General features: G+C 43.8%; 4 protein-coding genes and 1 pseudogene across 5 annotated transcripts in view; 4 read left to right on the top strand and 1 right to left on the bottom strand.

Annotated features, from left to right (window-relative positions):
* Positions 1 to 859: 859 nt before the first annotated feature.
* LOC310780533 (beta-galactoside alpha-2,6-sialyltransferase 2 pseudogene) lies at positions 860 to 1,927 on the top strand (annotated as a pseudogene). Its single transcript has one exon. The product of its transcript is annotated as a beta-galactoside alpha-2,6-sialyltransferase 2 pseudogene (transcript).
* A 15,618-nt stretch (positions 1,928 to 17,545) lies between these two features.
* On the top strand, positions 17,546 to 25,680 carry trappc13 (trafficking protein particle complex subunit 13). Its single transcript, XM_083640959.1, has 13 exons — positions 17,546 to 17,665; positions 18,235 to 18,303; positions 19,713 to 19,812; positions 19,908 to 19,992; positions 20,101 to 20,228; positions 20,362 to 20,434; positions 20,799 to 20,843; positions 21,510 to 21,527; positions 23,672 to 23,805; positions 23,917 to 24,115; positions 24,198 to 24,298; positions 24,829 to 24,976; positions 25,399 to 25,680. Exons 1-13 carry the CDS (start codon positions 17,620 to 17,622, stop codon positions 25,504 to 25,506), a joined length of 1,254 nt encoding a protein of 417 aa, XP_083497085.1. The 5' UTR covers positions 17,546 to 17,619; the 3' UTR covers positions 25,507 to 25,680.
* Positions 25,681 to 26,412: 732 nt separating this feature from the next.
* On the bottom strand, positions 26,413 to 35,548 carry sgtb (small glutamine rich tetratricopeptide repeat co-chaperone beta). Its single transcript, XM_083641919.1, has 11 exons — positions 35,431 to 35,548; positions 34,143 to 34,246; positions 33,886 to 33,961; positions 32,015 to 32,114; positions 29,274 to 29,378; positions 28,969 to 29,107; positions 28,810 to 28,872; positions 28,287 to 28,324; positions 28,061 to 28,144; positions 27,271 to 27,391; positions 26,413 to 27,172 (listed from the first exon to the last, which is right to left on the bottom strand). Exons 1-10 carry the CDS (start codon positions 35,528 to 35,530, stop codon positions 27,280 to 27,282), a joined length of 921 nt encoding a protein of 306 aa, XP_083498045.1. The 5' UTR covers positions 35,531 to 35,548; the 3' UTR covers positions 26,413 to 27,172; positions 27,271 to 27,279.
* Positions 35,549 to 37,967: 2,419 nt separating this feature from the next.
* Positions 37,968 to 45,424, top strand: nln (neurolysin (metallopeptidase M3 family); the record flags this gene model as incomplete). Its single annotated transcript, XM_083641098.1, has 12 exons — positions 37,968 to 38,262; positions 38,369 to 38,517; positions 40,827 to 40,931; positions 41,071 to 41,173; positions 41,346 to 41,506; positions 41,850 to 41,985; positions 42,881 to 43,247; positions 43,995 to 44,196; positions 44,300 to 44,486; positions 44,651 to 44,779; positions 44,977 to 45,113; positions 45,281 to 45,424. The coding sequence occupies 12 exons, from the start codon at positions 37,968 to 37,970 to the stop codon at positions 45,422 to 45,424; spliced, it is 2,115 nt and encodes a 704-aa protein (XP_083497224.1).
* Positions 45,425 to 47,186: 1,762 nt separating this feature from the next.
* The window catches only part of erbin (erbb2 interacting protein), a gene marked incomplete at its 3' end in the record, with an annotated part of 100,629 nt that continues 79,522 nt past the window's right edge, over positions 47,187 to 68,293 (top strand). Inside the window, 2 exon segments of the mRNA XM_083642132.1 lie at positions 47,187 to 47,738; positions 66,542 to 66,617.

Here is a 68,293-nt window from a genome sequence, read left to right as displayed (position 1 = left end):
CCTGTTTCCTTGGTTTACGCCCCCCATGACACAAAGCGGGGTAAAAGGTGCCCAGACTACTGCCACCTGACCAGACTACTGCCACCTGACCAGACTACTGCCACCTGACCAGAGAATCCTCTTCCCAAGGTGCTGCTCTGAGTTGAGATTAGGAGGGGTGTCCCCAGTATATCACCGTCTCGCCTCTGTTTCATTCTGTCACTTTCGTGTCTAATGAATTGACTGCCAGGTCCTTCCAGAGCCCTCTGCAGCAGAAGTAGGTTACCTTGGCAGCGCCTCTCGGTGCGAGCAACAAAATGACTGTGATGTGGAGAAGATAAATATCACATTTGTCATGTGCAGTGCACGCCACACGGAGGTATTTTTAGTGTTTTCCAGCTGATCCTCTTTCTATTTTTGGTCAACAGCCAAACAGTGGCAGCATTGCTGTTTTGTACGCACGCACACTTCATGGCTGCAGGTGTAATTGCAATTAATGATTGTGCATTCATTCAGAATTCTGTCTTGATTAAATGTTTCTTTTATTATCCCTACCTCAGGCTTTTGATGCTGCACTACGCAACATGCAAACTGACTCAACTTCATAAAAGAAAAGGATTGTCCTGGCCGAGACTACATTGTAACAGGCAGAAACATTCCTATTTCAGATTGTCAAGGACATCAAGGATTCCTAAACTGACACAAATTAGACAATGGACCCCAATTGCAACGTCCCCCACCTATGGAGAGATAACATTGTATTGTGTCTTTTGAGAAGACATTCTCTATGTGGGCGGAACTGTTTTGGCTCGGCCCTCCTTTTGAGATTTGGTCATATGGTGTGTGACTTTTCAAAACTCTTCAGTCAGTCTCTGACACTATGCGGTGGTGTCAGAGACCTGTGCTCGTGGGCATGCTGGCCTTGCTTCTGCTCTTCCTGGCCCTCCTCTCTAACTACCCACACTTCCAGAGCTTTGCCTCCTGGTCATCCTTCGGCACAGAGAACTTGGGTTCTCACTCGGAGAGCGAGAGAGAGAACGAGAGAGAGAGAGGGCCACTACAAGGTGGACACTACAAGGGCCACCGCAGGACCGCACAGAGCTCCGAGGAGCTGCTGTGCCAGCTGAAGGGTCCGGCCCGGCTGAAGACACTGGATGGATTAGAGAAGCCGTTCTCCTCGCTGGGCTGGGCTGGGCTGGTGCCGCCCCTCCCCCTGGACCAACTCTACGGGCGGCAGGACCACAGCGCCTTCAAGACTTGTGCTGTGGTGACCTCAGCTGGAGCCATCCTGCACTCGGGACTGGGCAAAGAGATCGATGCCCATGATGCAGTTCTGCGGTTCAATACTGCTCCTACAGAGGGATATGAGAAAGACGTGGGGACCAAAACCACTATTCGACTATTCAACTCACAGATTTTGGCCAAACCTGAGCATCAATTCAAGACAAGCTCCCTCTACAAGAATGTGACTCTGGTGGCATGGGGCTCTGCAGCGTACCCTGTCAACTTACACAAGTGGTATGCTAGTCCAGGCTTTAACCTGTTTGGTCCGTACGTGGAGCGCCGGAGGCTCCATCCTGCCCAGCCCTTCTACGTCCTTCACCCCAGCTATTTGTGGCAACTCTGGGATGTGATTCAGCAGAACACTCAGGAGAGGATCCAGCTCAATGTACCCTCATCTGGCTTCATGGGGATCCACCTGATGATGACGCTGTGTGAGCAGGTGCACGTGTATGAATACATCCCCTCCATGAGGCAGACTAACCTGTGCCACTACCACGAGAGTCACTATGACGCCGCCTGCACGTGGGGTTCCTTCCACCCGCTCCTGTACGAGAAGAAGCTGGTCCAGCGGGTCAACACGGGCACCAAAATGGACCTCAAGAGGGGACGCGTCACTCTTCCCGGCTTCAGCACCGTCAACTGTGAGCAGGGATTCTGGCGCTAGGCCAGTGATTCGCAAACTGTGGGCCGTGGAGGTACTGCAGGTGGGCCGCAAGTGATCAGCCAACACTCCCCATTTTTGTGGGCCATCAAATGGCTGTAGCAGGGTCATTTCTAAAGCTACAGTGGAGATCCTGTTATCAGAAGAAACTAACACTGTAAAAACTACAAGTTCCTTGAGGAACCTCTAGGTTACTATCCAAGAACCTAGGGGTTCCCCCAAGAACTCTGAAGTTCCTCAATGCTCCTCAATGCTCTCAGAGGTGCCTGCAAGAACCTTTACTTTTTACGCAGTATGAATATGGTTCCTCAAAGAACCCAATTTGAATTAAGGTTCCTGGAAGCTCTTTAGGCTATATTTTGATATCATATGATATCCAAATATATTTAGTAGCCTAAAGATATGTATAATGACTTGTGAGCATCTCTGGTATATATACCAGAGATGCTCAAATAAGATATATTGTAGCCTAGAAAATGAGTATGTGTCTGTGCCATGCAGTATGTGTAGCCTACCATAATTCCTCCGTTTGCCCGAAATTGTTTTCTCAACGATGTTTGCAACCTTTTGGGGCATATGGTATTGTCCAGTTTGGTTGTTTGTATGCATATGGCCAGCAGAGAAGTTATAGCGATATCAACGATGGTGGAACGCTGTAAGAAAAAGTACAGTTTGTTATTGCAGATTGTCTCTCCTTCAGTGCCTTTGGGAAACTTGACAGATGTCGTTATACCTCAGCCTCAGGCGAGATGCTGCTTCTAGAGCACATCATCATCAAGTTGAGTGACAGGTACTTGTGTCTGTGAGCTTGAGGGGGAAGAGGAAGGCACACTTTCTGCCTCAAGGTGAGAAGTTACTTATTGAATTATTGAATCACGTCAATGTTTTTTTTTCTCCTATTTTTTTTCTTTGGCTGAGGGATAATGAGATGGTGGTAATGCCTGCATGTTCTCACTTCCATCCAGTCAGACGTAGTACAGTTCAATCCGTTGAACTCGTCTCTTCTCCGGTGACTTTCACCAGATTGCTCTACTTTTTCCCCCATCATCTGGATGGGAGCACTAATAGTATTTCTAAATGTTCAGTAGGCTACTAACCCTACCACTTTCTGTGAAGAAGAGTGTTTGAATTTGGCCAATGGCTTTAGAAAGAACAAGGTTTTGTCTGCTGCATATTTAGCTTCGTTGCACTTTCTTTACTTACTGCAATAATACACACTATGCCCCATTTGTGCAGTCCATTCCCCCCCCAACCCTCCTCTCCCCTCCCTCTCTGGATCCTCCTGGCAGCCTGCTCTGGCTTCTCTACCATCTACTATTAGGGCTGATTGACAATTGGTGTGTGGACCATATTCTGTGTGTCATGTCATAGCATGTCATAGCATGTCACAGCATGTCATGTACTGTCTGTGAACTGTACTAATCGTCTTGTTTGTATGGTTGTATGTGTTGTTTGTGTTGTTGTATGTAACATTCTGTGTTGTTTTTACTGTTTGTATTGTACTGTATTGTTTTTATTATCTCCCTGCGCAGGGACTGCATGATGCAAATGAGCTATAGCTAACTCTGGCCCAACGGTTGTGCACGGCACCTGTTAAATAAACAAAGAAGCGGGGGCATGGTGGCTCAGTGGTAGAGCTGTCGCCTCACAGCTAGAAGGTCCTGGGTTCGATTCTCACCTGGGACGCTGTGAGCGCTGAAGGAATGCGTGCCCGTCCGCATGTCCTCGAGTGCCCACCGCCCGGGTGGGGTCGGCAAAAGGGCCTTTCTGTGTGGAGTTTGCATGTTCTCCCCATGCCCCCTGGGGGTTTCCTTCATATAGGAACCCCTCACCAAAACATGCAATATCCTGGTTCCTAATGTGGTTCCTCCTCTGGTCGTTAAGGGCGCCTGTTCGGAGGGAGGGGAATTGGTTGGAATAGCATGAACCTCCCACGTGCTATGTCCTACCGGTGAAGCTTCCCCGGTCAGGTGAAAAGAAGCGGCTGGCTAACTGCCCATGTCTCGGAGGAAGCATGGAGCCAGTTTCAGCTCTCCCCAGATCGGCAGAGGGTGGAGTAGCAACCAGGATAAATAAATTAAATTAGCACTAATGGGGGATAAAAATGGGATAAAAAATAAAATAAATTTAAATATGAGACAAGTTGCATATTTTACCTTTAAAGTCGAAGCGTCGCTCACATTCTCCTATATGGAACATTCCACTGCATAATGTGGAATATCACCATGGGAACAGAACCTACACAGATGATGAGTCGGAGTACGCCAATTATCACATTCTTGCTCCTGATATGTATTCAGCGCCGTTTGTTTGTCTGTCTGTCTGTCTGGCTTAAAATCACTGTACGCCTTGAGTCTCTATCCCTGAAGCCTAAGGATCAAGTCAAAAATCTTGGAGTTATTATTGATTCCGATCTCAACTTTAACTCCCACATTAAGTCAATTAGAAAATCAGCTTTTTATCATCTTAAAAATATAGCAAGAATTAGGGGATACATGTCCAGACAGGATCTAGAAAAACTAATTCACGCCTTCATTTATAGTAGGTTAGACTACTGCAATAGCCTTTTTTCTGGTCTCTCCAAAAAAGAACTTAGGCAACTTCAACTCATTCAGAATGCTGCTGCTAGAGTTCTAACGAAGACTAAGAAAGCTGATCATATCACTCCAGTTCTTAAGTCCTTACACTGGTTGCCAGTGTGTCAGAGAATAGATTTTAAAATACTGTTATTAGTCTATAAATCACTTAATGGCCTAGGCCCAAAATACATAGCTGAATTGCTCCCACGCTACGAACCGTCTAGAACTCTTAGGTCAACAGGGTCCAGCCTATTAACTGTCCCTAGGATCAAATCAAATCACGGGAAGGCTGCATTTACCCACTATGCTTCTGCTAGCTGGAACAAATTGCCTGAAGACCTCAGATCTGCCCCAACCTTACTTACTTTTAAAAATAGACTAAAGACTTTTATGTTTACCGTCGCTTTTAACTGCTGACAGCTACTATGCAAACCCAATGAGTCCTCTATAAGTTTTAGCTCTTTCTGCAACTGCTGCGCCTGTTGCTTATTGCACTTTTTATACTCTTTTTTTTAAGTTTTGTTGTGATGCTTTTAAATGTCCATTTTATTTCTTCTTTTAGTTTATTTTCCTGTCTTAATGAAGTTGCTTAATGCACTTTTTATACTCTTTTTTTTTTTTTTTTTTTAAGTGTTGTGATGCTTTTAAATGTCCATTTTACTCTCTTCTTTTCTTTTCTTTTCCTGTCAACCATTTTATGTGAAGCACTTTGAATTGCCTCTGTGTATGAAATGTGCTATACAAATAAACTTGACTTGACTTGACTTGACTTGTCTGTCTGTCTGTCTGTCTGTCTGTCTGTCTGTCTGTTAGCAGGCTTAACAACTACTGGCACCATTTTGATGAAACTTCATGGAAGGGTATAGCACGGGCCAAGGAAGAACCAATTAGATTCTGGAGCTAATCCGGATCGGACTCGTGAACAAGCCGCATGAACAACGAATAATAGCACAACCTAATTGGCCTTTGGCGGAGGCCTGCACTCTCTGAGTGTCCCTCTAGTTTGATTTTGAGTGTATTTCTGCGATTGTAAATGGGATATTGTAATGCTATGCACCACAGTATCCTGAATGATTTGGGAGCAAGTTAACGTATATGTAAACGTATATGTATGGAGTAAAGGTAAAGTCCCACTGATTGTCACACACCTGAGTGTGCGAAATTTGTTCTCCGCATTTGACCCATCCCCTGGGGGAGCAGTGAGCGGCAGCAGTGCCACGCTCGGGAATCATATGGTGATCTAACCCCCCAATTCCAACCCTTTGATGCTCAGTGCCAAGCAGGGAGGCAATGGGTCCCATTTTTATAGTATATATATAGTTTTTATAGTTTTTGGTATGACTCGGCCGGGGATCAAACTCACAACCTCCCAGTCTCAGGGCGGACACTCAGACCACAAGGCCACTGAGCCGGTTGAGTTAGCAGGGCATCGACTCTGTGGACTCGGAAGGTTTGACTGAACTTTCCCCATCATGTGAATTTCAATCTGCGACGGACAGATATCAGTTGTAGCCATCAAGGAAGTCACCTTCACGGTCACTTTTTATATCTCTTCCATTCATTCGCTATGGAGCTACACATCTGTGTGACATCAGAGATATGGAGCTACACATCTGTGTGACATCAGAGATTGGGTCATCAGTTTTTATATTTGGGAACAACAGTTAAGATTCACCAATACAAACCAAATTGTCCAAGAAATGATCATGAAATGTGATGCTATCCCCCCAATATGACGACTGATGAGTCGTATAAGGTCCTTGTGTGCACAGTTACGATCTGGAACGTTGCCCTTGGCACTGGAGACTGCAGGTTTAATGCTACCCCTGAAGAAGACAGACTTTGTTCGCTCTGTGACCTGGGTGAAATTGAGAATGAGATTCATTTTCTATTCTATAGTACCGTCTATGATGAGGTAAGGGAGATACTGTTCAGTAAAATGTCCTCTATTTATGATGATTTTTTTGAGATGGACGATTATGAAAAACTTGAGTTGTGTTTTAAGAAAGGCACTTTCTTTATTGGAAACTTTATTTCCCAGGCATGGGAGCTAAGGCAAAATGTTCTGTTCAGAAAATGATGCAATGATTTTATTTTGCTGCTGTGGTGTATGTTATGTTATGCTGTGATTTAGTTGTATTACTGCGGCGTTGGCGTGTGTTGCACTGTATAATGTATACTTTGTGTGTCTTGTAAGCCCACGAGGGCTGGGCACTGTCAAGTGCATGACACATTGAATAAAAATAAATCAAATCAAATCAAATCATATAAGAAGAGTGGGTCCCAAAAGTCTCACTGATACTTCAAACTTTGAAAAACAAAATTGGCTGTATTTGAAGTGAACCAAACCCAGTCAGAAGGCTGATCAGTTGCCTGGCAACAGTGTTGTTGAAGGCATCAACAGATTCTCCCAACCCACATAATTTCACCCCGTTATCACTCTCATGGCGGTGATTTCCGTTGCTTTGTCACGTACTTTGGCGTTGGATGGCGCACACCTGATGCACCGGGACAGTACGCAGTGGGACGGTACCTAATGCACTGGGACGGTACCTGACCCACTGGGATGGTACCTGATGCACTGAGATGGTACCCGACCCACTGGGACAGTACCTGACCCACTGGGATGGTACCTGATGCACTGGGACGGTACCTGACCCACTGGGACGGTACCTGACCCACTGGGATGGTACCTGATGCACTGAGACGGTACCTGACCCACTGGGATGGTACCTGATGCACTGGGATGGTAAAAAAAAACGTGTTAAGCTGAGACGTGGAGACGTTTCCAGTAAAGCACTGACATCACATCTTTATGAAACAAAGTCTTCGGCTGCATCATGAGTCATCTCACTCTCTGGGACATCAAGCAAAACATGAAAATTCATCCTTGGTGCTCTCCGGTTTCTCTCCTGTTTTGTGTGTGCAGTAACGTGAGCTGACTGAGGAGTACATCCACAGATTAAAGTTACATGGAAAACAGAGATAGGGTTCATTCCAAGTTTCTGAGTTTCATTCTGAAATGAGGGTTATGGGGTTCGGATACAACTCACAAAAGTTCCATATCGTAGCAGACTGAATGGACCGAATGGAGAAAAAAGAAAAGAAAAGAATATGAGCAAAATAAATAAATAAATAAATATCTGCGGAAATAGTAAATTGTGGTTTTATATATTCTCTTGTTGTACAAAAGTAGCCTATAATTCAGCCCATATAACTTTACTGCTCCCCTGTTTCTTCACCATGTTAACAGTCACTAATAGGAACATATAGCCTACATACACGCAATAATGATATGAAAATGTATGAGAGAGTAGAATGAAGGAACAATGATGGTTCTTACAATATACTACATCCCAGTTAAGGTCGTATTCAAGAGTTCATATACATCTGCATATCGGCATAAATACCCCCGTATACATGAAATAATACCATTATGCTGAATATTATGGGTGAAACAGCACCTAGATAGGATAAAGGTGTTTTACATAATGGCTCTCTATTGTTATTGGGGGACAAGCTCATCCTAGCTTGTCTCAAATTGGATTCAGTGTTAACTTGCAACACTCTTAAATAGAATAATTAATGATCCTTAATGATCTCAGAATATGAATGTTCAGGTAAACACACTCATTGTTTGGACTGGGTGAATGCTATCTTCTTCTTTTATGTCAGTGAAGAGACGGTGTCCTCCCTAACCACATGAAAAGGACTTGGAGGACTTAGTCATCCTTCAGATCCTCCTCCCTGTGTTGTTGCAGCTCCTTTGGCCGGGTGAATGTGCCAAGATGAATTTTTGAAAAGGCCGACCCCCCCTCCACCTCTCCTTTGTGCTCAATCACTCTGTTTCATGTGAAAGCTGCACCGTCCATGGTGAGGTGGTGTGAGCTGTGAGGGTTACATGTTGAAGAAAACATCATGTTGTTTTGCAATGGCTGAGGTTGAAGGGTCATGGACGTCGTGTCGCCCGGAGATGACAGGTTTAATAAACAAAGACATACTCCTGAAACGCAGCGAGACAGAGCAAGCTCTACGCACAGGAAATACACGCGTGCTGTACAGTATATCGCATGTATGAACATGCAATTCCATGTTTACATATTACATTTGAAATGTTGAGATGGTTTATATCAGAGGAAAAGAGAGAGTTTGATAGAGACACCGGCTATGTCAAAATAAACAAGAGAATGAACAGGAATAGCTTAAAAGCAAAATGAAACACTTTATCGTTGTTGCTCCAAGTGGAAGCCATGACTCACCTGAAAATGGGATTCTGCATCTTGATGGGGCTTCACTTAAATAATATGAATAGATTAACCCATTGATACCTGATGCAGCATTTGTGTGCGTATCCCTTTAAGACCGCGAACCGCGTTAACACGGTTCGCGGTCTTAAAGGGATACGCACACAAATGAGGGATTTACACGCAAATGCTGCATCAGGTATCAGTGGGTTAAGAGGCCTGCAGTACTATCAGCTCAGGACTGGGAATCAAATTGTGTGAAACCGCTTAGTTTGAAATGGGTTTGATCCTTTTGGTATGACATACAGTAAGAACCATGCACACCATTAGACTCACCACTATATGGGGAACTGTTAACATACTTGTCTTTCTCCCTTTTTTATTGCAAACCAGACATATTATGCACAGAGACATTGGATATTGTCTCAGACAGAATGCAACATTAATCTGCAAGGTCTGACAGCACAACGATACAAGAAAGAATTTCCTCTGTGTCATCAAACGTCATATTACCGTATAAATAAACCTTGCCTCGTGACCTTCAATGTGCAATTAATGTTGTGCACGTGAGTGGATCTACAGAGCCTGCTGCATACAGACAGTATGTAAACTACATGAGGTTTTATTCCCGCTTTAGCACGTTTCCTGATTCATGATTTCATTAAAAAACAATTTGCGGCGTTTTAGCATGCTGGACAATGGTGGAAGATATTTTAGGTTGATCAATTTCCTGTCATTTTTCACGCATGCCCTCTCGGTTGGTTTTAATGCCACCAGCCTGGACCATGCCGTGTGGTGTTATGAATTTCAACATCCATGGTGTACAATAAATACTGAAGAAAAACATATTCTGCAAAGTAACTAGTAACTCCACTACATGTACCCCCCCCCCCCCACACACACACACACATCCACACCCACACACACACACACACACACACACACACACACACACACACACACACACACACACACACACACCACGAAAACCACTACATTGGAGTGGAATAAAAGGTACAATATTTCCCTCTGAAATGAAACATATGTCTCACGAAATAGAAATACTCAAGTAAAGTAGCAGTACCTGCAAACTGTACAAGTAGGACTACAGTGCTTGAGTAAATGTATTTAGTTACTTTCCACCTCTGCATTTGAACTGTATGTGATCTCACAGTGAAGTGAGGTCCAATCAGCTACCTTGTTCCCTCCAAAACCTCATTGCTCATTGATTGCAGTTCCCCAGAATCCACCTCCAGATCCAAGGGAATGCTAAACAATGCGACCGGAACGGACAGGGTTAATGGTGAGCAGTGTTGGGCAAGTTACTTTCAAAATGTAATATATTACATATTACTAGTTACTTTCATTTGAAAGTAATACGTTACTTTAGAATATTACTTTCTGTGTAGAGTAACTCGTTACTTATTACACTACTTTTGCATTACTTTTACCAAAACAACAGCAGCAGCAGAATGACATCGCCACTCCGGAACCATCCTGAAAAATAATTTCAACCGCCTTGAAGTCAGTGTAAACAATCCAAAATTCTAAATGTTATTATTTGCCTTTGTTATTGTCATCTGTAGTGGTTATTTGCATAAAAACACTTAGTTTGATTAGGAAATGATTGTATCTTTTTTAAATATGTGCTTTGATTTAATAAAATGTAACTCAATTCGTAACTTGAGTCACTTGACAAAGTAACTGGTATAATATTACTGAAATCCTATAAGTAATAAGTTATATTACTGAGTTACTGCTAAAAGTAATATATTGCATGTAATATGTTACTTTTGTAATGAGTTACCCCCCAACACTGATGGTGAGGGATGGCTCTGCTGAGACCTGCCAGGCTCGGATTGGCCTCTGGCCGTTTGTCTTCATAAAGAGCCTGTTAATGTAAATATAAAAAAAATCCATAGAATAATGAGCTTTAACCGCCCTGTACTGTATGTGTCGGCTCCTCTTAAAGACTCTGGCCCATCTGCCCTGACCTCACATGGCACAATTATCATTTGAACATGCCAGCAATAATTGAGATCAAAGAGCAAAGGGTTTCCGGTGTGAAAGGTTGAATACAACAGAATAAAGAATAAAGAGAATATTGAACCGTCTTCAACAGAAAGATACACACACACACACACACACACACACACACACACACACACACACACACACACACACACACACACACACACACACACACACACACACACACACACACACACACACAAAAATCCATCTTATGAAGTCATTTAGTCTCAAATTCAGTCTTCAAATCGTATTTTTCTTAAAAATGCAGTTTAATTTGTGTGTGTGTGTGTCAGTATTTTTGAAAGATGTCAGAATATAGGGCAGATCATTGCACTACTATCAAGAAAATGACACTTGGGTCTGCTAAATTATTGAAATCAATAAGTTAGTTCCAGTCCTTGGTTCAGCAACTGTGTCAAATCAGCACTGCGTCTCAGAGACTCTGCCTGGACCAAGGCTACTGGTAACCCTACTGACTGGTTACACTTTAGGAGGTCAAGACATAAATGTATCATTTAGAAAGGCCAAGTCAGATTTGTATTTAGCCTCACTTAGCAACACCCAAGGTACAGTAACACAGCTAGTTTCTGGGAAATAGTCCAGACAGTAAAACCCACACCCAGCTCCGCTCTCCCTCCTCAGATCACCGATGAGCATGGCTAAAATTCGAATAGAATTGTTAATGTGTGGTCTTTTGAACCGTCATTTCACCTCTGCCGCTTGTCTGTTTGATAGATCTGCTTGGTCCAAGCTCTTGCTCCACCAGCTCCCCCCCCCGATGGGCCTCAGAGCTGATGATGCCACCCCCCCCCCACCCACGCTGACCATCACAGCTGACCAGGTGAAGAATCAGCTGTTGAGACTACACACAAGGAAAGCAGCCGGCCCGGATGGCGTCAGTCCCATGGTGCTCAAAGCCTGTGCCCCCCAGCTGTGTGATGTACTACAGCTGATCTTCAACAAGAGCCTGAGTCTCCAAAAGGTCCCCGTGATGTGGAAAACGTCCTGTATCGTTCCTGTACCGAAAAAGCCAAGACCCAGTGGCTCCAATGACTACAGGCCGGTAGCTTTGACGTCCCACATCATGAAGACCCTGGAGAAACTCGTCCTGGAGCAGCTCAGGCCTATGGTCAAACCTTCCCTTGACCCCCTCCAGTTCGCCTACCAGCCCCGACTGGGAGTGGAGGATGCGGTCATCTACCTTACCAACCGCGCCTACGCCCACCTTGACAACCCGGCCAGCACTGTGAGAGTCATGTTCTTTGACTTCTCCAGTGCTTTCAACACCATCAGGCCGGCTCTACTGGGGGAGAAGCTGACAGCGATGCGAGTGGATGCCCCCCTGGTGGCCTGGATTGTGGACTACCTGTCTGGCAGACCACAGTATGTGCGCCTGAAGAACTGTGTGTCAGACAGAGTGGTCAGCAATACGGGAGCACCACAGGGGACGGTCTTCTCTCCCTTCTTCTTCACCATCTACACCACGGACTTCACCTACCAGACAGAGTCTTGCCACCTTCAGAAGTTCTCTGATGACTCTGCGATAGTGGGATGTATCAAAGATGGTGACGATGATGAGTATCGGGATGTGGTGGCCAACTTTGTCACTTGGTGTGAGCTGAACCACCTGCAGCTCAACGTGTCAAAGACAAAGGAGCTGGTGGTGGACCTGAGGAGGGTCAAGGCTCCGGTGACCCCTGTTTCAATCCACGGGGTCAGTGTTGACATAGTGGAGGATTACAAGTACCTTGGAGTGTACATTGACAATAAACTAGACTGGGCTAAGAACTCTGATGCACTCTACAAGAAGGGGCAAAGCCGTCTCTACTTCCTGAGACGGCTGAGGTCCTTCAACGTCTGCCGGACCATGCTGAGGATGTTCTACGAGTCTGTAGTGGCTAGTGCCTTCCTGTATGCTATTGTGTGCTGGGGCAGCAGGCTGAAGGCAGCGGATGCCAACAGACTGAACAAACTGATCCGTAAGGCCAGGGACATTGTGGGGCTGGATCTGGGCTCTCTGACTGCGGTGTCAGAGAAGAGAACGTTGTCCAGGCTACGCTCCATCATGAACAATGACTCGCACCCACTCCACGACGCGCTAGTCAAACATAGGAGCACGTTCAGTGAGAGACTGATTCCACCTAGATGCAAAACGGAGAGGCACAGGAAATCATTCCTGCCTGTGGCCATTGGTCTATTTAATGCCTCTCTTAAAAGAGCACCTCGGAGACGCTCAGTCTCCCTGAGACTGAGCCAGCCGATAGGTTAACTGTGCCTGGCTGAGCCACGTAACGTAACGTCTCACGTAACGTATAGGGCAAGCCGACTTAATATAAATCACGTGCAATATGTGCAATATGTGCAATATGTCACAGGCAATAATGATAATTGACACGGAATGTATACTATACTTACTCCACGTATTGGTATTTTGCTACTTAGACATTCTACTTATTTTGTGCTTTTGCTTCTATCGCATTACTAGTTATTCTATGCCATGTTGTGTTTTTCTGCTTATTGCTTAATATTGCATTACTACGGTCTATTTTTATTTTATTTTATTTTTATTTTATTTATGCTATGTATGTTCTGTGAGCGAGCTACTGTAACTTGTCCCAATTTCCCCCCGGGGATCATTAAAGTCTTTCTGATTCTGATTCTGATTCTGATCTTCTGACCCGTGACCGCGTTAATGAAGTCCACAGGGCTTTATCCAAATGAAATGTAAAGAAGTCGAAGGGGGCGAGGACAATATTGTCCCTTTTGTTCTACGCCTCAGTGCACAATTGATCCCCCCCCCCGATCGGCAACATATTTCATTGAACATTCATCTCGGGTGAAATTCCCTCCGTTTGGGAAACCGCTCAGGTCACAGCTCTGTTCAAAGGTGGCGACCCGAGCATTCTAGACAATTACCGTCCCATCTCTAGATGATGTTGTTTAGCTAAGGTCCTCGAAAACTTAGACTTCTTAGATACATACAACATTCTTCAGTCACATCAATCCGGGTTTATACCCAGACACAGCAGCACCATCACTGCTACCTCTCTTGTCGTGAACAATATTCTAAACTGCCTTGACACCCGTCAACATTGCGCGGCCCTCTTTATTGATCTTTCAAAGGCGTTTGATACCGTCGATCACAATATCCTGCTAAGTAAAATGTCCTCCATCGGATTAGGCGACCACTCAATCAAACGGTTTACCAATTATCTTTCAGGGAGAAAGCAATCTATCGTCGTCGACAACTTGAGATCCAGCTCCCTAGTTGTTGGTAAGGGGGTCCCCCAAGGATCCATTTCTGGACCAACATTGTTCACTCTTTACATAAACAATTTTACCCCCCAGACAGAGTGGCAACGGCAATGGAACCCTATGGAGCCTGAGTTTGAGCGTCTGACCGTGTTTACAATTGAAAAATTGCGACAGTTCACACAACTTTAAGACGACATGCATAATACATCAAACTCTTGAGCTAATTCTGCTCTCACTCAGAATGTCAAAATATAAGCGATGTGATGTATACTTTGAGATATTAAGGTTTGTTTGGCACAACTCATACTAGTTAACTGCTGCGGGGTTATGCATTTTTGGGTAGCAGTGATGTCACGCTGATTCGACCTATAGCATTTTTCTGTCGCCATATATCACACAAGTCACAATTATCCATTAATTCTAACAGGGTGGTGCTGGATATGTGAGCTTTAAAGTCGAACTGAACCTGTTCGTCACGTGCATAATGAGTCCGTTTCAGACTGAAAACATAGTTTGTCTAAGATGACAGGTTGAGAGGCGGGTCATAGTATCATGTCGATGATTTTATTTGACAATTCTGGGGACTGGATTGGGCTTTGGCCAATCCTGGTGTGTTCCGCCTCCAAATCGAGTGGGATTCAGTCGTGTTGTGGCGCTCCCCTCGGGAAGAGCCTTTTGACGGGAGGAGTGGATGTCAGCGACCCGCAGGCAGCCAGCTGCCTTCGTGTTGCCGAGCGGAGAGTGCAGCACGTCGGCCTGGAATCTACGAGGTGCAACCCCTGACAACCAAGCTCTCGGATGCGCGCGCCATTATCGTTGCTGTAACGATACGATATCCCTGGAATGCGCGTTTTAACGAGCCAGTTACATTTCTTTGCATTTTTAGAGATTATAGTTTTTGTTTTTTGTTCATGTTTCTAACAATTGGCCAAGTTAGTAGTTAGTTTATGGGATAGGAATTCTGCCAGATGAGAGGCACTAGGCGCCATTTTCAACTTCATTTGGAAGAGAAAATTATCCAGAAACAAAGATTTGATTGACAGCTGCATGTCGTGATATGATTGGTTGAAATGGGGTAGAAATTTGATAGTACAGGGTGACGTCAGCAAACTGTACATTACTGTTATCAATGAAATCTTGAAAAATGAACTTTTGATGTGAAAAAGTGTGAAAAACTAAAGAAATTAGATTGTTGTGATTTTGTTTTCATACATTATTAAATAGGTGCACTGCATACGCAGGTATTTGAACTAAAAGAAAAGAAAAGTCATTTTTGGGTTCAGGTCGACTTTAAGGGTGCTTGTGTCTTGACATCCAGCCGACTGACCTTTACATTGAAATCACCAACAATGATTGTATTCCCTCTTACTTTTTGAGTTAAACTACTGAAGAGAGATTTATTTTGTACTTCATTATTTTGAGCATATACATTTATTATGTCATACTTAACACCACTAACTAAACTCTACTTGGATGCCTTTAGAGTCATTACAAATTACTTTTACATCTTTTACAATATTGTCTTTCACCAATATAGCTACTCCACATGATTTTTCATCAGCATTGTTCATGACAAAGTGGCCAGGCCATTTCCTACGGTAGTCACTGCCCTTAAAATCATCCCATTGAGTCCCTTGTAAGCAAATGATGTCAGCATAGAGACAGTCCGCATGTCTGGGAACGCCCACAAAATGTTAAACGGCTGGTGCGCGAGTGGGGTAAAACCGCCGATATATCTCATGGGCTGACTCACCAAAAGACGGTGCTGCGGCTCTAAACTACATGTTTGGGGGTTCTAGAGCAGAACACAAGACGTCTGCTCAGATGTGCGTTTACTGCGGTGGTTAAATCCCCGATCGTGTCTGCCTGGGCTGGGCTATCAGCTAAATTCTAACTTTGCTGAATGGATAGAACGGGGGAATTTACCCCACCCTGACCCCGTCCCCAGGCTAACCCAGCGTCTATTGTGGGTGTTCCTAGAGCCTGCATGGGCGTTCCCAGACATGCGGACTGTCTCTATTGCACATCTGGATAACTTTTCCAAATCTATCAATGCCTCTGACCCCGTTGACATTAAATGAGACAATATAGATCATAAGAAAAAGTATAAACATAATTTTGTTCTTTTCTCGCTCTCACCTTTCACCTTCGCTTCCTTGTCTTTGCAAAACGTCCTTCTGTCCTCATCAATAGAGTTCAGGTCTGCCTCAGTGGTGCACTCCGACGCACTGTCCGACACCACCATTTGACCATTACCTCCTCCTGGTCTTTTCCAAGGCCACATACACCTTCCAAAACGGTGTGCTGCAACTCTACCACCTCATCATCATTGTAAATGGTAAATGGTCTGCATTTATATAGCGCTTTACAATCAGTAGATAGTCTACATTCACCCATTCATACACCAATGGCGGCAGGCTACCACGCAGGGTGCCTACACACCATCGGGAGCAAGGAGGGTTAAGTGTCTTGCCCAAGGACACAACGACAGCAGCTGGGAGGGAGCGGGGATCGAACCACCAACCCTTGCGTCATTGGCCGACCCGCTCTACCTCCTGTGCAGCAGGAGCAGGCTCGGGGACACAGCCTGAAACACATAGGTGTTCCAGTGCCATTCCAATGAGCCAGCATGCACAATGCAGGGCCTTGGCACTGGAAGCCCGAAATGGAATGGAACCATTGTTAGTGTTATTAATTACACCTGTGCTTATCCTGCTATGATATTTAAAAATGGCTGATGTGAAAAGGGTCTATTGATCAGTCATGGAGACATCCCAGTCTCAAACATAACAATGCCTGCCCCTGCTTGTTGTGTTACTGATGACACATTTGACCAAAGTGACAGACTAAAATTAAGACATTTTATGTATAGTTTTATTTTAGTTTTGTAAGTCTACAATATTGTTTCAGTTATTCCCCCCTCTAAAGTCTAACTTTTATTTTCATTTCAGTTAACTAAAATGATTTTTTTTCTTCTTTCTTTTTTACACCTAGTTTTGCCTCCTTAGCTGACTACTACAACCTTGCTCTGAACCATAGACTGTAGCTCTGAACGCATATAAAAGGCCTTCCTCATGCTGCTGTAAATGCTTACGGCCATACCACTCTGAACCTGCTCTGAACACGACGAAGCGCGGGCCTGGTTAGTACTTGTATCAGTTGGATGGGAGACCGCCTGGGAATACCAGGTGCTGTAAGCATTTTCATCCTTCTAGGCAGCAGAGGGCGCTGCTGTCTCTCCAGAGGAGACAGGGTGTAACGAATAACATTAGCGATGTTTCCATTAGCTACAACTAAACTGTTGTTTTTTCCCCGCACCTAAAACTCGTTTGATCGTTCCCCATATAGTTCACTATATAAACACTACATAGTGAGTGAGTGAGTGAGTGAGTGAGTGAGTGAGTGAGTGAGTGAGTGAGTGAGTGAGTGAGTGATGGAATACGCCTCTAGTTTTAGCAGTGAGTGTAGTCTCCAGTGAGTTTGTCCTAACGCGCTTCCTGTAACCAATTGGAGGTTAAAGTTCACTAGCTAGCTCTGACAACCAGCTAGCATAGCTGGCTAACCGACTACAAACGAGTTTGAAATGGATGTAAACCAGGCGAAACAGGAGCATCTACTTGCATTAAAAGGTATATATATATATATATATATATATATTTTTGCTAGATCAAATGTTTAGTGATTCGAGAGATCCTTTCAGAAACTAAACTCGATGAAACGTTATGCGAATTGGTTGTTGTTGTTGTTGTTGTAAACAGCTAACGCTAACGTTAGCATAAAAAGCCACAAATCGTGCTGTCGCACGCCCCAAATAGAGACCGAATATACACTGTGCTGATTCTGTTTCAGTGAGTGGGAGGGAGAGCGAATTTTGCTACCACAGACACATCTGTTCCACTTTTTAAAAGCTCAAATCACCTCCCATTCCTTCACCTTGCTGAGATCAGCCAACTCATCACAGCAGGCTGTCTTGCAGCTCCACTGCAGCATCGAGGATGGCAAAGGGATAATAATAAAAACATAAGCATGATATGTGGGTAAAGTCGTCAGGTCACCCGCACGGGTGCTGTTTGCACTTCCTGCAACTTTCAGCCCGATCGCACGTAAAAGGGCATAGCTGTGGCCGAACAAAATTCTGCTCACACACAAAAATGTATCATTCTTATATAGAATATATATTTTGGTTTCTCTTTTGCAGTGATGCGGTTAACAAAACCAACTCTGTTCACAAACATGCCAGTGACATGTGAAGATAGAGATCTCCCAGGTAAGACTGCACACCAGAGCCAGAATCACAGAACTGGATCAAATGTAATTACTTCTTCCATAGCTGTAACAGTACAGAATTTTCCACATTTACCACCAGGTACAGACAACTGAAGTCATGATTCACTGTTGTTGGCTATGTGCTCTTGCCCCCCCTCTCTCTTTTTAAAGATACAACTGCCTATGCCTATGCCTGTGTATAATATAGAACCTTTTTAGAACTTTAATATAGAACTTTTCCTGAACAAGTTAACATGGACATTGTTGACATTTACACAAGTCTACTTAAATTTCCAATGAACCCACAAGGTATAGAGTTTCTTCACCCAAATTTAGATGCCAAGCCTGTAGACAGTTTATAGTGTTTGCTTTTCCTCACAGCAATGTGATCACTGGGCTGGTAACTGAACTCCACATGAGCCATACATTACTTTGACACTTCTGAGGAGGACCGCTATTTATATGAGAGGGTGGGAATTATGTGAAGGCACATATGAATGTAAACAAAGATTAATTTGTTAAACGACATTTGAAATCTAACACCATTCTCCTTTTTATGCGATCATGTTCTGCTTGTATTTTGCAGACATTTTCAGAGGTTATTGTTGTTGTTATTATTAGGGGTCCTAGGCAAGCACGTAGTGCCCGGAACCCTATTGTAATTGTTCTTTGTAATTGTTCTTTATTATTATTATTATTATTATTATTATTATTATTATTATTATTATTATTATTATTATTATTACTATCATCATCCCCTAAAACAGTATGCACCTCAGAAACCATAAGGCCCACAGTAGCCAAACTTTGCACACACAGTAGGTTGGAAATGTCACCCACTACTCGGAAACAAAACATTACACCAATCTACCAGATTCTGACGCTATAACGGCCCATTTTACGTTGTGGCCCATATGTGCTACTACTACTACCACCACTACTACTGCTACTGTAACGGAGTTGTGTAGGTGGTACTTGCAGCAACCCAAGTTAAGGGCTTGCCCATGGGTGGGATACGAACCGCCGAGTCGACCTTCGGCTTGGGAGGCCGACATGTTAACCGCAACACCAAGAGAGCTAGCTCCCTTGGCGGAGCTGATTAACATGCCTTTATACTGGGGAGTGAGTTTAACCAATCCACTCGCTACCACTCGAGACTCACGAGGAATCTGCACTGATTCACCTCGGTTACACTACTACTACTGCTGCTGGTGATTGGTGATGTCACTCAAGCACTCAATTGTGATGTCATCAGTGAGTGATATTATTATATCACAACTTGTTGGTTCTACAGCCCTAAAGGCTGACTGTGTGTGTGTGTGTGTGTGTGTGTGTGTGTGTGTGGTGTGTGTGTGCGGGTGTGGGTGTGTGCTTGTGTGTGTGTGCGTATACGTGCGTGTGCCTCCATAGGGGATTTGTTCGGTCAGCTTATGAAGGAGGACCCATCTACCATCAAAGGAGCAGAGGCGTTAATGCTTGGAGAGATGCTTACATTACCACAAAACTTTGGGTAATAAAGGCTAAATTGCTGTGAACAGTTTTGAGCATGTGTGTGTGTGTGTTTTTAACAGCGATTTGATTTGTGCACATCTGTGTGTTCAACAGAAATATCTTTCTCGGCGAGACCTTCTCCAGCTACATAAGCGTGCACAACGACAGCAACCAGGTTGTGAAAGACATACTTGTAAAGGTACTGTGTGAATATACGTAACTGTACAACATGTTGATGCGTCACACACTTTCCAGTCGTCTTCCGCGCACAAACGCCAATAAGATCCTGTCGCTCGATCCTTTCCAGGCCGACCTACAGACCAGCTCACAGAGGCTGAACCTCTCAGCGTCGAACTCGGCAGTAGCAGAACTCAAATCCGAATGCTGCATCGATGATGTCATCCACCATGAAGTCAAAGAAATTGGAACTCATATGTGAATTGTCCCCCCCCCCCCCCCCCCCACACACACACAGTTTAAACCCATAAAAAGCACCATATTCATGAGAGTATTGCACATATTTCCGCTATGCTTGACAAATTTTGTCCCTCCTCTCACCCCATTTCAGCTTAGTCTGTGCAGTCAGTTACACCACGCAATTTGGGGAGAAACTCTATTTCCGAAAGTTCTTCAAATTCCAGGTGAGTTGTACTTGACCTCTCCCATCAGGGGTCAGGGGTCAACTCAAGTGTTGCCTTGGTAGGCGGCTGGGAAATGTCACAGATCTACAACAGAGCCAAAAGCAATTAGCATGCCTTCTGTGGATTTGGTATCCTGGTGCTCACTGCATCAGTTTGCCCCTCAGTTTGTGAAATGATTCTCTTTAGTCCCATTTTCAAGAAGACCAGTAGAGCTGCTTTTATTATGCTTTAGATTTCAAAGGACAGGATTTCCAATCTCATTAGAAATTGCCTATTTTTTTTTTATGGAGCAATTTTTTTCTGCCAAATGGAGGATCCGTGTGACAAAACGACAGCATTCAGCTTCCAATCTATTTTCAACCAGGTTTTGAAGCCACTGGACGTGAAAACCAAGTTCTACAATGCAGAGGTAAGCTTTGCCATACCCCCGCCCCACTTATACCCTGTCTTAATATATACCACTAGCAACAAGTGCAGCTGTCAACATAAAGGCGGTCTGCCCTCACGTCTCTCGCCATGGCTTTCTACCAATTAAAGAACTGTATTGTATGACATACAAGTTCTTATTGTAGCACACATACCATGCTTCATATCATATTGCATTCCATAGCCAGGAACGTTTCTGGATGCTAATGTAGTCCGTTGTTTTAAGACAGATGTCCTGGAAAAGCCTTGTATCTCTGTCTACTTAAAATCCGTATGGTCTTATTGGCTGTCTTAACCCATTGATACCTGATGCAGCATTTGCGTGTATATCCCTCATTTGTGTGTATCCCTTTAAGCCCGCCAACCGCGCGGTTCGTGGTCTTAAAGGGATACACACACAAATGCTGCATCAGGTATCAATGGGTTAATGGCTAAATTGATTGCGTATTATATCATAATATCTGTTTTAAGGCATTGTCAAAGCCAAAAGTTGGAGATGAAGGGGTTTTCCAGGTTAGAGGCAACAAGCTTTTCCTTTTCCCCATGTTCATACCGGTTTTGTTCTTAGAATGCAAGCATCCATTGTCATTACCTGTGGGCATGTAACTTCATTTATTTACCATGTCTTGTATTTTATTTTCTCCATTAGAGTGACCTCAGTTCTGTGGTAATTGTTTTCTCTGTTCTCATCGCTCAACATTAGCTTTTCTTACTCCTTTTGGTGCTGCTGATTTTGTCTCTTTCCAGTGCCAATAGAAAGGAGCAAAGTCAAAAATGGAAAGAAATGTATGGATAGGAACATGCCTATTAACCATAAAAGAGAAGGCATTGTGAAACAAATTGCCTCCATTGGTTTTTAATGTATCAGTACTTGACATGGACTTTCCATTCATTTGCTTTTGCTCTTTCTGTGGACGCTTAAGCCCTCTTGCTAGCTCATCTTGCACAGGGCTTTGCATCATTGGACCTTCTTGGGTACGGTGTCAAATTGTGGAGGACGGGCGTTGCATTGATCAAACAATCATCACTGGAGATATTTAGCACTATACATTACAATTATTCTTGCTTTTGTGTTTGCGGGTGGGAAGCCAGATTAAGGGGTATGGGTCGCTGCACTAGCGCCGCCTCTGGGTCGGTCGGGGGGTGCCTAGCGTCCCATGCATTACGTCCTGCCGGCGAAACCCCTCGCTGTCAGGTGAAAAGAATTGGCTGGCGGCGACTGCACGTATCGGAGGAAGCCATGTGATAGTCTACACCTCTCCCCAGACCAGCAGAGGGGGTGGGGCAACGACCGGGGGCTTGGCAGAGAAGGGGGGGGGGGGGGGGGGGGGGGGTTGGGTTGGAGGAGGAGGAGGACGGTTAGATACAAATTTGCAGATACAAATTATGGTACTCAAGTACTTGAGTCTCAATATCAAAATAATATATATATATATATATATATATTGTATTGATTGGTTGTAGGTTATAGTGGAACAGGCCAGTTAAGCTCCTCTTGTTAGTGCTTATATTTATGTATATGCATTTGGTCCAATCATTTTGACATGGCTTCATATTAATTATTCCTTATTACAGTTCAAACCAGCAATAATATGACAGGACGATTTGGGTTACATGTAATTCTGTTTGGGGTTTCAGGTGTTGGCTGGATAGATAGATAGATAGATACATTTTTATTTCTGTGTCATGCACCATATTCAAGGTGCCCAGCCCGTCTGGGCTTACAAGACACAAATCATTCAAGTTCAACAATACAAACAAATCAACTGTTGGCTGGAATGGCTTTGCATGGAGCAGAGCAGCGTTAGCTCTGTGATTTAACATTAACCCCATTTGGAATGGTCTGTGGTCCTTCCCAATTCAGCCATGAACTAATTTCTGCTTATCTGTCATTGTATCTGACTGTATACTAGAGGTTGCACTGAAAAGTCGCAAGTCCACTCGTCAGCTAGCACGACCACCGATTTGTGCTCTTCCAAACGATCAATTAGTCACATTTATAAAAACTTAACGAAATACAACCCGCTCTAGACAGAAACCGGTTGTCACATTACAGTAATTACAATCTTGCAGACAGTTTCCCCTACTAAGCCCCGGGCTTTGACACTAAGCCCCGGGCTTTGACACTAAGTCCCGGGCTTAGTAGGTCACCTGTCAACAGGCTGACATTTCTTTGGTTTGATCTTACTCTTACTCCTGCTGATCTTGCCTTTATAGTTAGAGTAGAGTGGCAAAAAAAAAAAAAACAGAGCTACACAAATGTAATCTCCAAGCTAAAGTTTGCTTTCAAAATAAAACATTCCCACAGCGTTAACCCATTTATACCTGATGCAGCATTTGTGTGTATATCCCTCATTTGTGTGCGTATCCCTTTAAGACCGTGAACCGCGTTAACGCGGTTCGCGGTCTTAAAGGGATACACACACACATGCTGCCTCAGCTATCAATGGGTTAAATAGCTACTTTGAATGACTTGTCGATGAGCAACAATCGGTAGCTGTGCAACCCCTACTGTATACCCTGTTGGCCAGCACTTGTACTAACCAGATCCTCAAAGGTTCCCTGAGCACACTTGAGTAGAACTTCTCAATTTGTGTAATTTAGAGAACAGTGTTTCATGTTCATCTTCTGAGTCTGGTTTCTAATTGTTCCTATTGCTTGATTCTTACATCATGAAACACTGGCCTAACTCTGGCCTAATGCTAACTAAGAATGAAGTGGATGTGGCTCAGTTGCCCTTGGGGGTGGTGTTATTGTAGTTAGCTGTTAGCGGCTGACATTGGCGTTGACCCCCTGCGCCTCCGTTTCCAGACGGACGAGGTGTTCCTGGAGGCTCAGATCCAGAACATCACCACCTCGCCCATGTTCATGGAGAAGGTGTCTCTGGAGCCCTCCATGATGTACAACGTTACAGAGCTCAACATCGTGGAAGGTGGAGAGCAAGGGTAAAGGACGGATTGCTTTACACTCCTTTTTGTGATAATTAATCTGATTGCAGCCAGGTTGATTGTTACGGTCAGTACACTGACTTGCTCCCGTCACCTTTTCCCCATCAGAGAGTCGACATTTGGGAAGATGTCCTACCTGCAGCCCATGGACACGCGGCAGTACCTGTATTGCCTGAAGCCAAAGCCTGAGTTTGCGGAGAAGGCCGGCGTCATAAAGGGCGTGACGGTGATCGGCAAGCTTGACATTGTGTGGAAGACCAATCTTGGGGAGAGAGGGAGGCTACAGACCAGCCAACTACAAAGAATGGTATTGGGATACTCTCATGTGGTTTCTATAGGACTGTCAACATCTAATTGAGTTTCACACAAAAACTGTTTGTGTCTTGCAGGCTCCGGGGTATGGGGATATCAGGCTGTCACTGGAGATGATTCCTGATACTGTCAACCTAGAAGAACCATTTGACATCATCTGTAAAATCACCAACTGCAGGTGAAAAATCAGTCCAAACCGGAGTGTTAGACTTTCTCGTTGTCTGTGGGGGGGGGGGGGGGGGGATCTGTCATAATCTATTATTAGCTCTGTTAAAATGACAGCCTTCAGATTTTTCTGTCATTGTTGAACAAATTCTATAAAAGACGTAAGGTATTCGGTTAACACGTCCACTGGTCCAAACATTTCCACACTCTGGATGGGATATCTTTATCTCACAATACGATTTCAATATAGGGTTCACGATTCAATACAACCATGATAAATTATAATAAATCAAAGTTCATTCACAATAAACTCTCCGAATTGAGAATGAGGTATGTTTATTTCTGAGACACAAATCTTTCTAGCAATGACGTTGGCTTGCTAGAATGTACGTAATTTAGAAATGTCATTGCAAAGTCCAAATAATGTAATTTGGATGGAGAACATTGACTATTTTCCGAAACCCCTGATGGTGTTGACAGCTATCAGACACTGATGGGAAGAGTCCAATTCTGAAGCTTTTCCATGGCTTTTGTTTGTTGCAGTGAAAGAACCATGGACCTGGTGCTGGAGATGTGTAACACCAGGTCCATCCACTGGTGTGGCATATCGGGGAGACAGCTGGGGAAAGTCAGTCCTAGTGCCTTCCTCTCCCTGCCCCTCAAGCTCCTCTCATCTGTCCAGGGCCTGCAGGTATCATCCCAGCTGTTGTAAATCTGTATGCATTCGGGCAGTGGTTCTCAAAGTGGGGTCCGGGCGGGGACCCCCCAGGGGTCCATGAGCGGGTTCCGGGGGTCCCCAGCAAAAAGAAGAATACTTTATTTTCACTAGAATTCCATCCATAAGTAACACAATGACATAAAGAATGACTATTTTGGTCATGGGTTTCATACGCTTTCTGTAATAAAACACCTCAAACCAAAAAATCTTTATCATATGGGGCACCCTGGACAAAATCTGATCCAATGGGTGTCCGACTCTCCGTGGTCTAATTTGTGTCCGTTTAGAGGTCCTTGATGTGAAAAAGTTTGAGAACCACTGCTGGTACATATCACTATGTTGTAATGAAAAGCCGTTGATGCTTAGTGAAGTATTTGTCTCTTCTTTTGTTTTAGAGTCTTTCTGGGTTGAGGCTCACAGACACCTTTCTGAAGAGGACATATGAATATGACGACATCGCACAAGTCTGTGTGATCTGCCCGTATATGAGCAACGAGTGCTAGACACACTTTGTTCTTTAGCTCTTTGTTGCAACTTTGATTTGAATGGACCAACTGGATTTCTGCACCTTTGTTCTTTCCCACTTTGCACCCTGAGATGAACATGTTTTAATACGTGTTATTTCTTTCTTTGAAAATAATTGTTCTTAATTGTGCATAAAATGTGAATAAAATCACTATAACCCTTGATTCAACTTCTTGTGGCGTTTAAATGCAGATTTGAGCTTATACAGTGATTCATCTTTGAAGATTTCTAATTCTAATTTAAAATCAGTGTATGTAGTACGTCATTTTTGGTATACATTTTATTATTGTCTGCTGTGGGCATTATATTCAGCCTTCTTTTTGGCTCTACGGGTAACAAATATCTTCACAAGCCAGACGTTTGTGAAAACAATACCGCCCCCATCTGGCAGTGTCAGGTTAGCGCAGACTAGAGCTTTGAAACTTCAAAACGCTGCAAACGCTACCACTAAAAAACTGAAAGTATTATAACATGGAGTTTGCCTGGTTTGAATATTTGCATGATTTGATGGCCACTGATTGATTTTATGTTAACCATGGCTTCATATATCCACATTTTGTTGTATATATTTACTGCCCCTAACAAGAGTAATACTATGTGTATCTTCTGTTCACCGTGTCAGCTGTTGTTAAAACCAAGTCTGAAGCGTTAAGCCAAATCAGTTCATTAAAAATACAAAAGAATGTGAGATAAAATATTGATGTTGGTAACTGGTTGAAACAAACAAATTTAACAAAGGGAAAAGTACAAGTACAATGGTTGTAGGCTAAGAACAGTCCTCAATTTCAAGACGTATTTATTGACATGTTTTAAACAAAACTGTGCTGTCCTAGCATACTTGTTTCCATAAAGCATCTGACTTCAAATATCAGATTTAAGAGCATGCAAAATGAACAATCAGAATATTCCCTTACTAGTTAATGAACTAATTAAATAGGCTTTAAGGGGTAATGGCATGGACATATCTGTTAAAGTGCAATAATAACATGATGTGGGCTGCAAACATTGCTATACAATTACACACTTTCTTATTGGGAAAATGATGTCGTTCAGTGTTCAGTCAAAAGCTGTGATATAGTCCCACGTGTTTACGGATGGAATGGTCTTCGTCACCCAACAATAAGTATGTTGTTATACAAAAGAACAAGGTCAAAGGTCAACCTGATGTGTCAGGTATGGAGAGAAAAAAATATTTCTTGCAATGCTTTAGTAATGCATCCTCCTCTAATCTCTACTCATCATGACCAGACAGAAGGATCCTCTTCATTCCTTACACTAGAGGGCAGTATTTTCAGCACATATAAAACATGCCATCTCTGTGGAATGGAACAGCTCATACTAAAGAATGCACAGTCAGTATGCTGAGTGTGGTGTTATCTTTTGCTCTCTCACGACTGGGTGTTATTTACGAGATGTTTTGCTGTTTCCCCCCTGATATCTAGATGTGTGGGATGCTCCTTTCATGGTCCAGCCTCCGTGCCCTCTCCTCTCCTCTCCACTCCAGAACCCTAGTCACAGTAAAGTGCCTTCAATCCCCATCCTTTCCTCTTCGCTCCAGCTGTGCCGGTGATTTGAGTTAAAGAAATGGGTGTAGAGATTGTAATCGCGTCATATGGTTGTCCTTCCTCTGCTAAAACGTTGACGCTGAAATGAAAATCGTGCACACGTCATTCAATGGTTCTGTTGCATTAATGCGACAGAACCATTCAGGCTTTATGTCTGGCTGAAGCTGCTGTTTGGACCTGAGCGGATCATGAGTGCTCCTCGGCGCTGCCGCTGAAGGAGCGGCTCCGGATGTGGTTCCTCAGCTGCTCGATCAGCTCCGGGTTCTGCTGCTGGATCTGCTGGGCAAACTGTTGTCCTCTGACAGAGAGACCAGATAGCTTTCATTACCACCAGAACCGCATTCCACTAGAGCAGTGGTTCTGAGGAATAGTTCAATTACGGAATACATTAAGTCACTAGAAATTGAGTCTCCCCTTAAGAGAACGTAAAGCAGGGGTTTTCAAAGTCTGAGACTGTGGGCCTCCCCCAGACAAAGATTGCAAAAAGGAGCCCCCCTCTCTCAATTCCTGGATGCCTATGGGATCATGATTATGTTAATTGATCCCATAGACCCACAACAAGTGAGCCAAGATAGCCTGACGTTGCTGTTGCTGATATACTTCAGAGTGACTACACTAGCCTGGGTAAACCCAGCCCCTAGTGACCTGCTCTCAGGCTCACCCTGCTTACAGTCACAAGGGGGGCTGGGTTTACCTAGGCTATGACTACACCACATACATAAAAAAGTCAGTATTAGTTTCTGAAATTCTGACTCTAGGAAAGTGGGATAAAACAGTTATATTCCATAAAAAACGACTGTATCTCTGAACTATCTTTAACCAAATCACACACATTTAGGCTATTCTATGCAACCTCTTTTTGATAACTCGAGACTTCAAACCAATGGGTGATGTCACCGTGGCTATGTCCATATTTTTGTACATGGTCAGAAATAACAATGTTGTGTGAATGGACACTGTTACTTACGCTTCAATCAAACTGGAGATGTCTGACAATCCGCCCACTCCTGCTGCAGGTCCGCCCACTGCATTCGACATCATTCCTGACATACTGACCAGCACACGGCGAAACAGAGAGGGGGAGTCAAACGGAGCGTTTTCAGATGGCAGCAAAATAACTTTCAAAGACAGTGAAACAAAGCTCTGAGTGTAATCGATTACTCTGAGTGTAATCAATTACACGTGCCACTCACAGCTGCTGCACTTGTTGGTTCTGCATCACGCTAGCAGCCTGTAAATAGAAACCCAGCTTGGAATCCATCGTGTCTCTCAGAAACGTGTGAAATGGACAATTAATTTCTGATTACATTCTGCAACTTTGTCAGAATAAGTGTATTATCAGGTGTTGTGGGTCGTTAATGCTCAAACCAATTTCATAGCTGTCTGATTTCAGTGTGTATCGCCTTTGTTGTTACTGCAATGAAATCCTGGCATGCTTGTGAAAACATTCTTTGCCTGGCAAGCGCTCCCACGTGCCGCCATTAAACTAGTTGGGATTCCCCACCTGGGACAATGCCCCACCACTTGACAATAACATTAGGTGAATGAATAACAGGCCTCGCTGTCACACTCAGGGGGTTAATTAGCTGAACCCTCATCAGAAACACAGACAGTAAGAGGCACCTGTCTCCAGGACGAGTGGATTTTCTGTGATCGCAGAAGTGATCACGTCAACAGGGGTTTTCAAGTAGACCACTGGGACTTTAGGGCTCTTACCATGCTGATGAAGGCAGGGTTGTTGATTAAGCTGGCCATGTCAAATCCCAGTCCAGCAGCTATCTGTGGTCAGAAACAAAGAGATCAAAAGATGTCTTGCCCAACAAAAATAAGGGGTCACTCACAGTAAAATGAGGGGTCTCGTCTTAGGCGACTTACTGGGCTGGTTGCTTCTCTCTGCTTCTGCTCTGCTATCTTCAGGTTGGATTTGTAGGTGTCATTCTCGGGGTCTAAGACCAGAGCTTTCTTGAAGTAGGAGATGGCCTCGGGGTACTTGTTCATGGCAGTCAGAGCCAAGCTGGAGGAGGGCAGATGTAACATTTTGACTGACTGTACACTCTGGTGTAGAGTAGACTTATGTCGAGAAAACCACGAATAGCTTATCTTGCACGTAACTCTGAAAAAACAAACGCTGTATTTCTAATGAAACGAAGTGCATCTTTCGTGAATTGTTTGTGACTCACCCCATCCGTCCAAAGGCTTTGCTGTAGCTGGGATCTATCCCTATGGCTCTCTCACAGTCACCGGTTGCCTCTGTGTAATTCCCCAGCTTACTGTGAGCTGCAGCCCTGCAACGTGCAAGATCCACAACACACACACTCAAGATCCACAACACACACACTCAAGATCCACAACACACACACTCAAGATCCACAACACACACACTCAAGATCCACAACACACACACTCAAGATCCACAACACACACACTCAAGATCCACAACACACACTCTCAAGATCCACAACACACACACACTCAAGATCCACAACACACTCTCAAGATCCACAACACACACACACTCAAGATCCACAACACACACACTCAAGATCCACAACACACACACTCAAGATCCACAACACACACACTCAAGATCCACAACACACACACTCAAGATCCACAACACACACTCTCAAGATCCACAACACACACACACTCAAGATCCACAACACACTCTCAAGATCCACAACACACACACACTCAAGATCCACAACACACACACTCAAGATCCACAACACACACACTCAAGATCCACAACCCACACTCAAGATCCACAACACACACACTCAAGATCCACAACACACACTCAAGATCCACAACACACTCTCAAGATCCACAACACACACTCTCAAGATCCACAACACACACACTCAAGATCCACAACACACTCTCAAGATCCACAACACACACACTCAAGACCCACAACACACACTCTCAAGATCCACAACACACTCTCAAGATCCACAACACACTCTCAAGATCCACAACACACACACTCAAGATCCACAACACACACTATCAAGATCCACAACACACACTCTCAAGATCCACAACACACACTATCAAGATCCACAACACACTCTCAAGATCCACAACACACACTCTCAAGATCCACAACACACTCTCAAGATCCACAACACACACTATCAAGATCCACAACACACACTCTCAAGATCCACAACACACACACTCAAGATCCACAACACACTCAAGATCCACAACACACACACTCAAGATCCACAACACACACACTCAAGATCCACAACACACACTCTCAAGATCCACAACACACTCTCAAGATCCACAACACACACTATCAAGATCCACAACACACACTCTCAAGATCCACAACACACTCTCAAGATCCACAACACACACTCTCAAGATCCACAACACACACACTCAAGATCCACAACACACACACTCAAGATCCACAACACACACTATCAAGATCCACAACACACACACTCAAGATCCACAACACACACACTCAAGATCCACAACACACACTATCAAGATCCACAACACACACTCTTAAGATCCACAACACACACTCTCAAGATCCACAACACACACTCTCAAGATCCACAACACACACTATCAAGATCCACAACACACACACTCAAGATCCACAACACACACACTCAAGATCCACAACACACACTCTCAAGATCCACAACACACACTCTCAAGATCCACAACACACACTCTCAAGATCCACAACACACACACTCAAGATCCACAACACACACTATCAAGATCCACAACACACACTCTCAAGATCCACAACACACACTCTCAAGATCCACAACACACACACTCAAGATCCACAACACACACTATCAAGATCCACAACACACACACTCAAGATCCACAACACACACACTCAAGATCCACAACACACACTATCAAGATCCACAACACACACTCTTAAGATCCACAACACACACTCTCAAGATCCACAACACACACTCTCAAGATCCACAACACACACTATCAAGATCCACAACACACACACTCAAGATCCACAACACACACACTCAAGATCCACAACACACACTCTCAAGATCCACAACACACACTCTCAAGATCCACAACACACACTCTCAAGATCCACAACACACACACTCAAGATCCACAACACACACTATCAAGATCCACAACACACACTCTCAAGATCCACAACACACACTCTCAAGATCCACAACACACACACTCAAGATCCACAACACACACTCTCAAGATCCACAACACACACTCTCAAGATCCACAACACACACTCAAGATCCACAACACACACTCTCAAGATCCACAACACACACTATCAAGATCCACAACACACACTCTCAAGATCCACAACACACACACTCAAGATCCACAACACACACTCTCAAGATCCATTTTCCAAGCAGCATTTTGGTAAACAAACCGCGTCACTGGGTGGCAGCGGCAATGGAACCCTATGGGAGCCCAAGTGGCGCGAGGCTCGAGTGTCTGATTCTAGCCAGTTAACTCTGTTTACATTTTAAAAAACTGCGGCAGTTCACACACCTTTAACACGACATGCATATATTATACGTCAAACTCTTGAGCTACTTCTGCTCTCACTCAGAATGTCAAAATATAAGCAATGTCATGTATAGTTTTTGAGATATTAACGTTTGTTTGGCACAACTCATACTATTAACTGCCGCGGGGTTCCGCATTTCTGGGTGGCAAGTGACGTCACGCTGATTGGTCCTATAGGCACTGTCTGTCTAGTCAAATTCAAACAGCATGGCACCAGTTTTTTATTTTTTTTTACAACATGCAATCTCACTCAACTCTGGTTGTGCACGGTCCAGAGTTAGTAGTATTAAAGTACATGCAATAGTGTGTGTGTGTGTGTGTGTGGGGGGGGGGGGGGGTGCTATTTCTGCCGGAGTACCTATTACAGTAGTAGACGGCATTTCTTAGGTCCAGATCAATGGCCTTTGTGTAGCACTCCACCGCACAGCTGTAGTTCTCTTCCTTCATGTGATTGTTTCCTGCGAATGAAAGATTGGTTTGTCCCCTCAGAGTCTGGGCACTGAAAGTCTGTGATGACAACACTCTGCCTCATTTATCAGAGAACGTATCAAGGAATACTCGTTTAGGATCAGTTTGGCCTTTTTAAATCATCATGAAAGAAGTGGCCGAGGAGGTATGGTTAAGAATCAGCACTCCTACTCTGAAATCATTTTTACGATATACAGTAAATGGCAATTATTTCTATAAGAGATATTCAGGGTTATGGAAAATGTTGATAAATACAGATCTGCATAATGAAGGCATTCTATCTTTAGCAGGTTTTCTATGCTTTATACCAGGGATACTCAACTTGCTTTGCCCGGTGGCCACTTTTGCAAAATGACAGGAGGCCAGGGGCCAGTTAATATACAAACATTAATATACTTTTTTCTGTAGCGGGGTTTTTGTAACCTTGCTTGCAAGATGGATAACCTCGCGAGATCAAAAGAGATTCTCTCGACGTAATCCATCTTGTCATGCACAGGCAGTTAAGATGATTGGCCGAACCATGCCGGTTCGACGAATCAGCGGCAGCTATAGGCGGGCTTAGGCTCGTCTGGGCAAGTAGTGGGTACATGGTCTTTGTAGTTCTTTTCACTCGTCAACATGGCTGCCGCCGCGGAAGTGACAGGTAGTCTGAATGAAATTGAATACCACGGAGATCAGGCACCTTCCACCGGTCGCAAACGTGACGTCAGAGGCATGGCGATCTGATTGGTTGAAGTTAACACGCACCAGTGGTGATAGACAGATGGGTCATCCAATCACCTGCCAAGTAGCTTGGAAAAAGTGCCCGCCTCCGTCAGCGGGTCGGGTTACTGCATTCCCAGATCGACTGGTTTAGTGAAACGTATGTGGAGCTAAACCGTCCATCTGGCAGCGTCAGGTTAGGGTTTTTGGGGTGTCAGCCGGAGTTTAGTCTCACCATTTTGTGCACACACGATAGTTAGTTAGGTTAAGTTAAGTTAGTTAAGTACATAATACTGTAAGTGCCTGGGCGGCGAGCAGACGGCCATATTTGACAATTTAGCTGGAGCTCAGTCAAACTTTATTTAGCATTAGTTTTCATTGTGAGGGGGGCCACTCTTCACCCTATCGCGGGCCGCATCTGGCCCCCGGGCCGCAAGTTGAGTATCACTGCTTTATACCAACTATACAGAAATACCACCGATAAATGGCTACGAATAAGTGCCATGTTGTGGCTGCTGATTTCATTTGAGCAGAGCCTGAAAAGTCACTGATTTTCTTACAATGTATATATCTGGTTCTGGGAGAGAACCCCCTCTCTCAATCAGAAGGTCAGTCAGATCCTTCCATCATCGCCAACGATGTCTGACGAGGTTGGAAATACAGAACTCCAGAAGGTACAAAGAGTTGGATAGTTGCAAAAATACTGTACGTGTCCAGGAAGGAGCGGGCAGCCAATTTTTGAAATCGTATGCATATATTATGCATAATATCAACTGTTGGGTCAAAAGACTCTCCACCACCATCAGTAAAACACCAAATGAGGGAATATCTTCTATCAAAGCCAAGCCGCATTGAAGCTGTTCTGGTGGCACGAGGTGACACAACACCTTACTCGGTCACTTTGCGTTGGTTTTTTCTTTAATTTGTTATCTGTCATGTCATGTCAAGGATCAAAAGACAGTAGATCTACTTCCAGGGATGTTATAGAAGGACGTGTATAGGTATCAGAGCCAATGAAGATAAACTGAAAAGATTTTATGAAGTGGGTTTTAACTGTACCTTCATTCTTGAGTTGCTCTGCTCGTTCAATGTCTTCTGGAGACGGGGAGGTCTCTGGGATGCTTAGGTTGTCATTCTAAGTAAATGGAAAAGCGAGGAAGAGGCATTGAGAGTGTGATATTGCACAGCACATGACGCATGACGCTATAGTCTTTATGAGGTTTCACTTTTTTTTCATACCGATCCCAATACTCAAGTCCCTGTATAAGAGTCAGATGTCAGCACTGTTTGTGTGGCCTGTGCAACAGTACACCCACCTTTAGTAGGGAGTTGAGGAATATCTCTGTGAGAGGCTGTGGCACGGCGAGATGGCAGTCACTGGAGCTGATCTTAAAGGTGGTCTCCAAACACTGTACTGCAACTGAAGAGTGACATAGTTCAAACATGATCCACTACAGAACCAAACCCCTTCATTTTATCGCTGAAATACGAATACAACTTAGTCGATTGATGTAACTCGCGTACGGGCACGCCCACCGCCACCATGTTGTTGACATAGCACTGCAGCTCTCAAGTGACAGCCTATGTGAGAGCAGCGTTTATAGGAAGCTAGCCGCGTTAGCATTACCTATATCGTTCCTGTTGTGTTCGGATGGTGACCTGCGTTATACATGGCTGTAGTAATGACAGCAATAAAGTCCCCGTGGTTTGTTTCTATCTCTACCGTCCACAGACGTGAAGGGAGCGAGACTGCACAGGAGATGTGTGGATAGTTAGGAGAGACAGGTGAAACTTTCTGACAGCTCCTCACAGCAAAGTCTGTTCACCTCGTTTTTTCTTTTGTTTATTTATTACAGCAGGCATTAACGGCAGCATACAAACAACAACTCTGGGTTTTTTATTGCTGTCATCACCATCGCTATTTTGTAATGGAACAGAAACGACAATAAGGCTGTTAGTAGTATCGCTGTGCGTGCAGGACGGTATGTCAACAATATGGCACCGTCCAGGGTTAGCGAATAAGGCCTATACTAATTTCTCCATAGCATAAACATGTATTATCCATCAAAAAGTAAGGAATCATGGATTTATAAGGGATTGATTCATGGCTTGATTCAGCTAGTCATGTCTATGATTTATAGGGTTATTAATGAGTTGGAAAGTTACTCTCTCCATGAAATTTTAATTCTATTATAAAGTATGGAGTAAGGGGTGTTTAAGGTTTTTTTGATGGGATCTCCTCCATTTATAACTCCTTTAATGGATTTGAAGGTGATTTTTCATGAATGAAGGTGTGAATTCATGTAAATCAATGAAAGTGTAAGGTTGTTTGAAGGTATTACTGGTTCGTAGAGATAGAAGGTCGCTCAGATCAAGCTAAAGAAGTAAATAGTGAAAAGAAGACTCATAATAAAGACTGTTCTCTGATTAGGCCCATTCATGCGTATACCTTACAGGACCTATACAGGACAGCAAACTTAGGATGTCAAGATTCAATTTCGTTTGGAGTTGGAGCGAGAGAGAGAGAGAGAGAGAGCAAGGGCATAGTATAATGTTTTCAAACGCACTTCCAGAAGGAAACGTGCCACAGATGAGTCGACCTACCTTCGAGGCTCTCCTGCTCATCTGAATTCAAATCACCACAATGTGTTTGATCTCGTAGGAACTGCACAATAGAGAATGCCAGGCGCTTCTCCATTGCCATTTTCTATCTGGAAAACTGCAGGGCACAGGAAGCTTAGAGTGGAAAAACATGGCTGGTGACCATAATCAATGCATACATACATACATACAGTAGGCTACATACATAGCCTACATACAGACAGTGCCATTATATGTGATAAATGTTAAATTATGAGTTTAATAAATGTATTTATGGTGCCATTCTTGTTTCCAAGACAACTCATGGATGGCATCCTCTTGTTTATAATAGCTCTATGTAAACGCAGTTTAGCTATCACATCAGGATTTTCATCCTCTTTTTTCCCCTTTAGTAGCCTAGTAGCCTACTTGCAATTTACAATCCTGCACCCCAAGCCTTTGATGCTTAGCCTACCCAAGGCTGTCCCAAACATGTTACTTTTAGCAGGCACACAAAACTATAAACCTGTGGTAAACAAAATACTGTAATCTGATTCTATGGGGGAAGAGTTATGCGAACACAAGCTTTCCATGATCATCACGTGTTAGTGCAATGCAAATGTTGATGTTCCTAAAAGGTCTCCGGAGGAGCAGCTCCTCCCTCGTGTTGTGTTGACACACATTGAATGCATTGATGCAGACGCTGTGATGTAATCCCATGATGGAAGGATGGGAGACGGACGTGTATCACACACTGCCATAACATTATGCGTACGGACAACAAATGGCACTGGCAGGTGGTGTTCGGTTATTTCACAAGCCTGTCGTTACAGCTCGCCCTGGCTGCATTGTGCAGCTTGACGGCTGAACACAAGCCTCCATCAGTGACGTTAGTAAATAAGCACGACTCGGCAGGATACATAAAAGCTGCCCCCGGATTCGTGTATTTGTCTCTTCGAATACGATGTAGCCAATTCATAAATAACATTGTATGTATCAAAGGATGCTGTCCACAGTGCCCCCCTCCCTCCCTCCCGCCCACCTACCTGAGCTCTTTTCCAGCTGTCTCTGCTCCCGCGTCATGAGGACTTCTGTCAGAGATTGATCGCATCCTCGGCGCATGCGCACTCGCAGCGGAAATAAGAAGCTACCCCCCCCCCCCCCCCCCCCCCCACATGCAACAACAACGAACCAACCCTGCTGCTGCTGAGGCAACAGAAAAGAGAGAGACGGGGCAGCAGAGCCGAAGACAGAGGTTTTGCACGAAAAACGCATGAAATCGCCGGCATGTGTTCGTTAAGAGTTGTAGCCTGCCAAACGCTTTGCAGGTACTGTGCTTCAGCACACTTGTAAACAGCTGCTGTGTTGTTTACTACTAGGCTAACTTCAACATCTGTCTGACTGAGTCTGACAGACTGCTTGGTGTACCTACTGAAATAACCAAATGGAGCTATAAGTCTTCTTGACTAGCTACGCTGGTGTGTGCCTTGGCAGTTGTGCCTATATATTAACGTTAAACATAAAACAGTTTAGAATCTGACCTTATTTGCTTCAGAGCACCAGTCACATTGCTGCGGCTATTTAAGGTTAGGTTACAATCAATTAGGCACAGAGCATTTGCCCCACGCGTTTATAAACCTGTTTTGTGAAGTTTCCATTGCATAGTAATGGTATACTAGGCGGCTGACATGGAGAAGGGTCGCCACCGTTTAGCACGGGAGACATGCAGGCAAGTTCATGTTTCACGTTCCTCGGTGTGACCTTGAACTAGCTGCATAGCTACTAATAAAACACCTGCTGGACTGCCTGGCTGCTTAAAGTTGATACAAAAACCCCGAAGTATGTTAGCCTGCTATTCAATACTAGCTACTTTGATTGGGACACCAGCGACTGGCTCAGGGCCAGGGGTATTTCTGCTGTTGCTTATAAATATACCGTGATTTTCCCCCCTTCTTCTTCTCGACCTTTATTTGTCCAGGAAAAGCTGACCACACGTTTTTTCTTGATTATTATTATTATTATTATTATTATATTATTATTATTATTATTATTATTATTATTATTACTACTACTACTACTACTACTACTATTAATAATAATGATAATAATTAATGCTACTACTACCACCAGTAATAATAATCATCATCATAACAACAACAATGAAAATGACAACCTTGTTTCACATTTATAAAATTATGCACATTGACTATTGACAGCTGGGAGCAGTGTCTGTCTTCAACTGTCTCTCCTGGGGGGTTTGGTGCCTTGCTCAGCGGCAAGTTTTCACAGCTGACCCCGAGTTTTGAACTGTCGACTTTATCACAAGTCTGCTTCTCTAACCTTCATGCAAACACTGTCAAGTGGTTGTTTCAATGAGAAAATGCATTTTTGATGTCAACCTTTTCGCCCTGCACACTTTAGAACTAGTTTCTTGACAGAAATGTTGGTTAAATTGTGCACGACTCATAAAAAAACACATCAAATCAGCCTCTGAATAGTGGTGTGCAAGGAGATCACATGTATATCAGCCAAAGAGTGGGGAAACTTACTATATAAACATTATGAACTTACAAATTAAAATAACCATATCTTTATTTTTGTGCAGAGTGTCCAAACCTTTTCTGAGAATGACCCTCCAGAACAGGTCTTTGATACCTGCCAGAGACTGTTCTCAGGTGGCAACCAAAAGGAACATGCTGAGATGGGACCTTTCCCCAAATGAGATCAAGACCATGACAAGCAGCCTGATTAGTAGAATAAAGAAGGTCTATGATGACATCGGATCTCTAAATATAGAGAAGGTCTCTGTTGAAAACACCCTGAAGGCTTTGGCCAGTGCCAAGTTGGAATATGTCTGTAAGTTACACTTTTTAATGTATCAGGTTATTGGTCCCTATATTCATTTCTGTTACACAAATCACAATGATATTTATGGTGTACTGTGTGTTTATTCTACCCCCAGCATCGCGTCACGTTCTTGATTTCCCCCAGTATGTGTCTCCTTCTAAAGAGGTTCGGTCAGCGAGCACAGAGGCTGACAAGACACTATCTGAGTTTGATGTGGAGATCAGTATGAGGGGAGACGTCTTCAAGAGAATTATGGCACTGCAGGTACATCTAACATCCTATATCCACCTGTGGGCGCGTGGGGGAGGCATTACTGACACAAAGGTGTCTAGTTCATGATGAGTGAGGTGTTAAAGTGATAATCTCAAAGATTTCAGTTTCGTTCTCTTTGGCGACACCTATGGTGATGAGCGGTAATTGTAGGTGACATCCAAACTGTTGCATAGTGACAGTCAGTTTGTTCTGCCATGATAGTAACCACCTGCAATGCTAGCACAGACTGAAAAAAGTAACTTGTTGTTATCCTACTTCACACAAGAGTTGTCGGGAACCTACAGGGTTGAAGAGCGAGTCTATTGAGTTAGCTCCGTCTCTGGGGTGTCACCCACTGACATAAAAAATATGGATAGAGCTATCCCATTGATTTTGAGCTCCCGTTTTGAGTTGAAGTGGTGGCCGTCGCCATCTTGATTTTTCGTTGGCAGAGTGGGAGGGAATGGGTTGAGTCCTTTCCGCAGTTCACGTGAGATGGGGGTTTCCCAGAGCCGCAGCTCCGCCTGCTATTGGTTCGTGATCGGCAAGCTGCGCGATCACTAGACAGGCGACCTGTCAATCACCCCCTTTTCTATCATCTATTTTACTCCAAATAGGCGAGTTATATAAAAATTCACCCCCATAAAGTTGTTGTGAAAAGGTGAAATTAGCTATATAGACCAAAACCGTATTAAGGCCCAGGCTGTAAAGATGTTTAATCACTACAATCGGCCATAGGCTCAATCACCATTTTGTTAACTGTCTGCAATAGATAGTGACTTAACAGACATTTATTTACATGAAAATCTTTGAGATGATCACTTTGTGTTTGAGATCTTTACTCTTATCTTAATAAACTAGTATTTAAATGGTATAACAATGATTTATTACAGAAACAAAAATCAAACTGGATCCAGGTTCAGTTACCCTGCCCTCTGAGCTCAGCATCTGACCCCGGGCTGAGGTCATTCACAGCTTTTATAGATGTAGACAGGAAGTCATGTAGAGAACAGTACAACAGTTACAGCGCCCTCTGCACTCAGGAGGAGGTATAACAACTACCATTATATATTATACACAATAATTCCTATTGCTATATATATATATATATATATATATATAGAGAGAGATATATATATATATATATATCTATATATATATATATATCCACAACTTTAACATTAACAGACATGGCTTTGAAGCTGATTAAGTTTAATGTGTGAGGACTTGTTGCATTGCTCAAGGCCCTGCATGCCAGTGATAGAGGTTATTTTTAACGTTGTGTGTCAGCCAAAGGGCAGCTAGTTGGAAAGTGGATTAAAGTGTTTTACATTACAGGCACAGGTCAAGATGTCTCATGTTCTCATTTGACACCGTTGGTTCACATTTAGCTTGTGTGAGAGATTTGATCTGATCTAGCCACGGTAGTGGCTAATGTCAAATGTCATTCCAGGTAGGAATGTTGATTAGTATGATAAATATAGATCAATGGATATACAATATTATATATTGATTGAAGGGATCAAGTTTCTGTCCTGAATCTTTCACCATCGCTGTCAACCTCGGTGGACTGAGCACAGCTTGAGTAGTCTCTTTGAAAGAATAAATGAATAGAAATAATGTATATATTTATTATATTTACATAATGTGAATATTTGATTATTATACAGGGTTAGTAAGTTAGCATAGTAGTTATGGGATTTGCTACTGTAGATCAGATTACATCTCTCTTGTATATGACAAACTGAAATAAGGTGAAAAGAAGATGTTGCAGAGATAGGCTCAGTCCAAGCCTGGAGCAGCCTGATGCTCAACACAAACTTGTGACAGTTGGAGCTTTTCCAAAGGCTGTCTCGGGTGTAGAGCTGGCCGGACGACTGGCATGAATAAACATGGCAACACATGAATCATGGCAATAAGACTCTTCCAGCTTTGAACAGGTGTATTTGAATCATGCCAGTAAGACTCTACCAGCTTTGAACAGGTGTATTTGAATCATGGCAATAAGACTCTACCAGCTTTGAACAGGTGTATTTGAATCATGCCAGTAAGCCTCTACCAGCTTTGAACAGGTGTATTTGAATCATGCCAGTAAGACTCTACCAGCTTTGAACAGGTGTATTTGAATCATGGCAATAAAACTCTACCAGCTTTGAACAGGTGTATTTGAATCATGCCAGTAAGACTCTACCAGCTTTGAACAGGTGTATTTAAATCATGCCAAGAATACTCTACCAGCTTTGAACAGGTGTATTTAAATCATGCCAAGAATACTCTACCAGCTTTGAGCAGGTGTATTTGTTTTGTTTGCTTATTGACAGAAAAAGCATGAAGACAACCTGGCACCCGAAGAGAAGAGATTCCTAGAGCGACTTGTTACACTAGGCAAGCGTAATGGACTTCACCTGTCACAAGAGATACAAGAGGTGACGCAAAATTACAGTTGTCTTTTCAGTACTTGAATGACCATATCCCCCCAAAAAAACACTGCAAGAGTGAAAAGTTAACATTGTGCACAGTCGAGTTTCTTGTCTTAGTAACGCTTTGCTGCTTTTGTCTCCCAAGGAAATAAAGAGAATGTCCAAACTCATAAGTGAACTTTCCATTGAGTTTAACCAGAATCTGAATGAGGAGAATACTTTTCTTCTTTTTTCTGAGCGTGAATTGGGTAAGCTTGTCCTTTTTAATATAATATATATATATATATATATATATATATATATATATATATATATATATATATATATATATATATATATATATATATATATAATTAAATCCCATGAATGTCGTGCCCTGACTCTGTCACTTGTGGCGTGACGTTTGCTTCTTCTGCAAAGGTGGGCTAGCAGAAATCTACCTCAACGGGCTGGAGAAGACTGCAGATGGGCGCTATAAGGTCACACTTGAATATCCCCACTACTACCCATTGATGAAGAGGTGTCACATTCCCGAAACCAGGAGGAAGATGGAAACGGCATTTCACAGCAGGTGCAAAGAGGTAATTGGAGTCTTGATTGGAACATGATATATCCTAACGACACTTTCCTGGCCATGCCAAGTCCTGCATATTGCAGTTGATCCATATATCTTGCGAGGTGCTGAAATAAATAGTGCAATTATTGTCTTTTATGTCAAGTAATTTAATAGATTTATGGATGGTTTAACTGGAAGTCTGTTGCTAGGGAACAGTTTGGACCCTAGCTTATTTCCTGTCGGCAAACACTGCAATGAATGACTTGGGGTCCATTTCGACTATTTATGTTGTCAAGTGGAAACCATAAACACATTGTCAGATCTCCATATCTACGTGTATCTAACTTCTTATTTCACATGTCTTTCAGGTAAACACAGCCATCCTTGAACAGTTGATAGAGCTGAGGGCAAAGGTTGCAAGTTTACTGGGTTTCAGTAGCCATGCAAACTATGTGCTGGAGATTAACATGGCCAAGAATGCAAGCAATGTGTCTGACTTTCTAGGTATGACCCCTTTGACAACTACCCCACACCACACATGCACAAACGGGCACTCTGACTCTCTGTTATTCCAAATAAAAACATGCACATAATAAGAACTGAAAAATATTTTTTACTTGGTCAAAAGATTTTTACTTGGTCAAAGCCAAGCAAATCATTCAGAATCAGGAGAGATCATAGAACATTTCACTTGGATCAAAACTTTTAATAAGTGGGGAGTCACTTTTTGTTTTTCTTTTTGTTTTTGGTCTGAGTGAAATGTTCTATGTCTCTTGTCTTCCCTGATTCTGAATATAGCTGAATCGCTTGGTTTAACAAAGTAAAACTCTTTTTATAAGGATTTTTTAAAACGTCTATGGGAAAGTTAATGGGGAATGAAATTCCCTAGTTACCATGCTGAATCCAGAAGAGGGCATGACTTGGGCGCTCTGTTCACACAATGCTGGATTTTTATTTTATTTTTTCTTATCATGTGGCATCCCAGGGGAACTAGATGCAGATTCACAACACAAGCAGTTGCTACTCATCACAACCTCACCAAGTTTCCCCTGGTTTGCCACAATCTTCAAACCCAACTGCTGCACATGATGATTCTGTGACGTTCCAGTCTTGTCCCGTGGAGCATTATCTCCTATTCCAAGTCTGCAGGAGACCAGCTTCCCTGGCATATTCAAAAATGTTCTTACAAACATCAGATCAGAATCAGATATCATTTATTCACCATTTATGTTATGTAACATATAGGAACTTGCTTTGGCATTAAAGTGCATTAATCTTTTCACATAAAAGGGACAAGTGCAAAACAAGACAGATACAGTGGAACAAACAGGACAAGGAAAGTGCAATTGCTGGTGATCAGACATGTTATTTTATTTCCCCCTTGGCCCATATTTCACAGATAAATTCTATGACACATTGAAGCCAGTTGGGGAGAAGGAGAGGAAATATATTCTGGCGCTAAAGAAAAGGGAGTGCTTGATGAAAGGCTACCACTATGACGGACAGATCAACGCCTGGGACATGCCCTACTACATGAACCAGGTGGAGCAGGTCAAGTTTGCTGTGAACAAGGACAAATTAATCGAGTATTTCCCACTGGACGTGGTGACAGAAGGACTGCTCAGTATCTACCAGGACCTGCTGGCTCTCACCTTCACAAAGGTGCAGCATGCCCATGTGTGGCATGAGGATGTGGGCCTTTATTCTGTCCTGGACACTGCGACGGGGGAGGAGATTGGACAGTTCTACCTGGACCTGCATCCAAGGTAGTGTATGTACGTCAGTTCTGACAAATGATTAAATGCATCATGTAAAATTCCCTCTCGTCACTTTCTGCTCGGGAGCTCTGGTATCTGTGCCAAATATCATGCGATCCGGGCGATGGTCGCCCTCTCCCGCGAACGGCGTTGCTGGTAAACCTGGCTTTTCTCTTTGGCGGCATGTTCATGAACGGTGAATGCCTGCAAAATGACAATGCGTGTGTGTGCCCACACATTGTGTGCCACCTGATGGCTGCTGTGGGTAGTGCTATCACTAATTGTTTTTTTGGCAATTTAATTGGCCATAATGATCTCATTCAAAACTTTGGCCCTGTCACCGTCTGCTCGGGACCTCTGCCGGTACCTGTGCCAAATATGCTGTCAGGCCGAAGGTGGACAAGAAAATGGGAACAGAGATAGATACATACTGTACGTAGGTTTGCTCATTCATGTGTAAGACGTATATATTTCTTGCCAGTACTGTGCAGCTTTAGTGTTCTCACATGGCAAACTACACAGCAAAGCTTCCTACCATACCCTTTGATGTACTTTTTAGGCTTCAACATTGCCATAATTTGATCTGATCATTTGGGGAAATATTTCAAGACATTGAGATGTTGCTATCAATGACTAGATTTCTAGATCTGTGTAATGGTATTAGCATTTTTAATGGCCTCTGCAAGTGATATTATGGGTGTTGTTCATATAATGTCCATGTCTGGCCGTGACCCTTGCCGTCTTATCTTCCCCCAGAGAAGGGAAGTATGGACACGCAGCCTGCTTTGGGCTCCAGCCTGGTTGCCTAGGGCCCGATGGAAAGCGCAGGCTTTCAGTGGCGGCCATGGTGGCTAACTTCACCAAGCCCAGGAAAGGCTGGCCCTCTCTCCTGCAGCACCACGAGGTGGAGACGTACTTTCACGAGTTCGGTCACGTCATGCATGAGCTGTGCTCTAAGGTAGGCCACCGTGAGCATGCAACCACCATCCAACATGTTTATCGTCTGTTGTTGTATGTTCATGAGAATCGGAGAGCGTTGCGTTTCCCCCTGTGTGCATCAGACCACGTTCTCAGAGTTCAGTGGGACCCTGGTGGAAACGGACTTTGTGGAGGTGCCCTCTCAGATGCTGGAGAACTGGGTTTGGGAGAAGGAGCCTCTCAGGAGAATGTCTGCTCACTACAAGGATGGCAGCCCAATCCCAGACACACTACTTGACAAACTCATTGCCTCCAGAGTAGCCAGCACTGGTAAGATACAGACATTTGCTCCAGGGGTGGGGGGGTATATATATATATATATATATATATATATATATATATATATATATATATATATATATAAAATTATTTTTACATTGAATATGAATGAAATGCCTCTGCAGATATGTTAAGCGACTCTGTGTCCTCTTCAGGTCTGATGAACTTGCGTCAGGTGGTCCTCAGTAAAGTGGACCAGTCGCTGCACACCAGCTCGCATGCCGATACAGCCGAGGTGTTTGCAGAGCACTGCCAAGACATCCTGGGTGTCCCCGCTACTCCAGGTCAGCTGCAACAATAGGCAAATGTGTGTTACAACAACCAATATGTACAGGACTGAGAAACATCTGTGCCCAGATGTTTCTCAGTGTTGTACAATAGCTGTGTCATACAGTGGAATGTTTTTTTCCTCTTCCTGCATCTTTTTGTGTGTGCCATAGTTCTCGTAAAAGTAAAGTGAGTAAAGATGTCTTCTCTGCAGGTACAAATATGACAGCCAGTTTCAGCCACTTGGCTGGGGGATATGATGGTCAGTACTATGGCTATCTATGGAGTGAAGTCTACTCCATGGACATTTTCTTCAGCCGTTTTAAGAAGGAAGGCATTATGGATCCAAAGGTGCGACGGCATTACCTTCATGTACACAAACGTCATCGTCATGTAAAGTAGCATATCTGTAACCTGACGCTGCCAGATGGGGGGGGGGGGGGGGGGCGGTAGCGTCAGGTTAGCATATCTGTGCTACATGTCCTTATCAGTATATGTGCCTTATTTCTTATTTGCAGGTTGGAAGAGAGTACAGGAGGGTGATCCTGGAGGCTGGCGGCTCTGTGGATGGGATGGACATGCTGAAAACCTTTCTTGGCCGTGAACCCTGCCAGGATCCATTCTTTCAATGCAAGGGACTGATTAAGTCAGAAGAAATATAAATATTTTAATTTGATATAGCCCTTTATACTTTTCTTTTGTTTCTTTTTTTAAGCAATGTATGCCTAGCTTGCCAGTGGTCTAGATGCAGGTATAGAAGATTTTGCTTCATATGAGTGTTAATGTCATGTAGAAATGAGTGAATGAATGAAATGGTATCGTATGGTGAATTTTAAAATGGTAAAACTGTCTTTGAAGATACTTAAATATATGACACATTGTCACCTGTTCACTTTGGTTTGGTCAAATAAATGTATAACTGATCTGTTCTTAATTTGTTTTGTCTTGACTTTGTTGCATGATTGCAGTTTTTTTTAATTGTGGCGTTTCAGTCACATGCTCTTTGTATCTAGGTTTATGTGCCAGTGTAATCAATTGTCATAATTAGTTACAAACTGCTTTGGTCAAGTAATAAATGAAATGTGAAACTGTGCCAGTCGATGTGCTAGGAGGTATGGATGTTTAGACTAGCAAACCTATTATGATCAGACATGGTGCTATCAGTCTGCTGTGAGGACTGGGTTCATTGAGTGATCCCTTGAGCAAGAAGTTGAACTGTATCGTATGCTATATGGAAACCAGTTAATTCAAGTCCCAAAGAGGTTTACAGTGTCTGACATGGGTATAGAGTTTTGAAAGAGAAAGTTCATTGTACATACACACTGGGTAGGCTTCTGTCAAGTTATCCTATCTTTCTTGGGACTTGAATTTGTTGAGTTATGCATTCCCCTGAAACAATTGAGGCAGAAAATGCATCAGTTTTACTTTAACATACATCCTAAGCATTGAAACTATGATATTAAGATGTCCCCAATTATCATAGGCACCTGTGGTGACATGCTATGCAATACATTATAACAGCTACACAACGCTTTGTTTGAAACCATTATTAAGACTACATGCTGTTTCATAGGCTAGCAGTCTTAAACTTCACTCGGGCAAGACCCCTCACAAATAGCTCCGCTCTGTAATGCAGCTAGCATTTCCTGGAAGATTCACCATCAGATGTTGCTGAAATTCAAAACCCAAATACTCAACGAGTGATCACACGCCTGCAGAAGTATACTGACCTTGCAGTAGACCTATGTCAAGATGCATTGACAGCTGTTATGACGTTGAAGATCTCTAACATTAAGAGTAGGATATTAATAATAAAAGTATCCAATACCATGTTTTCAATGTATGTGGCTGAGTTGTGTGTGTGTGTGTGTGTGTGTGTGTGTGTGTGTGTGTTGTTTTTTGAACTGCTTAGTAAAGGAAAAAGGTATATCCACCAGGGGGCGCCATAGGACAGAAAATGTCATGGAGCTGGTGGGTCGTAAAAACATTAATTTGTGGAAAGGGGTTGGAGATTTTTTCTCTGTCCTTGAATAGAAAATCGCTGTCTGTGTGATTTTTGCATGTCAGGACTTGGACTCAAGTGGCGAAAATAGTGTTTAATGTGGTTAAAAACGTTTAGTTGGAGGTGTAAAGTAAGAGCCGCCCCGATTCGGGGGCGTTCAAAGTCATCCACCTCTCCTCATATTTAGCCCAATCCAGATGTATGTCAGTAAATGATGCGGAGACCTAGCTGTAACATTAAACAACAACAATAAAAATATAGACAATAGATTGTGGGGAGATGCAGCGCCGGGTGCCAGAAAGTGAAAAGCATCCACAGTTTCTCGGTGCGGCTCGCTGAGAGGCGACTTCTGGTGGACAGCCTCCTCCTACATGTAGGCTCGCGCACATCATCGCAGAGAACAAACCCTTTCGTCGTGATATTACACGCTCGATTAGCTGCACACTAGACTCTGTCAAAGGTGCATTTTTGTAGACGATCAAGCGAAAAGGAAATTATGACTGAAAACATCTGGGTGCGGCACACTTCAGAGGAAAAGGTTTTTCTCTGGCGGAGGTCGTGCACATTTTTGCCTTTTGTATTTCCTTACTGAGTGTTGTGGACATTTTGGATTCCTTTTAATGCTCAGTCTCACAAAGTCTTTCCGATTTAGGGAAATATTTTTATGTTTGTCGCCTCCTTCGGTTGATTTGTTGGAAGGGAAATACTTTTCAGCGTGAGCAGCACAGCTGGGAACGGTAAACAACTTTTGAAGACGGGTGGATGGTGAGGAGAATGTGCGTGCTACCGCTGGGTCGAGGTGCTCTTTAAGTGGGCAACATTAGCTAGCTGCTAACCCTTAGCAAACCTATTGAACTACCGTCAAGCAAATCGGCAAAGCTAGCTAATGCCCACTTCTCCGAATATTGGATTTTAATACACAGGGCATCACCCGGACATCATCAGCGTTAAATGAGACTGACTCGACGATTTTGGTAAGTGGTTTATTTGGGCTGTGCTTGTGTCTGTCTGTGGGGCCACGGAGTACGTTAGCCTAGGCTAACGCTTCTGTTAGCTTCGGGCTAGCGCAATAGTGTTGGGATTCCAGTCTATGCGGTGCTGCCCGAAATGAGTCTCTTTCATTGTTATGCTATCTGTTTTGAACAGTTAAAAAGACTACGTTATACTAACCTTACCGCATCCACACAGTTTGCCGTGTTGGGCTATGACCGTGTTCCATTTGAACAATTGTAGTTATGCAGTAACGCTAGTTTTGGTAGGCTTCACATTAACAACATTAACAACACAGAAGTGTATAACCCCGAGTTGCTTCATCTGAAATGTTGCTTCAGTGTCTTGGTTGGTGGTGATCGTACAGTGGCCCTGCGCTAACATAGTAGGAACAAACAGAAATAGCAGTGTCGCGTAATCCAGTACATTTTTAATACAAGTTGACCATCATCAGGTTACATTACTGCCATCCCCAGCAACATTAGCCAGTGTCTGCAGCTGCATTGCAACAGCAGCGACGGTGGGTAACATCTTTTGTTGCGGAGCACCTTCTGCACGTCGACAGACGAGGGATTAGTGTGTGTGTGCTCCACATCTCGGCGTTTTCATTTTCTCACACTTTCACTAATCAGATTACTATCCATGTTAATCCAATTCAATCCTGATAAGATTCGAGATAGACGTGGTGGAGCTAATCTCTAGGTTTGATTGCAGGAATTTTAGCTTTGCGCGATAGCCAGCTTCATCATATCCATCGATGTGTTGGTGTTTGTCTCACTAACGTATTGCCAAGAGAACCGACGGATGGGAAATTTAGGAAACCAAGAAGCAACTGACATTCAGATGAAAATGACAGGGTACATACGGTTATTTTTTTTATTATTTTTTTTAATAACAGACGAAATAATAAAGGTTTTGTATCACTGATGTGGAGTGGACCTTACCCAGCTTCCGTGGGCAACGTTAGTTATTATCAGGCTATAGAACCAACACGATGAGACCGATTTGTTGGGAGATTTGACAGTCCACATAGGTACTGTCGATTGTCAGACTCAGACTAGGCGTTCATCAAAACACAAACCAGGCCGAATTGTCACGATATATAGAAAACACACACTATGTAGACAAATCATACAAACACTCCAGACATCATTGAGTATTTGAAGGTCTCCTGCTGCGGTTGAAATGCTGAGTAGGCTTCCCCTGTCCTCAGATTCTGAACCTTCAGTTTAATGACTGTTGTGGTAGAATAAAGATGCTGTATGGGATATCTGATGCTTCTAGTGAGGCTAATTGTAGTAAGATGATAGTAAGACCCGAGCAGGGCAGCCAGGTGCCACCTGGTCATTGTAGTAGGCCTACACCCTGGACGCCAGCTGTTTGTAGTGCACTGACTCTTTTCCTGCAGGCCTTTGTAATAAGACTACTGATATGCACACAGCCTACCTTTTGTGTCTTTCCAGGCTTTGGGATGATTCCCTCAAACTGTATGAATGAGTGTAATGTGGCACCTTCCTTGTGGCCTCTGTTTCACTTTGCCATTTTTATGATTGTCCCTGAAAAGGGAATATTTAGGCTAGACTGACCCTCATCATATACACACCAGACGAGAGCCATGCTCAGAGAGCCTAGTGCTATGCTATACGTTTCCATGGAGGTGCTGAAAGCTTGTGTTCCTGAATGTCCACTTTTACCTTGCTCTTTGTGTGATCATTCATAACAGGTCTTGTCAAGAATAGAAGATCTGTTCCAGTCAATGAAAATCCATCTAATATTATAACTGATCTGTTGCTCTTTCACAGCAGTGGCTAGGGGCAGGCTAGTGTTGTTGCACATACACCTGCCCAGCTGTTTGTTGTTGTGCCACAAAACAAAGACAGCAGCAGCAGGCTTGATGAGTTCATGACACTAAACAACATCCCCTAATCTGCTTCTCTTTATTAATATCTCCAGGACTTTCATTATCACCAAGTTGTTTTGTTCCACAGTCCGCCTCCTTTCATCTTTAGTTACTTTTATTAATTAGCCCGTAGATGCTAATTAGACATGGAATGGTTCACAAATGTCACAGTGGTTTGGTAGGTTATCAAATGTATGTTTTATATAGTTTGATGTGTGTTTGACACAGTTAAGGGGGGGGGAAATGTAGACAAATTTAGTTGATGGCGTAAGTAAGTAATACTTTATACTTGTGAAGATAAGTACTTAAAGTAAGTAAAGTGAAGATAGTACTTAGAATAAAGGCATTGTCTTTCCTATTGCTCATGCAAAATCTGACAATCATTAATAATTGGGCAACTGGAGATAGAGCCTTCCTTTATGGGCACGTTATTGCTGCCACCATGTCTTTGATAAGGAATATAAGCATAACCTTCCTGATAAGAAGGGCAAACTACTTTAGGTGAAATACTCTAGGAGGGGCATGGAGTTTACCAGACCCATTCTCAAGTTCCATAGGTTTGCATTGATCTGGAAAACGCTGCTTTTAGATGCTGTATGTAGTTGAATGCTCTTATATTGGCTTCCGTGGTGGTGGTGGTGGTGGGGGGGGGGGGGGCGTGTCACACAAATTGAGTTTTGTCACTTTACACGGTGATGCTAAGGGGAGCATTGCCGTTATCACAGAATTCCACTCTGGAACCTGGTTTCACTTTTTTTGCATTTTCAGTCCCCGATAATGCCGTTAGAGACAATACTCTGAATAAGACACTGCCATGTAAACAGCATTTTCTGATGACCTTGAGGCTTAACCTGAATAAGGTCATAGTCAGGCTAAGCCATAGTCGAAAAATAAGCTATGTGGAGTAGGGATGTTCATTTTGAAAATTTTCCAAAATCGATAATCGGTGAAAATTAACGATCAATTATCGATCATCGATTTTATTAATACTTAGAAATTTTTCAATTTTTTCAATTTTTTCAATTTTTTTTTTTTTTTTACAAAATGAATGCCTATGGCAGAAAATACGAAAGACAACGTGTTCTCCTCAATGAACTCTTTATTTCAATGTGTCTCCTCTCCAACACTGCTGTCCCCGGCGCATGCCGGTGTGAATTTCCCATGTTTAAAACAGTTTTGTTGGCACAAAGGCCGTGCCCAGCCAGAAAACTAGAGACTATATGAAGCTCCACCTCACGTTAGTCGGCTGTGCAATGGAGTGGGGCGAGGAGGAACGAATTCCACCCAAACCTAGTCCACAATTTTTTTTTTTTTTTTTTTTTTTTTTTTAATAATTAAAAAATCGATCCAAATGCCACAGGATCGATTCCAATCCTTAACGATCGATTATCGATTTTCGATAATTGATGAACATCCCTAATGTGGAGTATTCCGATCTTAGTCACATCACTGAAGTGCATCGTAAACAGACATACATTAGGGATGGGCGCGAGTACTCGGGTACTCGAGCACTCGTTCATAACGTCAGTACTCGAGTAACGTTTCTGCTGTTCGGGTACTCGCCCCACTCCCCACCCATTTAAAAATGGTCTAGAAGATCTATGCACGCATCGTCATGTGGATCTGGCAGCATGAACTGCACGGCCGGGCGTCAAGTCAGCCAGAATGTACAAGTACGTCATCCGCTTTGTTGCTTTCAAAATAAAACGCTTATTGTAACCTTATTTATTTTGAGTAATGCGTTACAGCCACAGTTTCACGCCATATAACATCACAACGAGTATTTTGATACAAGGATGCTGCTTCATTCGTTGAAATACCTTTTCTCCTCCAACGTGCATCAATAAGCTATTTACTTTTGTTTAAGTAACATTATTTTGAAAGTTTTAACCGGAAGTTTTCTAGCTCTTCCCGAAAATGGTGGCTGGAGATATTCTCCCGAATGAGAAGCACGCTTCTTCATAGCGCACGCCCGATAAAACTCATTCAAAACGTTGCACTAGTTTACTGACTACACTGTCGTTTCCCATAACGTTAGTCACAAGAAATGTGGAGAAAGAATCACTTTTTGGGAGACAATCGCATCATGGTGATCACTATTCAGCAACAATGGACATGTATTGGAAATGCCTTCGCTTGTTTCACAACTTCTGCTCCAAAGCGCTAATCCAACCATCGGAGATACTGTCTAAAGGTAGGCTTTAGATGTTAGCTTATGTCACCTAATATCACAGTCAGTCCCTCTCCTGACAAAAAATGCTCCAGGTAGCGCTTTTTCCATGCAAAAGTGCAAACGTTATGTGTGAACAGCCCCATACACAGCTGATTATCCTTGCTCAGTCATTACCATAGTCACACAGCCTGCACCCCCCGCGCGAGTACTCGAGCACTCGTTCATAATAAAAGGAGAGTACTCGAGTATTTAAATTGCTTAAAATGCCCATCCCTAACATACATACACCTTAATTGCACTATGAGACGTCCTATCAGAATTTTTGCAGCATTTTGTGACGCGCATGGCAGTCAAACTGCTTGATGAGCCATGCTCGAGCTTCCAGCGACTTGTTACAGCAGCCTGCCTTTCTCGCTCGCAAGTGCTCTCTCTTCTGTCAAGTCTGGGCAGCAGCAGGGAGAAAGTTCACCCCCTCTTCTGCTGGCCACGGGCTACCTTCTGCTGGCCATGGGCTACCTTCTGCTGGCCATGGGCTACCTTCTGCTGGCCATGGGCTGCCTTCTGCTGGCCATGGGCTACCTTCTGCTTGGATATCACACCCACACGCCACACCCCCTATCAGCCCAGCGATGTACCATGTTTTCCATCGTTGCCGATATCGCCGACACAAAGTTAGCAGTTGGGGTTATGGTGAATCTAAGGTTTTCCAGCTGACATAGCAATTTAACAAGCCAGCTCAGTGCGTTTTGTTTTGTTTATATACACATCATATCATCACTTCTGTCGTGGCTTGGAGCTGTTGCGAGACGAGCAGCGAGTTTGAAACTTCACTCATGTTCAATGTCTAACGTTCATCATGAGCAAAGATCCTCTGCAGTAAATAGGCTGGCTGGTGGAAAGTAGCTGCATGCATTAGGGCATTCACGACTAGTGAATTTTACTAGTCGACTAGTCGTCCCTAAAGGTAGTCGACTAGTCAGAGTTTTTTTCTCCCCCCAATAAAAACGCTCAACTCACGTCAAAAGGTCAAATACAACCAGGCAGCAGGGCTATTGAGATGCAGGCATAACTAGCTAATGTAGTAGACCTTTTCAGACCAAGCTTGATTCCCAAAGCATTTGGCAATAAATTAGTATAAAACGGCATGGCTGATGGCTGTTTTCTCTAACGTTATACTTTTATAATCCAGATAGGCCGAGGCTTCATACGCTAACGTTTCGTTGTTTTTCCACTTTTAATTTGAAGTCGAAAAAGGGAAATGGTACGTGTGAAATGATAGAATTGACAGACCAGTGTGTCAATTCAATTTACTATCACACCATTTCCCTTTTCGGCCTTCAAATTAAAAGTGTGAAACCCAGCCAAAAAAACGGCACATTATTCACAAACAAATGACGTTACTTGAGTAATGACAGCTAGTCATTTAATAAAGCATGGTTAAAACGAACTCCACTTACACTTGAAGGTCTGCCATGCTGCTATCCTGCTGGCTGTGTAGTCCTGCTTTGGGGCGTGAGGAGAGGTTTTCCGAAATGAACGTTAGTTAGCAACCTAGCCTGGGCCGCTGTCCACATACAGTCCGGTAGGATGCTTCCTAGTATCCATCAAAAGTGACTTTCCTGACACCGTACAAACAACTGGCTGCACTAAAACGAAGTAATGGTTTATGCTATTGAGCATTACTAAAATAAAAACGAAAAGAAAGTCATGTGACTTGTGAGGTTTGTTATTGTTGCACTCGTTCTTCGTCGATTGGAAGGGTCGCAAATGGTCGCAAGGTACCCACAGCGCGGCAGCGCCCCCCCAGTGGCATATCTGCTGTACTGCATTATTAACACCACTGTGGAAAGAGGGAAAACCAAGAATGACGACTAGTCGACTACTAAGCACAGTGTCGACTAGTGGTTTTACTAGTCGACTAGTCGGTGAATGCCCTAGCATGCATCGATGGTCTCAACAAAGACCTCTAGCAGAGCGCTTCCAGCCACTGGTAAAAAGAAGTCCCAACATTTACTCCCTAATAACACTGTAAAAACTTTCGACGTAGGACGTCATGTGGGCGTGCGTCTTCAGTCATGAATCAGGCATATGGCTCTGTAGCATGTAAACGGGAATATCAATGGGAATATATTGCGCTTATTTACTCATTTTACTCGTGTAAAACACTTCAATCAAAATATTGTCTTATTTTAGATTTTAGGGCTGGTTCTGGCCCCCCCGGGCCGCATACTGCCCAGGTCTGGTTTAAAGTGTTGACTAACAACAATAGCCAAATGAAGGGAACACAAACGGTACAATCAATCATGTCAAATAATGTGTTTCTTCTGGAACTGTCCACCAATCAATTACAAGAATGCAGAGTTCCAAATATAGAGCTGCTAAGTGGGTGTGTTATTATGCTAAAGCATGCTAAGGATAAATAATCTCATTATAACGTTTTCTACCACCTCCATCAATGAACTTGGCACTTACAAGCAACAAAGACACAGTGAGTTAAGAGTTGGGGTTTTAATATACCATAAGCCAACATCAACAAAGCAGGAATGGGAGCATTGCAGTAGTCAAGTCCTCAGGGATCTGAGCATACCAAAGATGTCATGCAATCTAGTGAAAACAAAGTAGCATTGTAACGTTTCTTCTCACTAGTTATTGCACCGATCGATCAGCCTCAGCCACTGATGATAATTGGCCAATAACCATGTAGGTCATCGTTGATCAGGGTTGGGTTAGGCACGATTGGCTGTGTCAGCGGGTGGGAACCCGGATTGAGGGTATGTGTCCTGGTCGCTGCACTAGCGCCTCCTCTGGTCGGTCGGGGGCGCCTGTTCGGGGCGGAGGGGAACTGGTGGGAATAGCGTGATCCTCCCACGTGCTACGACCTGCCGGTGAGACTCCGCGCTGTCAGGTGAAAAGAAGCAGCTGGCAACTGTGCATGTGTGGGAGGAAGCATGGTGCTAGTCTACGGCTCTCCCCAGATCGGCAGAGGGGGAGGAGCAGCGACTGGGGCAGCAGGTGGAAATTGGCCAAGTACAATTGGGGAGAAAATGTGGGGGGGAAATCAGAAAAAAAAATGTTTAGGACACCAACACTGGACAAATTGAACACGAATGGTGGCCAGCGTTTTGTATTGAGGGATTTCTACTGCGAACATAAACTATAGACTCAAGCTCAACTTAGTACTCAAACACAGTATGTATTTATTTGAGGAGAGACAGACATTAAAATACTGCTATGCTCATTTTAACGAACAGGCACACAACATCTGATATCTGAGATTTATCAAGGAAACTGCAGATATACAAAGTTTTCCCTTTTCTCCAAGGGCTTAATAAATGCAGAATAAGATATTTAGGCCTCATAATTCAATTAATTTTTACCCATATATAGCCTGCCCTACAGCATGAATATATTATGAAGACATTGCAGCATAAACAAGGTCCAATTAAATTATACATCACGTGTCTGCTTATTTTTTAGTGCTGAAGTGTTTTGGCTAAGCTGAACATTATGCTTGGGGTATTAAGGTATTAGGGTATACCAGGGTATTTAGACATCCCAACAGTATGATTTTCAATACCGTCAAAACCCGTTTTCTATCTTTTTTGTTCAGCCAAAATAGTTGCAAGTGTCTTTTCCTGTGCTGAGCTTAGCCTCAAGTATTTTTTACAATTATGGAAAAAAGGGGGGAAAAGAGCTCTGCAGGGCAACAAATGTTTAGAGAAGTATAATAGTATAATAAATCGAAATCGAAATCGAAAATCGAGTTTTGAGAGAAAAAATCGTCAATTTTAGTTTTAGGCAAAATCGCACAGCCCTAATGAGAAGCCATGAGTCTGAGCGAGGCAAAGCCATCTCTGCAGCATGCATTGATTGATTGATTGATTGCGGAGCACCCGGTTTAAGTACAGACGAGGAGGACGGTTTGAGTTCAGCAGGCTTGTTCATATTTTAATTGTCTAAATTGCGTCATATAGAGCTCAAAAGGCACGTGACTTTTCGTGAAGTAATTTGCCCCGGAAGTAAGTTCCGCGTCCATTTTCTCCATAGACATTTCGATAAATCCAAATATAACGTGTTTTAAGGCTCGAACCAAGCCAACACGCGATACTACACGATACGATAAACACGATACTATTTTTAATGAGTGCTTTTTGGTAATACATTTTGCAGGAACATGTGGAAGTGTATTTATTTAATCATGCTTGTCACAGTTCACACAACCACACTACTACGCATGCTCGATGCCTAGGCTCGGCCGCTGCGCGGCCTCGCCCGTAGCTCGGCTGCTGCGTGGCCTCACCTGCCCAAATAGTGTTGCTCACTAAATGTTATTGCATCTGTGATGTCACAATGCCTCCTTGTGTTTGGCTGTGTGCCCCCCTAGTATGACATCACTGATCAGACTTGTCGCAATGCCTCATTGTGTGTGTGTGTGACATCACTGACCAGTGTGACATCACTGACCAGTCTTCTCAAAATGCCTGTGTGTGTGTGTGTGCGCCCTTATGACATCACTTTTGACATCATCACTGATGACATCACATCATTAGCTAATGAGCTTAATTAAAAAAATCCGGCTCTGTCAGGTCACTCGCACTGGTGCCCTTTACACCCCCTGAAAGTTTCAGCCCGATCACACTTGAAACAGCGTAGCTGTGGCCGCACACAGAATTGAAACATACAAACAACAGACATATAAATATCGCCCACATACTCAATTTTATATATAGGTATCAAAGTAGGAATCAATTAAATTGTCTAAAGTGCAACACATGTAGAGGGATTTGGGCGTGGCAGGAAGTGGTTAGCGACGGCCCTTCAGTCAGACAACTTGGGTTCACGGCCTGTGTCTCGGTACGTGCACATCTACAATGGCAAATTCGCTTTTCCGCTGTGTCGCAGCGTTTTGTGGGCGTGGAAACCAGCTTCCAGCTTGGAGCTGTAGCCTGTAGAAACTTCTCAGGTCGAGCTACACAGGAGGGTGGGGGGAGGAAATGTGTAGGAAGAGCTGTCATTGGGTAGCTTCAACGAAAGGTCCCGCCCTAGTCCCGCCCCGCGAGCGTGAAGCCGCTCGGAGACAAGCCGCCTCTAGTCTGCGACAGTGAAACGCTGTGGGCGGTTCCAGCGGCAGGGGGCGCGAGGCAAATTGACCAATCAGACACGGAAATAGAGCAAGACAGCCTATCAAGATGCAGCGTCAAAGCGGCTTTTTCAGCAGGCAAGCCGCCGAGCGCTTCATGATGTGCACGTACCGTCTGCAAACATCTGACCTGCTGAAGTTGAGCAACTGGCTGAATCTCTGCCAGCTGGAGTGGAGTAGATCTGTTGCTAACGCTGCACCATGACCTCTCTGGAGGAAGGGAAAGAATTTGCCTACAGGGATCAATAAAGAATGACTAATGAACATGATTGATTTGTCTTGGTGACGTCAGTGCCGTACAAACACACAGATACATGGATCTCAAGTGAGCACTATCAGTCTATACCCATCTATGGACTCACAAAACCTTTTTTGAAGGCTGGCTTTACACAGTGAAACTTTCACGCAACTATTTGCAGGTTGCAAACGGCATGAAACGTAATTGCCGTACTTGACAGTTACCGTACACAAAGCAATTAAAAAATAATCAGTCTCATGTAACACAATTTATTTCACAAAAAATAGAGAGCGAGATTGGTAATTTGTCGTCTGTCAGATTGTTTTCTTGCTAGATTATATCAAGTGGGAAGTGTCATTGTAACTAATTATATTTGTATCTTTGTATCTTATTTCGTATTTTTTCCGCACTGGATAATATCAATTTGGATGTGTTGTATCGCTTTCTCATCTGGCACTGGCTAGCTACTTTGTTCCATAACGGCTGCCCTGGAGAATAGGAAGAGAGCTATCGGTGCTTATTGATATGCTGGAGGAAAAAACACAGGCTAAAGGAAAAAGGTTCGACGGCTGTGGGTGAAGCTCACGTTTGTTGACGTGGCTCAGCTGTTTGACCTTATCATCTGACACATCAGCGTTTTGATTGGCTGTTGTCAGTGTTGTGTGAAGCTAGTTTCACAAAGTCAGAGAGAGCTTTGTAAGTGTTGCGGCTGAGTTTCAGACAAGTTTCAAGTGCATTGCAGAGGGCTTTACCCACCCAAGTTTCAAATAGCTAAAGTTGGTGTTAAAGTTTCACCATGTGGGCGTCCGGGTAGTGTAGCGGTAGATTCCCTGCCTATCAACACGAGGGTCGCAGGTTCGCGCGCCCCGTGTTACCTCCCGGTGAAAACACACCGCACGCGTCTCCTGCACGTAAGCGGCGCGGCGCGACCATTTGCGACCTTGTGCGCCAGTTTTCATTAGGACACCATGTTAACAGATCTGTCAGTCCACACCGAATTGCGCGCAGCGCGCAGCGCGCCGCTCAGCTCAGCTCCGCGGACGCTCAGGGCCGCTCAGCTCAGCCTGGAGTTCTATTTTCCTGCGCGGCCGTCTGCGCCTGTGAGCGACTCTGTCAAGTTGAACAGATCAGATAAGGGCAGACAGGAACTCCGAAACCGGACATTCGTCAAATAAAACCAATTTCAAAGTGAAATAATGTTTATTTACGTTGTTGATTGCCCCTTTGGAAGTGTGAAAAGAGAGAAAGAGCAGTGGGAGAGGGGGAGCGGCTTCTAGGGGCTCATTGCCTGCGGAGCAACAAGTAGAGAGCTAGGACTCGCCTTCTCTCTACAACAGCACGCACTGGGAAAACGGGAGGAGAACAGACAAATGATGCAATTGCATTTTATAATGAAGGTAGCCATTAACTGTTATCCCAAAGTACCAAACATATTACTTTAGATATTTATGTCATCATTTACTTGGCCATGATAAGGAAGACAGGAGATCTGGGGCAAAATATATAGTGGACGAGCAGAGCGCGCAAAGAGAGCTGCGCTCTCTGTGTGGACACTTTAAGCGACTTCTGCGCGGAGGTGCGCTGCGCGGCGCATGCGCGCAATTTTCGCCTCTGGTATGTCCCCAGCGTCCGGCTTGGTCGGACGTCCATACAGGCACGATTGGCTGTGTCCTGGTCGCTGCGCTAGCGCCTGCTCTGGTCGGGCGGGGCACCTGTTCGGGGCGGAAGGGAACTGGTGGGAATAGCGTGATCCTCCCACATACTACGTCCTGCTGGTGAAGCTCCCCGCTGTCAGGTGAAAAGAAGCGGCTGGGCAACTGCACATGTATTGGAGGAGGCATGTGTGTGTCTACGGCTCTCCCCAGATCGGCAGAGGGGGTGGGGCAGCAGGGGGAATTGGCCACTTACAATTGGGGAGAAAATTGGGGGGGCGGGAATCAGAAAAGAAGTGTCACCATGTAAAGCAGCCTAACTGTCTGGTGGAAGTGATAAGAGGGTAAAGGCACAGAAGTGTGGGCACAGAAACAGAATTGTGCTTCGTGCAGGCGGCACCATCTGAGTGTTTGGTGAAGGAGGATATAAGATTAATTTTTAACACCAACCCAAACAATAAGTAGCTAAATGCTTCTCTATTCAGTTTGCTTTGGCACAGAAGACGGAGCGCAACTTGTAGGACCACCGACTGTCTGAGCAACAAAATGTGCTGCATCACAACAAGCACAATGATGAATTACAGTCAGTTTGTCAACATGCTGCATCACAACAAGCACAATGATGAATTACAGTCAGTTTGTCAACATGCTGCATCACAACAAGCACAATGATGAATTACAGTCAGTTTGTCAACATGCTGCATCACAAGCACAATGATGAATTACAGTCAGTTTGTCAACATGCTGCATCACAAGCACAATGATGAATTACAGTCAGTTTGTCAACATGCTTTCATTACTTGACAGCAATAAAAACACGTTTTTTTTTTAAATCAACGTGAAATACCACATTTGAATAGTAGCTTTGTGAATCACAATCGCTGCAACTGAAATTAATCTAAAGCAAAAATCCACTTGGGCGGCTGTTAATTCACCCGGGCGTGCTGCCAAAATGTTATTATATGGGAAACACAACCCAATTATAGCCGACCCCATGAAATCTGCTTTCTAATTCATCATTTTCAGTGACCCTGACTCAATAAGACAGAGGGGGGAAATGGTTCAACTGAAAAGCCTTTCCTCCTCTATGGCTTCCAAAGTAAAAGGAATTGCACCACGCACAGCCAGCTCCTGCTTCCGTTATAAGACCACCTCCCTCCTCCAGCGTGGGGCAGTGCTGCTGTGGGCCGTTCATTAAGCAGAAAGTACCTGCCTCCTCCAGCGTGGGGCAGTGCTGCTGTGGGCCGTTCATTAAGCAGAAAGTACCTCCCTCCTCCAGCGTGGGGCAGTGCTGCTGTGGGCCGTTCATTAAGCAGAAAGTACCTCCCTCCTCCAGCGTGGGGCAGTGCTGCTGTGGGCCGTTCATTAAGCAGAAAGTACCTCCCTCCTCCAGCGCGGGGCAGTGCTGCTGTGGGCCGTTCATTAAGCAGAAAGTACCTCCCTCCTCCAGCGTGGGGCAGTGCTGCTGTGGGCCGTTCACATTGAGTGCCAGCGACGCCGTATGGCGCCAAGAGAAATTTACCGTAGGCTGCCAGCGACGCCAAATGGCGTCAATAACTACAAATTCATATTTTGACGGGGGGATGTCGATCTAAGCCTCTTACATCGCCTCTTACAATATGGGAGCTATTGAATGTGTCTAACCTATTTTACAGAACCCTTAGGTGGCGACAGTGCCCTCCCGATTAGACAAAGGCCAGGAGAAAAGAGAGAAGAAGTCATGAGGAAACGGAAATCGCCATTGATATGCTTGAAGCATAACGTTACTTAGCTGTGCCTGTGAACAGCAGTCATCTGCTGCCACAATTGAGCCCCATCCGTGTCCGCTGCGATAGTCCATCCATATGATTTAGTTGCCGACACGGCGACACCAGCGTCTTTCTGAAAAGTTACATTATTCTCAGCTGGGAGCCGAGGACACGCTGTAAAAAAGCGGGGGATGCAGGCAGCGGACTTTTCAGTGCAGATCAAACAGAGCAAACCGCAGCAGAGACACTCGACTCCTCCCACCACGGAGGAGGGGGAGGAGGGGGGTGGGGCACGCAGGGCACTAACAGCATACAACCATTGACAGTACACACACACCCAGGCAGCAGCAGGCTCGAACTCAAAGCAGAATTCATTCTGTCGCCTTTCTAACATAAAGATGTGATTATCTCAGAAACTAATTTCACCATGCTCTTTTCGGTCGAAAACACTCTTTTTCAGAGGGGTGTATTTCCAAAATGGAACGGTTTATAAACACAGTTTTTTTTTAAATGAAACAGAAGGGTTCAAAGTTTCATTGAGGCTATTGGTTGTCCATATAAGAGGAACACAAAAAATGATATGGCTATATTAAAATGCATTGCGGCCTATGTGGCACAGTACAGCACCTTTTGCCCAAGGGCCGTGGCACTCAAAGTGTTAAGCAGAAAGTACCTCCCTCCTCCAGCGTGGGGCAGTGCTGCTGTGGGCCGTTCATTAAGCAGAAAGTACCTCCCTCCTCCAGCGTGGGACAGTGCTGCTGTGGGCCGTTCATTAAGCAGAAAGTACCTCCCTCCTCCAGCGTGGGGCAGTGCTGCTGTGGGCCGTTCATTAAGCAGAAAGTACCTCCCTCCTCCAGTGTGGGGCAGTGCTGCTGTGGGCCGTTCATTAAGCAGAAAGTAGCCACCTCTGCCACTTTGAATTGCAAAGCCAGTGTATAATACTTAAGCTAGGCCCATATGGACCCTCGGTTTAGAGCGTTCCAAGTTCTAATGTGTGCAGAATCTCTCTCAATTGATAGCTCCATGGCACACCTGATTTAGGCCTAACTGACCACCCTGCCATGGCATTCTGGTTTTGCACGACTATAATTTTGCACATATTTCAGCCAGGTTACGTAGACATAAATGAGACACTTCTCTAGAAGGCGTTTAGTAGGGCTGCACAATTAATCGTATTTTCATCGCCATCGCAATATGAACATGCGCAATAAACACATCGCAAAGACTGCCTGAAACGCAATGAATAACAAAGGTGGTTTTATTTACATGCGTCATGCATTCCCACTCAGCATCTGATCATTTTGTCTCGTGTTGTAAATCCAGCGTACACCTTTCCCTTGCAACAGTGCGCTCTGCCCCTCTGCCAAAGCCCAAACACGCTGTGTGTAGTTTCAGCTAGAGTCAGTGTGTATTTCATTTCTTTATTCAGTGAGCATAGGCTATGTTTGGGGTCTATGTTAGCATTATTAAAGCAGAAAGACATAGGAACTGTATAGCTAATATGCATACTTTAATATTTGTTTATTTATCGCATGTCGTATCGTCAACAATGTTATTGCACATCGCAGATTTTCCTCATATCGTGCAGGCCTAGCGTTTAGGTGACCCCCCCCCCCCCCTCTATGGTGGCCATAGTGAAGGTCCTCAGTTCTTCTCGGGAAACAGTTAATGTAGTCATCTCAGCACGCATTGCTATTCCTCCGGTCGAGTGGTTATATGCCAGTTTGATCTGACACAGCTTAATGTACATACAGCCTTATTAGAATGCTCTAGATCAAAATGCTGCCAAGCCGCGCTGGGGTTATTGAGATGTCATCTCTGTCCACCATGCTGGCTCTTGTTTACATCCAGGCATGAATGTGGAGGGGGGAGGGGCTACTGCCTGGTGGGTGACTGTAAGATGCAACTGTTTACAGACGTATATACTGGCATTGTTATTATTCGTTTAACCGACCAGTATTTTCTGGTGCCGACTAGCGAGGCGGGGCCGTGTAAACGTTTAACCGACTATAGTAGTCGCGCACATCCCTAGACACACCCCAGGTCAAGAAGTAGCTGTAATGTTTAAAAGTAGCAACGGTCAGCTCAGAGTATAATGGTCAGCTAATGTTACAGTTAGCAAGTTAGCACGTCACCCACTCATGCTGTGCGTTTTTCACTTTAGTTTCTGAAATTGTCAGTTGAGATATTAAAGTCCGTTTTAGATTTAGAGTAAATATTTGTGGAGAATTTGCGTAACATTGGACATGCCGGTTTATCAGTTGTAACATACATCTGTGCATTCTGCTTCTCCCTAATGACTTCCCTGCTTCTGTGACCCACTTATAGGAGAACATCTGTCTCTGTCTCGCCGTCAGTCAACACAGATATGTTCATAAAGACAAATCATTCCTGCAGTTTGGTTGCCCAGTGCCTTTAGCTAGAAACGACCTACACAAGCAGTATAGCCTACATCAGAGATACTCAACTTGCTTTGCCCGGGGGCCACTTTCGTGAAATGACAGGAGGCCAGGGGCCAGTTAATAAACAAACAATATACATTTTTCTGTAGCGGATTGGACGTTTTTGGGGTGTCAGCCGGAGTTTAGTCTTACAATGTTGTGCACACCGGATAGTTAGTTAGGTTAAGTTAGTTAGGTTAAGTACATACATAAGGGCCTGGGTAGCGAGCAGATGGCGGTATTTGACAATTTAGCAGCTAAATCATAGATTATTGAAAGATATTCCATATTCCAGACTGAAATGCTATAACAGAAGTGGAGTATTGGCCAGAATGACATGAACATTTGGACACTTATTCAGCGGGTATCTTGCATGTTGCGTTCAGGTGCACTGTCATTTTTTTTTTCCAATTCCATCGCGGGCCACAAGGGGCGCCCGCGGGCCGCAAGTTGAGTATCACTGGCCTACATTGTGTCTCTTATCGAATTACCACAAAAGTAAACAAGGGTGCATGTTTAAGTTTGGTTATTTATAGGCTACTTCATTTATTTAGGCCTGTGTTATTATTTAGAGAGCGATAGAGTACGTTTACATGGACGGAAATAATTCGATCCCGTGTTGAGAAAATACTCCGAATAAGACACTGCCATTTTCTCATGACCTCCTGAACCGGAATAAGGTCGAATTAAGACGTGCGGTGGACTTTTCCCATCTTAGTTGCGTTGTCGAAGCGCGTTGTAGAAATGTAAACATCTTGTCTTGTGATTTCCAAATTGGAGGCATGCTCAATAACAGTGTTTTCAGGATTTCTATAGAATTTCCATAGCGTGCCGTCTAGCACTGGTCATGCCAAGATCGGATCGGCCCCATCCCTAGTCTTGAGACCTTTTTCTGTTTATTCCAAACAAACGACTGCCCCTTGGAAATGTAAATACATGACACTGCTGATTTAACCTCCTGGGCCCTCATCCTCTTTCCTTGGGGGGAGGATAGAAATGTACACGTTGGTATGTTTAATTTGACAGAGCTCCAGTGTCCGCTTAGGATCATGAAAACATGAAATGTAGCTGATGATAGGTAGGCCCGCCTGCAGTTCTTGGTGCCAAATTCACATCATTCTTACGTTGTGCGCACAGTGGTCCACAGTTCCTCAGACGTGTACCTCATGTAAGCAAACGATAGATGATGTTCCTCACCCGCCTACTTCTGGTGTCAAAGTTCTGACTGCAGTGGTCGGATAGGACAAAGTGAATGGCATGTTGCAAAGGAGAAGAGGCTGGTGCACCAGACCCCTCCCCCTACACCAACCGCCCCCATTTGAAAACTGCTGTTCGTCTCTATTAGGGGTGTCAAAAATAATCGATTATAAGATGCATCGCGATGCGGACGTGCACGATTCTGCATCGATTAACAAATATCAAAAATCGATTATTAAATTTTTTTTTTTTTTTTTTTTTTTTTTTTTTTTTATCAAGTAAAATAGAATGTAAGTACATGCAGTTGTTTATTTTAATTATGGATCATAATACAATGCAATTCCAAATGCACTTTTATTTTAAAAGTAGCCACACAGTGAGAAAAAAGAAAGTGAGAAAAAATAAATCATGTATTGCGGAAAAAGTGATGCATCGATTTAAGATGCATCGCGATGCATCGTTTAATCGAATCGAATCGAATCGTTGACAGATGAATCGTAATCGAATCGAATCGTGAGGCCAGTGAAGATTCACAGCCCTAGTCTCTATCCGTGCCAGTATGTGAGGGAGGGAGCTCTATCTTTGTGTGCTAAGATTCAGTACATGAGAGGAGAGGAGAATAAAGGCCCCCAGGAGGAAGTGGGGCAGAAACTAATGAGTGTCAATGATGCAGTCCAATGTGTTTGCAGCTGATTGAGAGAGCCTGTGAATGAGTAAAATCTCTCCCCTCTCTCTCTCTCTCTCTCTCTCTCTCTCTCTCTCTCTCTCTCTCTCTCCCCCTTCCTTCCCAGCCTCCCTCTCTCCTGCACTGTGGCTCTATTGTGCTAGATTGGGACAGTCGAGGGACGATCCTATCTTTTAGCTGACTAGGTTTGTCTCCGATCAGCTGGCAAGGCCCATGGTTTGCCAGACAATACTGGTGTGTGTTGTGCTCTGACCTGAGAAGCATAAAGATGTCCCATTTCAGGGCTTGACATTGAGTTTTTTCTTTTTTTACAATGCTCGGCAAGAACATTGAGACATTTCAGAAAATTTGTTTCATCTCTATGCATTCGACTGTACAGTATGTTGCAATATGTGCAATGTTTGCAGTATAGTCTTCCATAGCAAAATCGAATCTGTTCCAGGGGAATGGGCATTTCTAGCAAAAACACTATTCGGATGAAATCCCATGGAGAGGGAGAGGGGGTGACTTTGGCACTCTATATTGTCGTTGGACAGCCAGACCTAAGCCTAAATTAGCCTATGCTAACGTTAGCATCGTTAGCGTAGCTTCCCGAATGATGCCGAGATGGCCCAGGGAACAGTAGACAGAATATCAGCTTTTCTTCATCCAGTAACGAGCCTTGAATGAAACCCTTTCCTTGTGGCTGAGTGTTGCTGTAATATAGACGGTTTAAGACCATTTCTACTAGTGTTTCTACCAAGGTGCTGCTAGGTGCTACTGTCGGCTGAGCCCAGAGCCGTTCTGCTCCAGTGCACAGCTGCTATGGCAACGTCATATGGACAAATGTGTTGTTCTTAAAGAGACAGGCACCCGTAAAAATAAAATAAATAAATGTTAAATAAACGATTTTTGACTTTCAATAATAAATGTCGATCTTGATAATAAAAACAATTAAATTCTAAATCCATTCCCCCATCCATATTCCAGCCTCAATTAACAGTTTTGAGTTAAATGTAAAAAAATAACGAGTTCTTCAATCTTGTTTGAATTCATTCAGTGCAGCATTTAAAACTCAGTCAGAAGCATTTTGTTACATTGTTGTGTAATCTGAGGTTTACAAATGTTTCAGCACAGAAGTCTGTCATCTCTTTTAATCAGCTATTTCAAGACCATTCAGTTGGTATTCTGATCTCTGGGATCTGAATATATTTGTATTTGCAGAGAATGGGAGAAAACATTGTCATTTGACTGTTTGAATTAGTAGGGTATGGCAGCTCGGCCGCTGTGCGGCCTTGCCCGCAGCTCAGCTGCTGCGTGGCCTCGCCTGCTCTATGGGCATGCGCAGCGCACAATCGCCTGCTCTATTGGCATGCACAATTGCTCAACTTCGCATTACTGATGACATCACTGTCACCGATGATGTCACAATGCCTATGACATCACAGATGATGTCACCATGCCTATGACATCATCAGTGCCTATGACACCATCATCAGTGATGTCATAAGATGATTTTGGTCAATAATGATGTCACTAATGACATCACTAACCATGTCAGACAGCAGACCGATATTGCCCACTTGTTCACGTTCAGCTGCTCAGATTGTTTATTATGCTCCTTCTCTCCTCAGATTAGCAAAGCTGTTGCTTTTGGATCTCTCATCTGCCAGACACTGGGATCCAGGCGCTTGAGTCATAAATGACAAGGTATGTAAAGCAGCTCATTCATGCCTCATGTTTTGCTTTGCTCACACATGTGAGCATACCATGTGACCATGTGACGGATGTTTCTCTCTCTTATTGAATAAGTGACACAACAATAAGCAAAATGGTTCAGCTGCTATGAATCATACGGTATTGATCACGCAGTCTTTTGAAAGTAGGCCAAACAAGGTGTACGGAGCGCCATGCTGTTCTAATGAAATGGGAAGCTGATTTAGGTGACGCACACAGAGCTTGTTTGGCTGGTGTATCATGTCTCCTGGCCTGCAGGAGATCTGGGTGCGACTCTCCTGTTGTTTCTTGTTGGAGTAGGACTAAAGTTGGCCTTAACCACGCTCTCTCTCCTCTCCGACTAAGACTATCCTTATATTGTTCTCCGACGGAGGAAATTCCTCTGCGTAATGATTGCAAGGTGTGGATTAGGTTATGCATGCACAGGTGGTACAACTGGTATTGGGTATCTGCTCAGTCAGCAGTAAAATTGTCACCTACGCTGGAGCGGCGTGGATTCACCACTAAAGCTGGAGCAGAGAAACTGGGACTTGGCCACACAGCCCAGGGCAAATACGCTCATTAATACACGGGGACGAGAAGATAGAACATGCTGACAAAAGATCCATGAAGCATCTAGCGGTTTGTGACTGCCCTGCCTATATCCTGCTTATGTAGCCTTCAGCCCCGTTATTGCTATTATCATTAGTTGTTGTTGTTGTGGTGTTTTGGGCACATTTTCTGCTTGGAATGGGGATGCATACATTGGAAAATTGACATTCACGCTCCCTCTGATCAGAGAAAGAGAGGGTGGGTTGTTAATATTATTATTATTTAAGTCTGATCGTTCTGACAAATTACGTTTTTTATTTTTTTATTTTTCTGTTTTCTGACCCAAAAATAATAATACGTGGGACCGATCAAGCACAGCGTTAGGTAGGAGCACTGTACTAAGAGGGGGAATACAAGCCAGAAGACAGACTGGAGCTCTTAAAATATGGAATTGGACAGACGGTGAAATGAGAGAGATCCTGGCAGTCGAGTGGACAGAGAGATGAACCCGCCATGTTTTTAAACTGCAGAGACTCTGGCTGTTCAACATCATTTCAGGGGGGGGGGACAGCAGCAGAATGTAATGGTATATAGCCAGTGCTGTCTGAATGGCAGCGTTACATTACATGGGGGGGGGGCAGCATGTCTTGTGTGAACAACACAAGCTACTACTACTACGACTACATTACCAGCTAGGGCTGGGTAATGTATCGCTACTTGATACCTTTAAGGCAGTTACATTGTTTCCCCTAGGGGTGGAGTTGTAGCAGCGGGGGTGAAGCACGCGCGTGCGAGATTTTTTTTTTTTTTGCGCAAAAAATTAATTTAGCTTGCAAAGTGCGCCCTACCTACTCCTGTCCTGTCTAGTAGGAGATACACTCGATACAATTGTATTGGGTGATACGGATCTACAGTATTTCTATAGCAATCGTATTTTTTTTACAGTGTAATTCAGCGGCGGGGGGCATATTTCAGCAGCGGGGGGCCGCCGCAGCAGAATGCATATAGGGGAAACACTGCAGTAGTAGGGATGCAGGGGTTAACCGGTTTGACTATTAACCGCGATTTAAAACGTCACGGTTATATAACCGCAGAGGCTCCGCTACACCGAGTGTTTT

The sequence above is a fragment of the Poromitra crassiceps genome, assembly GCF_964638095.1.
Source record: "Poromitra crassiceps genome assembly, chromosome: 8".
NCBI lineage: Eukaryota > Metazoa > Chordata > Actinopteri > Beryciformes > Melamphaidae > Poromitra > Poromitra crassiceps.
Note: the sequence above shows the minus strand (reverse complement) of the source record. Positions and strands in the feature narration are given on the sequence as shown.

Coding starts and splice junctions, on each gene's coding strand:
- trappc13 (XM_083640959.1), top strand. CDS start 17,620: ATGGATGTAAACCAGGCGAAACAGGAGCATCTACTTGCATTAAAAG. Junction 19,993..20,100: donor TGAAAGACATACTTGTAAAG/GTACTGTGTGAA, acceptor GATCCTTTCCAG/GCCGACCTACAGACCAGCTC. Junction 24,299..24,828: donor TGTAAAATCACCAACTGCAG/GTGAAAAATCAG, acceptor TGTTTGTTGCAG/TGAAAGAACCATGGACCTGG.
- sgtb (XM_083641919.1), bottom strand. CDS start 35,530: ATGGCAATGGAGAAGCGCCTGGCATTCTCTATTGTGCAGTTCCTACGA. Junction 29,108..29,273: donor AAAGCCTTTGGACGGATGGG/GTGAGTCACAAA, acceptor GCCCTCCTCCAG/CTTGGCTCTGACTGCCATGA. Junction 28,325..28,809: donor ACCCTGCCTTCATCAGCATG/GTAAGAGCCCTA, acceptor TTCTATTTACAG/GCTGCTAGCGTGATGCAGAA.